Consider the following 72,089-nt stretch of genomic DNA (forward strand, 5'->3'; position numbering starts at 1 on the left):
TGATACATCTCTACTGGTTCCTTTGTCTCATCGCTTTACAGCCTTAACATGGCAAAACAACGCAACTCAAAACTTGCCACTTTAAGAAAAATGCATTCAAAGTTTTATCTTTGGACTTTCCATTGTTGTTAGTTGTTGTGTTGAATTCAAAATGTTTTATTTTCATTCTCATTCAATTTTTGGGAGAAGTCAATAAAAAATACAACCTGTTTTTTAAAGTTATGTTGTTTTGCCCTTGTTAGTCTACAAAAATATTATTGTACTTCAAAGGCAAATTAATATCACAAAACAACATTTAACTTTAAAATGTTAAGTGCATAGTGTAATTTAATGACAGTCAACTATTTAGATAAAATATGTATGTGGAAAGGTTTCTTATGCGTTCTATCAGTTTATAGATCCTTTCAAATGTCTATTCAACCCAATTATTTGACACAATGGGACTAATTGTCAGTAACACATGTTGTGATACAATTTTCAAACACAAATGTGACAGAATAGGACACATGTTAAAAACAGCCTTGCTATACAAATAAACCCATTTCCATACTATAATCTTTCACTGTAAACTTTTGATGAGAGTGTATTTTAAGCGTACAGCACATATTTATTGCCATGAAATGCACTTGTCTCTGATAAGTTGCTAAGGCAATCTGCTGTAGCGAGTGGAAATTTCTGAATGAACTTTGAGCCGTACACGTTGCTACTCAGTAGCTCCGTCTTTGCATCCCGGTACTTTGCACTCGTCAAATGTTTACAGCAAAATGTTATACCATGTTTTGTGCACAATCATTTTGGAGTTTCCTCTTTGGCTATGCTAATAACCTTCCAGATTTTGCCGGTTGAAAACTAATACTTGCACTACGTACTGTGAACATCAAAGAGGTATAAGGACCTGCGCTACATGCCTAAACGTTGATCCACAAGCCTCAGCACACTTTGCATAGCAGTTGCAGGTTTAAAATTGACTAACTATTTATTTTCTGGTGCTTTGGTGTATGCATGCATCAGGCCAAAAAAAAATATTGTTGTGTTGCCCTCAAGTGGGAAAATGGTAAATTTGGGTCGGACGGTCGGATTTTTTTTTTTTTTTTTCTTTTTTTTTAAACATTCAGTTTAAAAAATCCCCTCAAATATTAAATACTGTAAAAGTAGAAATTTTCGCGAGGTTTTTATTTTCGCGAGTGGACATAAAATCGCGAAAATATAAACTCGCGAAAATAAACTGTTGCATTAGGTTTCTATTGTATCAATATCAAAAGCGCGAAATTTAATTCTTGCGCAATTGACAAAATCTTCAAAATCGCGAAAATATTGACTTTTACAGTAATGCTTCTTCAATTAGGGGACATTTGTCAATTTTGACTTCTGGGTACCTGTTAGACATCAATTAAACACTAGTCTTTCAATAAAATATTAATTTTAAGTGAAAAACATGAGTTTTTGAACAAATCTGTAAAAATCATCATTCAAAAAAACAAAAACAAAAAAATTGCACCCCTGATTTTTCAGGATTTAGGGTCGGACGGTTGAGGGCAACACAACAATTTTTTTTTTTGCCTCATTATGTAGAGCTATATTGCTTTGGCTCTATACCACTTCCTGGTTATGACATACCGTTCACTGCATTTATAACATCCAATATCATGCGCATATTTGGGGGGCTTTGGGGCGTCAGCCCCCGGGTCAAAGCAGGGGGCGGCAAAATCAAAGGCGGCAGAAAGAAAAAGGCGGCAAAAAGAGGGGCATCGGAAGAAGTAACATAATATGTGATCATGAACATGAGGTAACTAGGTTAGAGTCCGAAGTTTACCGTTTTCTAAAATCCATTTTCCGTGTTGTAAAATTTGTAAATCTGTTTCATGAATGAAGCTTAAAATGTATAAACAATGATATTAATATCACAATAAAGTGTTCCAATATCGCGATCAATATGCTCTGATTGGAATATTCTCACGATAATAGGCCGACTATTACAATGTTTGAAGGGATATAGGGGTCATGTCTTGGTAATATACCTTTATTTCGGTAATATTAAACAGTATTTTTATCATAAAAATTGACATACACAACTCATGATTGTTTTTAACACTTATTTCTCTTATATTTTGACAATTTTTGTCACATCATACAAAAATGTCATTTTCCGTGTTGTACCTCCGATTCAGTGATTTTCTTCCGTTTTCTGTAAAACGGAAAACTTCGGACTCTAATCTAGGTGAATCCAAGATTACTAATACTATAAACCATGATACACATCAGATAGCAATGTAGCAACCAGTGAATAGTGGTCAATATTGAAGTTTACATATCAGGATGAGCATAAACAGATGTTATATAGTTCATTACATTCCGAGCACCAACAATCCTGATCAAATGTCCCGGTGGGTTCAGTTTGTATTTAAAGGTAGGACGTATGACCGTTCCAGGATTTGAAAATGACCCCTATTTCACGGGGAATCGAGGACATTTGCAGCAATTTTACCCCCTATTTTGCGTAAAATCAAGGAAAATTTGCTCCCAAATACCTCCCCTATTTTTATCATTTTGAGGACGCATTTTCATTTCCCCCCCTTATCACGAGGAATCAAGGACATTTTTCCGAAATAAATACCCCTATTTTTACCATTTTAAGGACGCTTTTGAATTCTCCCCCCTATTTCACGGGGAAATGAGGACAATAACGAAAACTGTAGCGGTAAAACGCGGACGAAAGTCCTAGAAATACACCCTATTTTTCATATCAAGGACAATTTTACTCCAAAACACCCCTAATTTGGACAATCGCGAACAATTTTGTCCTCGAAAATTCCGCGGACATTTCTTGAAAAGTACCCCTAATTGGAACCATCATGCGTACACATTGTCAGTGAAGACTGAACCCACCGGGTCAAATGTTCGCACGTTATAGTTGTGCGAGAGCCAAGGCCTTTTCCTGTCACATCATTTTGGTTACTACGAAGCTGGCTATTCATGTTTGCTCAATCTGTACAGTTGAAGGCCATCCACTTACATAAATAGTTAGAGAATTAGTGAGTTCATCGAAGCAAATTGTGACCGTTGGGGTCCGCCCATCTACTTAAATATCAACCAGTTATGTCATTTACATAGAAATTCTAATGCCTTTACAAGTCCCTGGCAATAGAGTACAATAGGTCTGCAAGCTCCTAAAGTAGGATAAATATGATAGTTCTTCACAGGATTCTCATGTTCACCCAAGTAATATACTCTGGGTACACATTCCAATCACACTTTTTGGCACTGCCTATCTGGTTTGACTCAAGCCAAGTATTATCCAAATGTGGCCAAGTGATTATTAGCACATCTGCATCCTGAAATCTAAAACACATTTAATGATAAATACATGTACCATGGTTCATACATTTGTAACTAAGTGAGAGTTGACAGTGATTTAGATCACTAGTGGTTGTAGTATCAATTTGCGCATGCTTACATAATTGAGCAGGATATATATTCGAGTATATGCATTTTGTTCTCTCTTTAGTGCAAAGATACGTATGACTAACATTTTCTTGTTTAAAGACTCAGGGTCGGATCCAGAAATTTTTGATAGAGGGGCGCCTTTTGGTCGACGACGAAAAAATTGTGTTAAGGGGGTTACTCCCTCGAAAACTCAACGGGTTTGGCCCATTGTTTGCTGTTCATTGCCGAATTTGTTCATTTTTTTTCCAATTTCTTTCATTTTTTGTATTTTTAAGTTAGGCCGGCGCCCTTTGCTAGAAAAAATAGAGGGGGTGCGCGCCCCCCCCCTAAATCTACCCCTGAAAGTTGATGCCTAACATGCTAAGAGGTCAAAAATTACAGGTGCCCTTGATAAATAAAAGGTCAAAGGTTATACAAGGGTCAAAGGTTATGCAGGTGTCAAAACTCAAAATTGTTATGCCAACATATTCCTCAGGTCCCAAGGATTCAGAAAATATGTAGTTTGACTTACCTACGACAAATCAGTCAATTAGCGAAAAGGTCAAAGGTTGAAATTTGGGCTGCATAGGAGGCAGACACATAAAGTTTATCATATTTTGATAAAAAAATGGTCTCAAAATGTTTGTCTGGTTATAATAATTCAGAAAAAGAATTGTTGTCACTATGTACAACATTTTGTTACCTAGGAACCACAGAAAATACATCATCATCAATTGGACTCAATGGGCATTGGGCAGTAGGCCCAACTCCTTTTGGTGTGTTACCATGGTATTGAAACATTGTAAATAGTACAAACTTTTCTGTGTTTGACCCCTATGCAGCGTAAATTCCAACCTGTGACCTTATGGCCAATAACTGACTTCAGACTGATTCATTGTAGGTAGGTCAAACTATAATATTTTCTGAATCCTTGTAATATGGAGAATATTTTGCAATATATTTTTAACAAAACTGGAACAATTGAGTTTGACCCCTGTAAATTTTGACCCTGAATTTCTCGGAATACTCAGGGTGCCCAGTGGCCTAACATGCTAGTCATACCCAACTTCACACTCATAAACAAGTTCTGTCCGACAAATAGGTTAGTTGGTGCATTCGTGTAAAACAGTGTGGATCTCAACATCCAATGAGACAGATTATAACAGACAATGTAGGCCACTTGGCAGGTCATGTGACTGTATTTAACTGTTAAGTCCATACAAAAACTTTCAATTAAAAAGAAAAGTCACTACTTCCACTGCATGCAACAGATTAAGAATATTTAGGGATTCAATCATCTTTCACCGTTGTTCATCACCGCCGTCTGCGTGGTTTACTATGTAAGGGCAGCTAAAGCTGCCCGTGCGAAGTAAACCAGTTGTTAATCGGTGATGAACAACGGTGAAACATGATTGAATCCCTTTCAACAACGAAAACAAGCTAAAGATCGTATCATTCACATGGTAATCATGAGGAACATGAGGAATGTCAGTTCGGTTACAAAAAGATCAGTGATTTCTGTTGATATCAGCAATAAAACTGAATAAAAAAGCAATCTTTATCTGATACTTCCAAAATACTGAATTCAACTTGTAAGCGTGATAGGCACACAGATTCCAGACATGACGAATTTTACGCGCTCACACTTAACGCAGATGTGCGCTGGCCTTCGCGCATATGTAAAAGTGTGGATTCATCATGGATTAACAACGGTTGGCTCAGAGTTGTTGAAAAAAGCATACATCATGTGCATGTATACTAATTGTTTGGTAACATATCACACACTTACAATAATTTGACAAAGTTTTGAACTAGCATTATGAACTAATGGCAACTTCCAAATTTGGGATATCTTTGTCTTTACACCTCTAGACTTGTTTCTAATATTGTTAGAATATATTACTCATAAGTTACATATAAACTGAGTGATGTACATGTATAATGTTTTACTGAGACAATTTAAAGAGTTCTGATACAAAACAGAACATACTATTTTACAACTTTTTTGCATTAAGGGATCTGGAATGAGCGTTTTGAGGGTTTCGACAGTATTTTTTGTGGGACATGAGAGCACATCAGACATATCCAATTGCATTCTGAATACGAAGAATGTCTTTCTGATATCAAATAATTTTCATTTTTTGAAATTCATTTGATGACAAATTATTAAAATTTGATATTTTTCACATTTTTGATATATAACAGTCCTCGAAGTAAATTTAATAAATCTAATGATATATTCTGAAAGTGTATGTAGCTGGGAGGTAAAGCCGACGATCAATTGAAAATTTTGACCTTTCATATTGAAGATATGGACTTTTTTCCCAAAAAGACCTAATTTTTTTGGGTGTTTTTGGGAAAAAATCCATATCTTCAATACGAAAGGTCAAAATTTTCAATTGTTCATCAGCTTTTCATCCCACCTACATACACTTTAAGTATAAATCATCAGATTTATAAAGTTTACTTCGAGTACTGTTAAATATCAAAAATATATTTTTAATCCTTTGCCATAAAATGTGTATTACATTGCTAATTTCAAAAATCTAAATTATTTGATATCAGAAGGACATTCTTCAGTATTCAGAATGCAATTCGATATGTCTGATGTGCTCTAATGTCCCACAATAAATGCTGTCCAAACGTTTATACCCCATCCCTTAAGCAGTCAACATAAAATGGGTAAATTTTGGGTACATAATAAAATGGTGGGATGGTTTTACAATGTATAATGCAAGTGAAAAATACACAGTAGTTTCTGTCAACAGTTTTTCTGTTGATAATGATTTTGCAAATAGTATTTTTGTTGATGATTTTGTAAAAAACCAAACAGGCATCTTAGCAACAAGTATGAACCCCGTCAAAGACCCACTGATATCATTGTTAACCTGATACTGGATCAGTGGCAGAGGAAAAATTTCCACGTGGAAAAGGGGGCTGACCAAACTAAATATTTTGTTCTGCGGGTGCTTGAAGGTTAAAATGTTCGCAAAAAATAGGTTATTAATAAACACACAGTTTTCCGTATCTGATCACATTTGGGGAAGGGTGGGTCTGAGTATTCAAGCAGCCCGGCACCAAAATAATGAGTGGGGTGTTGATCCCCCATTAGCCTTCTGGTTCATAAGCTTATGTATATCCAACCTATATGTCACAGTGTTTTAGCTTGCAAATCTCGGAATCACAGAATGACAGACGAGCATGTGCAAAATCAAAATGCTGTTTCTCATATAGAAGTCCAAAGATATTTTACACCGACTACTGACTCAAAATGTCACTGTGTGTGCAACCCTATGGCAAGTTCGCCATCACAAATTATGTGAAAGGAGACTGCACTCTCAGAAATGCATTAATTAAAAGTGCTGTAACTTCTTATTTATTCATGCATGATATGTAAAAGTATACATTATGGAAAGGAAATTAGTCTAAAGAATCTTAATATAAAAACAGAGTTGGTGTAAAAACAACATTCATTTTTTCTCCAAAACATATTTTTACCCCAAAATATGTGTTTTTATTTAGATTCCTTGACCAATTTCCATTTTAAAAAGATATTCTTTTGTATATCAAGTACAAATTTAAAGTTTTTTTAGTTAATGTCCTTCTGATTTTCAGTGCAAATATGAGAGTAACAATAACACAGTTGTGTTGCATTCGATTTGTTCCAATCTAAGCAAGATTGGTGTAAATAAAAGCAGATTGACAGTCAAAATGACACTCAATTTTTTATTTATTTTTATCATTTTGACACACTAAAAGCAAACGGTTTTTATTCATTCATGCAGTGATGCTTTTCCAAAAGTTATAGTCTTACAGTTTTGAAACCCAAAAATATTGTGTACTCTTTTACAAAGGATTTTTTTTCAGTGTTCATTTTCCCCAACTTTGCATGATTTTTGTGACACAATTACTCAAGATATGCAAGCAAAAGATCTGATATTTTCACTAATGTTTAGAGCACACAAAGTCCAGTGACAATTTTCCTCACTTTTTCAAAATACCTTTATGAAAATATTTTGGCTAAATCAGTGACAAATTTGATTTTTTTTGACATGTTTTTTGTCAATCCAAAAAAAAGAAAAAAAAAAGAAGAAAAAATGTCCATAATTCTACACCTCTACTTTTATATGAAAGTAAAAAAAAAAAAAAAAAATGTTCCAAAAGTTTATTTCTTCTTTGAGCAATAGTTTCTTCACCAAATTAATATTTTCAGTCCAAATGTTGTTTTTGTTTTGCTGTCACAAACCTACACCAGCCTGTCCAGTGCCAATTGTGACATCGCCATCTCAGTTTATGCTGCACAAGACTGTTATAAGAACTCATTTGTGCCGCCAAAACATCCATACCTGGAACTCATTACCTGGAAACTTAATCAGTGTGATAAGAGAACCAGCAACATTCAAAGCATCAGTAAACAGAATACATAAGCTGTCCTCCGATTATTTTGAGTACGCTATATCGACCAACACCAGAGTAAAACAAATATTATTTTGAGCAAGTCATGGATGCATACAAATTATTTTCAGTATGCTATATCAACCAACACCAAAGTAATCAAGTATTATTTTTGGGCAAGTCAATTTAGGGATGCATACAAATTATTTTAAATATGCTATATCGACCAACACCAAGTCAACAAATTATTTTAAATATGCTATATCGACCAACACCAAGTCAACAAATTATTTTAAGTATGCTACATGTATATCGACCAACATCAGAGTAAAACAAGTATTATTTTTGGGCAAGTCATTATATGGATGCATACGAATTATTTTGCGTATGCTATACCGACCAACACAAGAGTAATCAAGTATTATTTTTGGGCAAGTCAATATAATGGATGCAAACAAATTATTTTAAGTATGATATATCGACCAACACCAAAGTAATCAAGTATTATTTTTGGATCCAATATGGATGCATACAAATTACCTTAAGTACGCTATATCGACCAATACCACAGTAATTAAGTATTTTTTTGTTAAGTAGGTAATGGGGATACACATCCTGCGCATGGGCAAGTCAATATATGGACGCATACAAATTATTTTGAGTACATTGTACACGTATGCTGTACTGATCAACACCAGAGTAATTAAGTATTATTTTTGGGCAAGTCAATAATGATGCATACAATTTGAGTATGCTTTCTTGACCAACACCAGAGTAAACAAGTATTATAACAAGATCTCATAGTTCTAGTCTAATAAAACAGTACTCACTGTGGACGTTTCAAAGTCTAGAAGACTTCTTTATCAACACTGTTGATGTTGTGACGATCTTCTGTTTACCGCAAAGGATGCTGGTTGTTTAGCAACGCGGTTGCCAGATGTATCTTTCTTGAGAAGATCATCAAACATGACTGAGATTGTATTGCCCCTCGTCTCTGTTCATGGTGGTCCCTTGCTTTCTGATGCTACAGCCTCTTTGCAGTAAACAGAAGATTGTTGAAAAGAAGTCTGCTAGACTTCAAAACGTCCACAGCGAGTACTGTTTTATTGGACTAGAACTATGAAATCTTGTTATAATTTTCGATAACAGTCCTCATGTTCAGTAAACAAGTACTATTTTGGGCAAGTAAATATGGATGCGTGGAGGAGGGCAAGAAAAATATTGGGGGGGGGGGGGCAAATGCCCCATCGTGTGCCTGTTTTCAAAAAGGGGGACAGGAACAAAGCAGGCATGGGAATACACATTCATGAAAAAGTCTGGAAAAGCGTGTAAAATTGGACAAAAACACCTGAAAATGGGCTGAAAATAAATAAAATTGTGGAAATTTTGACATAAAAGAAGACTGGTTCCAGAGTTTTGACTGGAAATTTTCATGCCTGCAAAGGTGAAAACTACTCAATGTAAAGCATAATACACTCAACGATGCCCAGCATGGCTTCTGTAAAAGCCAATTGGACAAAAACACCTGAAAATGGGTGTGGAAATTCTCATGTCTGCAAAGGTGAAAACTACTCAATATAAAGCATAATACACTCAACGATGCCCAAGCTCAAAGTCACAAGCAATTACTACCAGTGTATCAGCCATGCATCACCAACTGCAATGGCCAACCCTACAGGTACAGCATGCCCAGGCTTAAGTGGAAATGATGTAGTACATCGTTTACAGACTTGATGATATTCCTTAGTCCTACAGTGATGCTACATAGGCACTTAATGAAATATTATGTGTCATTTGCAAGGACAACTGTTTACAAACATTGGTTCTTCCCAGATGAAATCAGGCTCTGGAGTGCACTTCCTTCGCCTCTCTGGAATGTTTCAGAGGGCAGGTGCAGTCTGTCCAGCCAGTGAGTAGCGTAAACCAATCCCTAGTTTGCCAAAGCTCGAATAATCTTCAGCGACTTGGAACCCCCATCAACAAGATCAGGTGAACAGGACTGAATCTATCCACAGACAAGCGGTGAGATTTGTCAATAACAACTATGAGAGAACAGCCAGCATCACTGATATGCTAAAAATCTTGAAGTGGGAATCCCTCGCCACATAGAGGCTGCTCAACCAATGCTTGATATTTTATAAGATTCATTTTAGCCTGGTGAACATACCATTTCCATCTTGTCTTACCAGCCACCCGCGAACGCCTACAGGTATTCGGTCTTTGTCTGAACCATACCCATCTGGAACCAACTACCAACCATAATGGTTCAAGCACCTTTTGTCAGGTAGTTTCAAATGCTGGCACTTCAAGTACTGAGGAGGTGCTTTAGGCAGCCGTGTTGTTTTTTTTACTTGCACCAATGTAATTTTTGAGCACCCGAGGCACTGTTGTACAGCACACACTCAGCTTATTTATGGAGTATCCATCTCAAGACTCAATTAGACATGTGGGAGGGGGTGGGATTTGGATTTTTTTTTACTGAAGTAGAGTGAATCCAGCATCTTTTGGTGACAAACTAAATTTATGGTACACAATCCTTGTGAAGCACGCAAAAATTGTTGCCATATTGAAGCTGAACTGGTGAAATACACTACAAAAGTGGAATAAATTTGGTGAAGCATGCAATAATAGGCAATATTTAGGATAAAATGGCCAAATATGATGTTCATTTGGTCAGAAACCCACAGGCATCAACATAGGAGAGGGTGTGTGACTGTCCAAGCCAGCAGGTATTTTCGTGAATGGTTCATTTTGTCCACCCATCCACCTATCATTTTGGATGAGCAGGTTGCTCCTGTGACAGGCAAATTGATGCCTGTGCCATCATATGCTAAATTCTAATAATAAAGCTTGATTAAGCTCTGTGGACTCAAAACATGACCAGACTAATAAATCAAAGCTGCAACAATAGATCGATGTGAACTCAACTGAGGGAACCCCCAGAAAGTGAAGAGGTCTGGTTTATCGTCACTGTTCTGGCAAACCTTGTAAACCGTATTGTACATATTTAACACTTAGCAGCTATTGGAGATACAAGGTTTTGCCAGAACAGTGACGATATGTTTTCAGGGTTCAATTTGGGACTATATGTAGGTAATTTTGGTATAAATGACAGAGGCACTTGTAAAATCCTAGTTAAGATCCTGTCTCACATATCTTTAATGTGATGCCCAAGGAGCAATGTCCTAATTTGTCTTATGAACTAAGCACAGGAATGGTATGAACTAAGTTTTTCAGTACTATTATTAAAATTGTTCATTTAAGGGGGTACTACACCCATGTGGTAAATTTGTGACTATTTTTGTATTTTTCTCAAAAAAAATAACACACTGGTAACAAAAGTTATGTATATTATTGGGGCAAGGAATCCAATTACTATACTGAAATTTCAGTGACCCATGACAAGCAGTTCAGTATATATGATTGGAAATGAGGTACAATCTAGCGGTACCTCTTTTCTTATCATAAATACCGAACCGTTTGTTATGGGTCACTGAAATTCCAGCGTAGTAATTGGATTCCTTGCCCCTATAATATACGTAACTTTTGTTACCACTGTAGTATTAGTTTTTGAGTTATTATCAAGGGGTGTAGTACCCCCTTAACTACATACAGTGCATCTGTTGAAACCTTTTGCCCATTCAATTGTCTGTATCCTACATTACAAAAACTAATGTGTATCTTGAGACATTTTGCTGTGTCCACAGAATGTTCACAACATTGAGGCCTCTATAACATACTAATGTAACTATGTGTAATACATCTAACTATCACATAATATTTTAACTATATAAGTGTATCTACATCTAGAGAAACTTTTGGCCAAATCAACTACTCAATCTTATATTATATTACAAGTGTACATGTGTGTCTTGAAACATTGTGCTGTGTCCACATAATGTACACCACATAAAAGCCTCAATCACATAGAATTTTATTTGCATGTAGTACATATTATTTTGCAGATAATGTCAATACACCTGCTGTGAAATATGAACTAATTGACATACAAAATGATGAGAAATGGATAATTGTGCACCTGGTTATGTGAATATTTGATGGATCCAATCTCTTCTTGATACACTTTCTTATTATTATCTGATTAGAATATGATAAGAAAATGCTGATAAATCATTCTACAAGGTGAAAGAAAATACTGTGAAACAAATAATTCTCACCACTTTCTATTAAATCGATCAAAGATAACAACTCAGAATTCTCACAATTTCATTTATCCAGATTATTTACTTAATATCCGGCAAATGCTCAATGTTGGTCCATTGTGGCGGTATATATATATATTCTATGTTTGCAGTTGGCTGTATATGACAGTATATATTCAAGCTCTAACCTACATACAGTGGCCAAATGTGATGATTTGAAGATGAAAATAATCAAAAAGGCATGATGTTTGGATTCTTATTAAAATATGTTATCTAGAACAATGTTCAAAACAATTTATTTTACAGGTAATTTTGGCTCAAGATAGCCTATTTTGAATTTTAATCTCTACACTCAAAGGAGTATTTTGTGATCATACCATCCTCTTTTTATGACATTTTTCAGTAGAATAAATTATGAGTTCTCACCAATGTTTAAAAAAAATATATATTATTAGATAGTTTTGGATTGAAATTTGAACTTCATGTAGCCAATATCCCTCCCTACATCAAGTTTGAATTTCAGTCCAAAAATGTCTAATAATAAAAAGGTTTTTTTTCACATAATTTTGATGGACATGTTGGCATTTTATGTCAAGTTGTAGCCTGTGCTAGTCCGATGGCAAACATTTCACAACAATAATTTTTCATGCTATAGTCTTAAATTAATTTTCATTCATTTTAGCCACCAAATGTAAGTAGTCAGCTTGGACTGTCATAATGATGAAACTTTTGGCCAAATCTAATGCTTGAAGTTTTAAGACATTTTGCTGTGTCCACAGAATGTACATGTACACAGCATTTAAAAATTCTCTCACATAATATTTTAATTACATGAAGTATTTCCATGATGTGTGATCTGATAAAATTTTTGGTCAATCAACTACAGTTTATCTGAATTATATTACAAGTGTGCAGTGAGACATTTAGCTGTGTCAACAGAATATATACATATACAACATTTAAAGCCTCTCACATTATAACTATGTGGTACATTTGATCATCACATAATATTTTTACTACGTGTTTTGTAATCTAATAACATTTTGGCCATTATATTACAAGCGTACATGTGTATCTTGAGACATTTTGCTGTGTCCACATGTACACCACGTTAAAGCCTCTATCACATAAAATTTTTACTACGTGTAGGCCTACATCTGATAACATTTTGGCCAATCAACTACCTGCATTATATTACAAGTGTACATGTGTGTCTTGAGACATTTTGCTGCGTCCACATAATGTACACCACATTAAAGCCTCTATCACATAAAATTTTTACTACGTGTATAGTACATCTGATAACATTTTGGCCAATCAACTACCTGCATTATATTACAAGTGTACATGTGTGTCTTGAGACATTTTGCTGCGTCCACATAATGTACACCACATTAAAGCCTCTATCACATAAAATATTTACTACGTGTATAGTACATCTGATAACATTTTGGCCAATCAACTACCTGCATTATAATACAAGTGTACATGTGTGTCTTGAGACATTTTGCTGCGTCCACATAATGTACACCACATTAAAGCATCTATCACATAAAATTTTTACTACGTGTATAGTACATCTGATAACATTTTGGCCAATCAACTACCTGCATTATATTACAAGTGTACACGTGTGTCTTGAGACATTTTGCTGCGTCCACATAATGTACACCACATTAAAGCATTTATCACATAAAATTTTTTACTACGTGTATAGTACATCTGATAACATTTTGGCCAATCAACTACCTGCATTATATTACAAGTGTACATGTGTGTCTTGAGACATTTTGCTGCGTCCACATAATGTACACCACATTAAAGCCTCTATCACATAAAATATTTACTACGTGTATAGTACATCTGATAACATTTTGGCCAATCAACTACCTGCATTATAATACAAGTGTACATGTGTGTCTTGAGACATTTTGCTGCATCCACATAATGTACACCACATTAAAGCATCTATCACATAAAATTTTTACTACGTGTATAGTACATCTGATAACATTTTGGCCAATCAACTACCTGCATTATATTACAAGTGTACACGTGTGTCTTGAGACATTTTGCTGCGTCCACATAATGTACACCACATTAAAGCCTCTATCACATAAACTCTGTACATGTGTGTCTTGAGACATTTTGCTGCGTCCACATAATGTACACCACATTAAAGCATCTATCACATAAAAATTTTACTACATGTATAGTACATCTGATAACATTTTGGCCAATCAACTACCTGCATTATATTACAAGTGTACATGTGTGTCTTGAGACATTTTGCTGCGTCCACATAATGTACACCACATTAAAGCATCTATCACATAAAATTTTTACTACGTGTATAGTACATCTGATAACATTTTGGCCAATCAACTACCTGCATTATAATACAAGTGTACATGTGTGTCTTGAGACATTTTGCTGCATCCACATAATGTACACCACATTAAAGCATCTATCACATAAAATTTTTACTACGTGTATAGTACATCTGATAACATTTTGGCCAATCAACTACCTGCATTATATTACAAGTGTACACGTGTGTCTTGAGACATTTTGCTGCGTCCACATAATGTACACCACATTAAAGCCTCTATAACATAAAATCTGTACATGTGTGTCTTGAGACATTTTGCTGCGTCCACATAATGTACACCACATTAAAGCATCTATCACATAAAATTTTTACTACGTGTATAGTACATCTGATAACATTTTGGCCAATCAACTACCTGCATTATATTACAAGTGTACATGTGTGTCTTGAGACATTTTGCTGCGTCCACATAATGTACACCACATTAAAGCATCTATCACATAAAATTTTTACTACGTGTATAGTAATGTACATCTGATAACATTTTGGCCAATCAACTACCTGCATTATATTACAAGTGTACATGTGTGTCTTGCGACATTTTGCTGCATCCACATAATGTACACCACATTAAAGCATCTATCACATAAAATTTTTACTACGTGTATAGTACATCTGATAACATTTTGGCCAATCAACTACCTGCATTATATTACAAGTGTACATGTGTGTCTTGAGACATTTTGCTGCATCCACATAATGTACACCACATTAAAGCATATCTATCACATAAAATATTTACTACGTGTATAGTACATCTGATAACATTTTGGCCAATCAACTACCTGCATTATATTACAAGTGTACATGTGTGTCTTGCGACATTTTGCTGCATCCACATAATGTACACCACATTTAAGCCTCTATCACATAAAATATTTACTACGTGTATAGTACATCTGATAACATTTTGGCCAATCAACTACCTGCATTATAATACAAGTGTACATGTGTGTCTTGAGACATTTTGCTGCGTCCACATAATGTACACCACATTAAAGCATCTATCACATAAAATTTTTTCTACGTGTATAGTACATCTGATAACATTTTGGCCAATCAACTACCTGCATTATATTACAAGTGTACATGTGTGTCTTGAGACATTTTGCTGCATCCACATAATGTACACCACATTAAAGCATCTATCACATAAAATTTTTACTACGTGTATAGTACATCTGATAACATTTTGGCCAATTAACTACCTGCATTATATTACAAGTGTACATGTGTATCTTAAGACATTTTGCTGCGTCCACAGAATGTACACCACATTAAAGCCTCAATCATAAGTATAACAATGGTCATTGTCATACTAATCATATACTCTTCTGTATTGTATACACATACATGTAAATGTAGGCTATAATTCTTCATGATCGTTTACTTCTTGCACACGTTACACAATACCCAATATAGATTCACCGGATAGTGCTAAATTTTCTGTCTGAAATTTGAAATGCATGAAACAAAACTTTACGCAAAAACAAAACAAAGTAACAGTAACAACTGTAGACATTTTCTTATTTCAGATTCCAAAATAAAACAACACTAAATTAAACAAAGGTGAAAAGCACATACAACTGAAATGTTAGTCCAACATAAAACATTATGTCCAACATTAAAAGACACCATGTGTTTCCCAAAGAAATTTTGCAGTACAGCCAATTTTTATATAACATGGATTTATACACCAATCCGAGAAGCGTTTACTGTATTTGGCCCTCTATTGACGGCAACACAGATGTACCAGAGCGGGAGATTTAATTCGTAATTCAATACTCATGATTGTGTATTGAATAGCACTGTTGTGTACAACCCCGGTACAATTCTGTATAGCACACAATAAATAATGGATAGAACCCCCGACCTCGGGACACCGCAGTTTTACATCGGGGACACCGCAGTAATGGCGAAGTCGGATAGGTGTATATGTGGATTTCCCTACAAAGCCTCACACTATGCGAACCATCAATCTTTTCTTCACAATTGTGATGCGATCAAGCAAAATCAGTTGGAACTCGAAATATTGATTTTGAGATATAGCTAAACAAAGCAAATATTTCCTTTTGTTTCCTCTTGTTTTGGAAACTATTTAATTACTCATATCTTTGGAAATAGTTGTTTAATTTTAATGGGGCTTTGTAAATGTTTTTTACTATCCTATCAAGTCAAGCAGTCAAGTTAGCTCAATCGATAAGGCGTTCGACTATGGTGCAACCTCATGGGTTCGAACCTTGGTGGTGCCTAAAGTACGTTCTCGTGGAAAAATTGTGCTAGCTTGAAATTCCCCTGGACAAGGAACTTACTGCTAATTTGTCTCGTTCTAACCCATATGAAACTCGGGAGCTGATCCTGGTTTGCGACGGTTGTTTGTGGAATGTTTAGGGTGTGCGCTCTTGAAGCAGCAAAGTCCCTGAATTGCTGTTTAATGGTTTGTGGAATGATGTGGGGCCGTATATAGTGGTCAGCGACAACCTGTAACGTGTGCTGAGGCTTGTGGATCAACGTCTAGGCATTGTGCCTGTGTGTAGCGCACTATAAATCATACCAGTCAGCTCAAAACCCATACAAAATCACTATAGCCATATTTTGGAAACAAAGCTAGGCAAGAATTTAAAGTTGTATTACAAGTTAGATCTAAAGGATTTATGAAAACTACACACCTCCTAATGTATTTTAGAATTCATAAATTAAACATATCACTGTATTCTAGTAGCATATGGTGTCATTCAAAAACATGAAAAGAAATACTATTTCTACTAACAATAACAAAAACTATAAATTTGTTCTTTGTGGAAAATGGCATTGTCTTTGATATTTGCATATAGGTCTATGCACATGGTGGGTGTTGGTTTGTCTTTAAGATTACAATGCACTTCCAGAAATGTGTTTATTATAAATCTAAACTTCTTAATTCATTCATACAAGATACTTTTCAGCATATAAAATATACAATATTGGAAAGGAAATTAATCCAGAAATCTAACTAAAAACACAGGTTTGGTGCAAAAATACACATTTTGGAGAAAGTCACAGAAAACACTGTTTTTGGCCTCAAAATTTTGTAAATACACAATTGAAAAAAGGAAAATCCAAAATTCGACTTTTTTGTTGTTGTTGTTGTTGTTGTTTTATTTTTTGCATGCTGGCTTTATTTGTTGAATTATTGACCAAATAAGGCCAATTTTGTTAGAAGTCAAAAACAGTAAAGAAGTGTTTTTAATTTATGTATTTATGAGAATGCACAGTCCCCTTAAGGTGTCGGTCACCCACCTTTGCACAGTATTTTTGAGGGTCCTGAGAGGACAGCAGACACAGTAAATTACATTCTGCATATGAGGAATATCCTGAAATTAAATAATTTTGATTTTTTGAAATTCGCAATATCATGCAATTTTTATGGCAAATTTAATGACCTAAAATTTTTAAGTGGTTTTGGGAAAAATATTTAAAATGATGGACGGCTTTTCCTGTTAAATGTCAAAAATATCAAGTTTTAATACTTTGCCATAAAATTTGTATTACATTTTGTGCATTAAAAAAATTGATATGAGAAGGACATTCCTCGTATTCAAAATGCTATTTGGTGTGCCTGATGTGCTCTCAGGTCCCACAAAATATATGAAAACGTTGCTATCCCGAGTTCTCAACATAATTTGCAAATCTGAGGCAGCCTGTCATACAAGTGTAAATTTGAATGCAGTTAATAATACATATCCTTTGAAGAATTCAAAATGAGCATAATAATAGAATGTGTTAGGGCAAAGCAAAATTATATGCTACCAAATCAATAATAATTATGATATCAATTAATAATAATAATAACAATAATAATAATAATTATAATAATAATAATAATAATAATAATAATAAATACTAATAGTAAGGGGCTGTGCAATAAGAGCCCTGGGAAGGGGAGGATGGCAAGTATGTTTAAGCAAGTAAAACAAAAGGGGGAGGGAAAGTGATTGTTGGCGTACATTTATGACTTATGGATACCTTCTACATGTAAATCACTAAAAAAAGTTTCATAGAAACAGTATACAGAAATATTAATATATGCAAAATTTCCTTCGCACAAAGGGTGTATGCTGTTTGGAAATTATACCTGCCAGCCGCTCACAATTATTGCACTGCCCTTAAAATATTATAGTAAACATATCTATATAGAAAACAATACAAAAATATCAATGCATTGCATAATGTGCTTAAACATGCCATATGTAAATTTATATATTTGTATGACGTTATATACTGTAACCACTTGGGTATAAGCACACCCCCTATATTGGCAATTTCACTTCAAAGATGGGTGTGGTCTTATAACCTGGGTGTGGGCTTATAACCCGTGTTAGGATAGCACTTGAATTTAAAAACAAACAATAATCTTCCTAAACTATCATGTACCAGTAACTTGCATCATCTATGTTGATGTTATAAATATTGAATGTCAATTTTAACTGATGTCTGTTTATGTTCTTAAATGCGAGAGCAGAGCATTGATCTGATTTAAGAACTATGCCAAAAGTACCAATGGGCTTATACCAGAGTGCAACCTTGTTTTGAAAAATAGGGGCTGGGCTTATAGCTGAAGGTGGGCTTATGCCTGCATGTTATGGTATTAAAATGTACATTACAAACCTTTCCTTCAATACCACTGCTATCAGCATTATTTTCATTTTAAAAGGTTTAAATAAAAAGCATTTTGTTTTCAACATTTATATAAACAACATATAGCCCGAATAGAACTGAAGAAAAAAGAAAGACACTTCAATTTTACGTTCACACACAAATGTATTGTTTTGAATAATCACTGTAATCTGAAGATGACAGCAGAATAACATGAGTTAAATTAATGAATCCTTGAAAACCTCATATGATTGAATAACAATTTTAAGTGCAATCTTAGTATGAAATGATGGCATATGTTGCATATTTGTAACCAGTTTCAATTTGTCATTATGGAAGGTGAATACAATCATATGTGACCCGTTCTGACAAAACCAGGAACAAGTCGCATCTTTGACATTTCATGATTTGAATATAAATGTAGGCACTAAACAATAAGCTTTAAAATGATACCAACATTTTGTAAATGATACCTAGATATTTTTGCAAAATTGCCATTTTGAGTAATGGACCAATTATATTAATATTGAACTATAATCTAGTCAACTGAACTTACTATTTTTGAGTGGGAAATTTTAACGTCCAATCCTGAACGCATCATCAGCCCTACTGATCATCTGATGGTAATGGTTCAATTGACCTGTGAAACAGATGTAGTAGTATCACAGGTCATCACCTTTAATGGGCCAATTAGTTTCCTGCCTTACACAGGATTTGAAAGACCATTATAGTCCCACATTGAAATACCATGAAATTAAGAATTCTAAAATTTGATTTATTTTTATGGGAATTTCATCTTTAAAGGCCTATAACTCAAAAACATGCCTGGTGACTTGTTCCGGGTTTTGTTGGAGCTGGTCACATACATGTATATCTTTATCAGTAAACAAAAGCATGGACCAAACTTCCCATCCATATTAATAGGAATGATCAGGCTGATGGCATTTTCAAGATGCTGCTAAAATGCCATCTGTTCCAACAAGCCAATCAGACTTTTTGTATATTTAGCACTTTATACATTTTTGTTGGTGTTGCATTAACGTGTGAAAACATATTGTAGTGTCTTTCTTGAACTTATAGTCCAATGAGTATGACCTGTTTTTTCTTCGTACCAGACCATCTACTCAGACTCCGATCATAAACACTATACGCATCGCTCAAGAGCGAGTAACCACAAAAGTCCATTAACTGTGTCGCCCCACCCAACAAAAAAGGGCCCACAATATTGGGCACATGTAGTTACTTGAGTGATCATAGTCTGAGTATACATGTAGATGTTGACTGAGAAAAAACAAGTCCTATTCACTAAACTACTTGTTCAAACATGCTCAATGGAATTAAAATATATATTACTATCAGAAATTACACCATCTTTATCCACAAATAAGATTACTTACTATGATCACTAATGAGATGTTTTCATCATGGTACCAAACTACATGGCAAAATCACACAATTTCAGATTAATAATGATTGTCAAATAAGTTCAGTCATATTACATCTACCGTGGAATGGATATTTGCCTATAAGGTGCATATGGCATTTTGGAGCGATGGAAATAACCATCCAATGGAAATAACTGAGCATCATCTCCAGAAAACTGGAAGCAGGACAAGTGTAGTTGAAGAGCTAATATCACATGACGACAAACCTTAAAATATGCCATATGCTCCTTGAAGCAAATTTCTACATTTATATTCAAATTCACAAACATTGAAATGAGTATAATGCATGATCCCTTCATAATCTTTGTTTAATTCCAATTTTTGAATTTTTATACCAGTATTCAAGGCTAGATCAATCTATGCATGCAGTAAGATACACGTATTTAAGCAGGTGAGAACTTTGAACAAAAGGTAACTCCTGATACCATTAAAAGATCATGTCAAAAAGGACTTGGTTTTGATTTTGTATACTCAGTAGCTACTATGAAAAAGTATATATTGAGGTAATAGTCCAATAAATTTCCACAATATGTACACAACAATCATGCAAATCATGTTGTGATGTGATCAAGCAAAATCAGTCTGTTAACTCAAATCAAATTCCATATTTCTAATGAATCTTACCATGATTTCACTGAAAATCATGTGTTTCTATCAACTATTGTTAGAATGTTATTCCGACTTCCGACCGATTTACTTGATCGAGTTCAGAATTCTAGTTTGCAGCTATGACCAAGAAACAGTCGGAGGTTGGAAATTTTAGTTTGAAGATATGTGATGTGATCGAGCAAAATGAGTCGGATGTGGGGAAATTGATTTTGAGATAATAACCAATAATAGTATTCAACTTCCTTTGTATTTTGGTTCCACAGTCTGGAATGATCAGCTCTACTGCCAAACACAGCAAATTTAACATGATTTGCACAAGAAAAGTAATTCATTGGATCATAACAACAAAGTAATGCTTCTCATAGATTTAATTAAAATGACTTGCAAAAACCATGGTAACTCATGCTACGGTATAAAGTAGTGTCATGAAAAACATCATAGAATGATAAAATGATTTTAAACAACAGAATGGTACAAATAGCTTTTTGAAGAAAGATCATGGTAAACATGCATCAGTTTATCTGTATGATGACTTTTGTCTGTATGAGTATACCAAATTTGTGACTGTAGCATGTGTAGTTTCAAAGTCCTTGGCATTTTTCATGTATTGGGTCATGTCCCGTTGGTTTGAATTGCCATTAAGTCTTGTGTTGCAAAGATAAAAGCAAGTTATTATAAAACTTGCAGTTGTCTCATCAAAATATAATAATGCCGAATTATATTATATAATCCTTTCTTAGTATTGCATCCAGTGCAAATTGTTTGGCTTGTGCACATTATGATGCTTGGTCTTGAGTGTCAGCAAATCTGAAATAAAAACAAAAATACAGAAATGTGTTAGCACTGCATGCCTGATTCATTTTGCAAAGAAGTGAACAGTATAGACCTTATACAGATTTCTCTCTTATCCAGATGTGTGATCATCACTGAAAAAAAAATGGTTTGGCAATTTAAATTTGCTACTGCAAACCATTTAAATGTCAAATATGTTGCATAACACTATTTTCAGTTTTGAGTGATCTTTTGTTTTGCCAAATGCATCACTTTATGTAGACAATAATTATGTCAGTATTACACATAATTAACTTTTTTAGATAGTTTCACATCTTGCTAATGTTGGATCAATGTGTGTTCCATATGGCTGCATATACAAAAGTTTGACTGTATTTTCATTTACATTATATAGCCCAACACCAAGCAGAAATATTGATAACCCAAATGCCACATGCTTTTCTAAATATCAGATGCAAACTATGCACACCATTAAACATTTGAAGCATCATGAGTAAACCAGTCAGATGTTGAGACTTAGTTATCATATCATATGTTAGGCCAAAAAAAAAAAAAAGGTTCGTCTCAAAGCTTGCGCGCGCGTTTGTAAAATCCCATGATTTGACAAAAAACAAATGCGGAAATTTTTTTTATTTCAAAAAAAAAAAAAAAAAAAAATTGTATAGTTTTTTCCAGAAAAAATCGGCGAAAATCAGACTTTTTTCTCAAAATACCATGAAAAAATTAAAAAAAAAAAAAAAAAAAAAAAATCGCATTTCGCATTTGTTTTTAAATTTCTCGTGAGCTTTGAGACAAACCTTTTTTTTTTTTTGGCCTTATAACATATTGCACTCACCTGGTTGTAAGTTTTGAAATTTAGATTTCAGGTCAAGCAGATGCGCTATTTGATCACCTGTCCACATTCCGATTGTACTTAATTCAAACTAAAGCAGGTAAGCAGAGAAAACGTGTGTGATCGGAATGTGCAGATTGTAATACTAGGGTGAATTAGCGCATCTCCACCTGCTCGACCTGAAATGTTAACTTCAAAAGCTTACATCAACACACATGTCAAATTAATCATTCAGAACCAGCACTGATCACTTTTCCCCAAAATTTTTGGAGACCATTTTTATGTGGTTGAAACAAATTACAGTGATCCTGGCGAAAATGTAAAAAAATAAAACTGTGTATAAATTGCCCAAAGGTGAAGCATAATTCATTATTTATTGTCCGGTAATTTTGAAATGAACAATTTGGCAAAAATAGGCAAAAACAGCAGTTTTGACAAAGTTGAAACCCCATGAAACTAATAATTTTAGAGAAATTGCACATTAAAATGTAAAAAGTCTTCGTTTTGTCTTTGATACATATGGCTCTCAACTTAACCATTAGCAGGCTATGTCAGCACATCTATGACACTAACAAAGGTGCCTAAATCGGAATTTTGATGATTTTTTATGATCCTCCACAATAAGCAAATCTCTGAATAGGCCTTTAAATGACACTTTTCAGAATTCCAATCACTAATTTCTTTGCACACAAGTTATGTATAATATTGCAACTTTGTATTTCATTTTACCAAATTTTAAAAATCAATAATATATGTAAACTGTCAATAACAATCTGCAAACTTTAATTTCATGAATTTGATCAATGTTAAATCGCATAGTGTAAATATGTGACCTTCCACGGCGAATGAGCCGTAAATTCCTCCCCCGGTCAATTTTGTTTTATTTTGTGTTTAAAAAATAAACATCATAAACTTAAAAATGGTATATCATTTGACTTCAAACGATATCCAGAAGCGGGGTTAAGGTTTGTTAAACTTTGCTCCTTCAACAAAATTATAGCTTTTTACGTTTTTTACATGTGTCTCTTTTTCCACATTGTTGGCAATAAATATCAAACAGTCATAATTGGCGGTCATTTCAAATCATCCCCAAGTCAACGAGGTTTATGAAAGTTCTCTCATTGTTAATTGTTGGTTATATGCATACCTGTACAAAATACAATGCCTGGTAACCCACCACTTGAACAGGATTTAGCAAAAGCAAACAAAGACCAGAGCCATTAAAAGTTCTATAGCCATATAAGGTAGAAGCTTATTATCCACTTAACAATAGGATTATTGATTAGTTTTTGACTATCGAAATGAGACGGATGTCGGGCCAGCTTAAGTTACCGATGAATATGACCTTCGTACACATTTTACACCGTAACTCAGAATACAATTTAGGGAATTTACGGCTCATTTGTGCTGCCGGGTCACATATTATGAATTTGAATAATATAAATGATTTTGACAGTTATACAATATTTGGTGTATTACAAACCATGCCAAACTAAGTTTAAGACTAACACAAGATGAAAATGTGGGTAATGCAAGCAATATAATGACATTATAAGGTGTTAAAATTCATCGGGATGGGTAGGCGTGAATTCAAAGTGGCATACATTATTAAATCAGCACATGTTAAATATATACAGCCAATCAACTACATGCCCCACACAACACACTGTTATATGGAGCCTAAAAATATGGTGTCCAGTGAGTAAAATCAAAATTATATACATCGTATGAATCAATATAAACATGATAAATGTACATTTACTCTCTCAATTGAAACACTGCCAGTGCAAATATGGAATTTTCAAAATGAAATCATATATGCACTCTGGTTAGTGTTTAAAGATATCACCAAGAGACAGTATAAGAAAGCAAAGAGATCTGCTACAGATCTGCCAGAAGACTAGCATGTGACAAAAAGAGAAGAACTAGCTATATTATGTTTTACATCCCCTGTTAATAAACAGGATGATAGTAAACTATAAACTGTGAAGTTCTTGGCTTGCATGGATCTAATATCACAGAATATTGGTGGGGATTAAATTCACCCCCCTTTTAAACTGAAATATATCCACTCAACCAAGATACTCATATGCTATGATATAGTTTGAGCTATGAACTTACATTTGGTGGCTAAAAAAATGTTTTTTAAATAAAGATTTTCAACAAAATGAACTTTAGTGTACATACTAACTGATTGTAGCATAACTGAAAAAAAGCAAAACTATCGGTTTGAAATGTTTGGCATTAAGTACTTTTTATTATATGATATTTTGGACTGAAATTCAAAATAAATGTAGGGAGGGATATTGGCTACATCAACCTTGTGTTTCATTCCAAAATATTATTATAATAAAACCACTTAATTTGCAAGGACACATGCTTTTTCAACTCTTCCAAATAATAACGGATTGTTGGAAAGGTTTTGTGAGATACCAGTTTACGTAAATAGAAATAACCTATAAAATGCATTCAATCCAGATGGCACACATTGTATAATCTACATGTCATTTTATATATAGAAACCATGAAAATATAATAATGCCATCATCACCATACTTATATAATCATATTTTTGGGCCACCAAATCTAAGCCAGAGCTGTAATACTATGATATACTAGGGCCAGGATATCTGCTTAACTTGAATGAAACATGGATATTCTCATGCAACATATACCATGTTCATTATTATTGTAATAGAGAACGACAGCATTTGTTGTTGTTGCTGCTGCAACTTCAACTTGAAGTTGATTAATAGCTATTTATAACAGCTTTAACTTCAATGGAGTTGGCACTCTTTGCGCAGTTCATTAGTATATGGTGCAATAAGATTCAGTTCGATTAGAAGTCTGTCTGATTAAACTACATGTACATTCCCCCAAGTTACAGCCCGATTGATCGGAACAACTTAAAATTTGACCAGACCTTTGACCTCAGATGACCTTTGTGGTTTCATATTCCTAAAGTGCGAGGGATCAATTTTCCCAAGTTACAGCTCAATTGGAGCAACTTTACATTTGATCTGACCTTTGACCTCAGATGACCTTTACGGTTTCATACTCCCCATGTGTCAGGGATCATTTTCTGCAAGTTACAGCCTGATTAGACCAACTTTAAATTTGACCTGCCCTTTGACCTTGGATGACCTTTGCAGTTTTTTACTCCCAAAGTGTCGGGGATCATTTTCCCTGAGTTACAGCCCGATCGAGCAACTTTGAATTTGACCTGACCGTTGACTCCAGATGAACTTTGCAGTTTCATACACCCCAAGTGCAGGGATCATTTCACCCAAGTTACAACCCAATCGAGCAACTTTAAATTTGACCTGACCTTTGACCTCAGATGACCTTTGCGGTTTCATACTCCCCAAATGCTAGGGATCGTTGTACCCGAGTTATATACAGGCTGATCGGAGCAACTTCCAATTTGACCTGACCTTGGATGACCTAGCAAACGCAAACAAAGTTAAATAATTAACTCTCTAGCCACTTTTACTTTAGCCACTTGTTGCACTTGCTTGTGTAATACTGCAAGCCAAGTATTCAATGTATTCAATGTTATCAGAGCTATTTATAGATGGTCATCTCAGTGAACAGGTCCAAACTTGATTATTTCTTGGCCCTGCTGGTTACTTGGAAGCTTTGGTCTGTTGCCAACAGCTGCCACTATGCAGTAATGGATTTCTAACAACTGACCAGCCCAGTGCGGCATCCATGGAGTGCTAAGACTGCAGTAGGTCGGCCCAGTGTAGCTTCGGCATTGGTTTTTTATGCCGGATGGCGTCACCTGTGGCTAAGTATATGACCCAAGATGTCCCTCCAAGATACTGTGAGTGTTATATTATGTGTCTTATAATCATCGCCCATGTTGGAACATTATTCTTCACCAACGACCATGACGATGATGTTTGTGGAAATAGCGATATCATCACTGATTACCAGAAATGCTTGTTTCCTTATACATGTTAACGCATACAGGTGTAATCTATCTTATATTTGTCATGATGGGAGTCCTTATATAATCTCAGAGCCCGAGATGTGTTTGTATAAATATTGCTTTGTACAGGTATGGCTAAGCGGTACCAGCATCCGGCAGCACGGAGTGTACTTCAGGCATGATAAATCGTGCACTTGATTATGAACCTAATTATGGAGGTCTTGTGAGCTCCGTACCAGGGCATACTATGATCCTTTTTTGCGCCCCCAGGTTCATTTGAAGGGTACAGTGTGCGTTGTTGGGGTGCTGGGGCCGTTCTGTCTGCCTAGCTACTTGCCCAAACCATCTCCAAATTCTATCAAGTTAGATGCATACAGGTGTATAAAAAATATGTCAACATTTACCACATCAAACCATATGGACTCGTATTGTATGAGCCAAATTATTACTTGCAATGCACAATGTCTGATCTATCCTCAGATATTGGCCCAAGTCAAGTGCCCAGGATGAGTACACCATGTACTGATCCAGGGCATACTGATAAAGTGTCTGCAGCTGTCGACGCAATTTGTGCTCTTTGTGTGGAAATGCACGCTTATGAACCAAATTATACCTCTGGTGGTTATGCTCGTGATCTTGACCCAGAGTATTATTATTTCCTTGCAATCTCCATTGGTTCATATGAAAAGTACAAGATGCCTGGACAATACTTCATACCTGTCTTGGCATTTACGTATTTGAGTTATCCCCAAATTATACTGTGATGGACTCATACAGGTGCAAATCTTTTCTTGATATGTTAAATCTTATATGGCCTCGTATGAGCCAAATGTCACTTGCTATTTGTCACACCAAATAGCTGATTTGATCACATTTCCAGATGTTACTAGCCCTTGCCTGGAGCTAACAGTGAGTTATCTTGATCCCGAGTTTTTCAGGCACGACATTCCGGTGACTGCGGTTGTTAGTGTTTATTGTACTCTCTGTGTAGAAATACATGCATGTGATCCAAATTATGCCACTGGTAGTTATATGATCGTGTTCGCTCACCAGGGTATAATAATGTTTATGTAGCTTCCATTGGTTCATATGATGAGTCCAACATACCTGTGCAATGCGGTATGACCGGTTTGTCTCCCTGCGCGGCTGAAGTATCACCAATTTTTATTATGATAGACGCATACAGGTGTATAAAAAATTTGTCAAAACACGCATCATCAAACCATATGGACTCGTATGAGCCAATAAATATCACTTGCTATTTGTCACACCAAATAGCTGATTTGTTCACATTTCCAGATGTTAGTCCTTGCCTGGAGCTAACCAGAGTTTTTCAGGCATGACGTTCCGGTGACTGCGGTTGTTCGTGTTTGTTGTACTTTCTGTATAGAAATACATGCATATGATCCAAATTATACCAGACCACTGGTAGTTATGATCGTGTTCGCTCACCAGGGTATAATAATGTTTATGTAGCTTCCATTGGTTCATATGATGAGTCCAACATACCTGTGCAATCCGGTATGACCGGTTTGTCTCCCTGCGCGGCTGAAGTATCACCAATTTTTATTATGATAGACGCATACAGGTGTATAAAAAATTTGTCAAAACACGCATCATCAAACCACATGGACTCGTATGAGCCAATAAATATCACTTGCTATTTGTCACACCAAATAGCTGATTTGTTCACATTTCCAGATGTTAGTCCTTGCCTGGAGCTAACCAGAGTTTTTCAGGCATGACGTTCCGGTGACTGCGGTTGTTCGTGTTTGTTGTACTTTCTGTATAGAAATACATGCATATGATTACCACTGGTAGTTATGATCGTGTTCGCTCACCAGGGTATAATAATGTTTATGTAGCTTCCATTGGTTCATATGATGAGTCCAACATACCTGTGCAATGCGGTATGACCGGTTTGTCTCCCTCTTGTGGCTGAAGTATCACCAATTTTATTATGTTAGACGATACAGGTGTATGAAAAATTTGTCAAAACACGCATCACCAAACCACATGGACTCGTATGAGTCAATCAACATCATTTACTACTTGCCAAGCAAAACATCTGACTATTTCTCAGATGTTGACTTGCATCATGATTTAATGATATGTAACCCCAAACTGGAGATTCTCATATGTGACAGGATGGTGACTGCAGACTTTGTCAGTATTTCTGGGGCTCTTTGTGTGGAAACACATGCATATGATCCAAATTACACCGCTGTGGGTTTAAATCATGATCTCTTTCCAGGGTGTAATGAAGTTATTTTCACCACTAATGGTTCATATGAGGAGTTCATGTCATATAGACAGCGTAGTGCACTTATTTTGTCTCACCTGCCCAAATTATCTCCAACTCATATCATGATAGTTGCATACAGGAGTAAACAAACTTTGGCTATATATCAAACCACTATTTACATGGACTCGTATGAGCTAACTTACATTTTCCACTATTTGATACGCAGTACGGCCAAAATTTGCCTCAAACCATACATGCACGTCTCTTATGAGGCTAAATACAGGTGCCTGCCCATAAGCTTTGTGCTCTCAAAACAACGCAGAGTGCATATTGAACACCCTAGTAAGCACGCCGTGGTTTACTTGACATTGTTGCATTAAACCCTGGACCCTTAGCAGACCAATCCAGTTGTTCCAGATTCCCCTGTATCATTTGCAAGGATCCGTGCACATGGAATCAACGTGCCGTGCAATGTGATGAATGTGACGGGTGGTATCATGCTAGCTGCATGAACATGAATTCCCTCATCTATCAAGGCCTAGGAGGGTCCAACATATCATGGATATGTAGTAATTGTGGGATTCCAAACTTCAGCACCTCCATGTTTTCTCAATGGTCCTTGGACCTTTCCAACTCATATGCTAGTCTTGAAACATTGATCAAGAAACAGAGTTTTGGAATTAAATCTAATACTGGAACTTACTTTTTGCAACTATTGCGACGTTGCGTCTGGAACCACCAGACTTCATCAGGCAACTGACCCGTTGGACTGGTCACGTGATAGACGGCTAGGTATTTGGAGAGTGATAATACACTAAGTGAAAGGACAAACTTGAAGGTTGAACAAATCGTAGAACTGGTTGAAATTTGTTTGAACACAACCTACTTCTCATACAAGGGGAAATACTTCAAACAACAACATGGCTGTGCTATGGGCTCCCCGTTTCACCAATAGTGGTGAATTTGTGTATGGAAAGCTTCGAACAACAGGCCTTGAAGTCGTACCCAGGTACAAAACCAAGGGTTTGGTTGCGTTTTGTCGACGACACTTTCGTTATACTCAACCGTAGCGAAGCTCGACGGGTTCTTGAACACATCAATAGCGTGGATGACAACATAAAATTCACCCAAGAACTGTGCAAAGACAATACCCTTGCATTTCTCGACTGCTTGATATCTGTTCAAAGCGATGGTACCCTGACATCTAAGGTGTATAGGAAACCCACACATACTGACCATTATCTTCAGTTTGGTTCCCACCATCCACTCGTACACAAGTTAGGAGTAATTCGAACTCTCCATTATAGAGCTGATACCATCATAAGTGACTCTGAACAAGTTCCCGAGGAAAAGGACCACATCAAAACAGCCCTTAATAACTGTGGTTATCCGGACTGGGCCTTTCTCAAAGCCACCAAGAGTAAAGAGCCAAAAACCGGAGGCGCGAGTGGTCAAACCAACAGAGCCAGCGTAACTATACCATATATTTCGGGAATCTCGAACGCGTGAAGAACCACTTCAAATCCTTTGGAATTTCAACATCCTTCAAACCAGTTAACACGCCGGGAAACTTGTGAATGTGAAGGACAAGCAACCGAAGGACAAACGCTCAAACTTAGTGTATGCGGGGTTGTGTGCGGTGATACCGATTGCTCTGCGGCTTACGTTGGAGAAACCAAACAGGCGTTAAAAACCGCATTGGTCAACATAGGAGACCAAGTACCAACGAAGCACAAAACTCTGCTGTTTACCTCCATTTAAAGGACACTGGACACTCAATTAAGAACGAGGAAGTCGTTATTCTTGACAAGGAGGAACAATGGCATAGGAGAGGCATAAAAGAAGCCATTTGGGGAACGCATTGAGCAACCGTCACTGAACAAGAAAGGGGACTCGCTTCAATTTATCTCATGCATGGGACCGGGCCATCGGGTCGATACCTAGCCGTCTATCACATGACCAGTCCAACTGGTCAGTTGCCTGATGAAGTCTGGTGGTTCCAGACGCAACGTCGCAATAGTTGCAAAAAGTAAGTTCCAGTATTAGATTTAATTCCAAAACTCTGTTTGAAACTACTGGATGACTAAGAACATTCACTCATTGATCAAGAAAGTCTCCCAAGCCAACCAGGAATGAAAACAAACCTGACAAAAAGAAAACATACTAGACAGTTGAAGGTCATGGTTATCAACTTTGGCAGTTTAAAGAAGAAAGTTGCTGATCTAGCCGTTTGTATCAACACACACAAACCCGATATTATCATTGGTACAGAAACCTGGATCAATCCATCAATAAGGAATGAAGAGCTTTTCCCTGATGGTTTCTCAGTGGTCAGAAAAGATAGGGAGGACTCATACGGGGGAGTGTTGATTGCCCTTAAAGATGATTTTATTGGTACCCATAGGGTCGACCTCGACACAAATTGTGAAATTGTGTGGGTCCATATCATACTTGTTGGATGCAAATCACTGACCATAGGGGCTTTCTACAGACCCCCTAATAAGAAAGATCACCAATACTTACAAGAGTTGCATGACTCTATCTGCAAGATTAAAAACAAAGAGAAGGAAAACATCTGGATAGGTGGTGATTTCAACTTAGGTGACAAACAATCTGTCAAGGTTCGCCAGTTAGAGCGTGTTGTCAGCAATTAATTGATTTGACAAATGACTTTAACTTAGAACAACTTGTCAAAGAACCAACACGGAAAAACAACATACCGGTACTTGACTTATTTCTCACAAACAATCCCACCCTTGTGGAGAAATCTTGTGTGATTCCAGGCATGAGCGACCATGACGGAATACCAGTGATCACCATAAACACCTTCCCAAAAATCATCAAACAGAAACCTCATAAAGTGTACCTTTACAGTAAGGCTGATATGCCTGGGTTGAGAGCTGAATTGAGTAAATTCAGTGATAAGTTCTGTGAAGAGTCAGCAAGTTCTGACACTGTTGAAGACATGTGGATGTGCTTCAAGTGTAATCTGAAAGAGGTTATGGATATATTTATACCTTGTAAAACAATTTGCAAGTGCAATAGTACCCCATGGATCAATGGTAAGGTCAAAAGACTCCATCGTAAAAAACAGAGAGCCTACAATAAGGCCAAGAAAACTGGTAGTGAACAGGATTGGGCAAATTTTAGTAACTTGAGGAAAGAGACACATAAATTCACCAGATTTTCCTACAGAAAATACATCAGGGAATTCTGCCTAGAGGGTAAAAAGCAATTCTGGTCCTTTGTCAAAAAAATGAAAAAGGGCTCATCGGGCAGTGTTGGTATCCGAAAATATTCTCAAGGCTGAGATCCTAAAAACGACCAGTTTTCATCAGTATTCATACAGGAGAACTTGCAACACTTTCCAAATTTACCACAGTGGACGTACTACACCCCCATTCAGAACATTGTCATACATACACCAGGGATTGAGAAGTTACTTAAGGGATTAAAGCCAAACAATGGCGCTGGGGTTGATGAAATATCCCCCTGTATTCTGAAGAAGGCTTCTCATGAACTGGCACCCATACTTACAAAAATCTTTCAGGCATCTTTGGATACTGGCTCTTTGCCAGAAGATTGGCGCAAAGCCAACATATCTCCCATACAAAAAAGGTGACCGAACACGTGCTGAAAACTACAGACCGGTCTCCTTAACATGTGTGTGCTGCAAACTTTTAGAACATGTCTTACATTCAGAAATCATGAAACATCTCGACTCAAACAACATACTCACCCAATACCAACACAGGTTTAGACAGGGTCACTTGTGTGAGTCTCAGCTTATTCAGACCATGCATGACCTTTTTACATCATTTGATAAACGCCTTCAATCTGATCTTTTAGTCCTTAACTTCTCGAAGGCGTTTGACACCATCCCTCACCATAGACTCATGCTTTAACTTCAACATTATGGTATTACTGGATCAGTGTACAATGGATTTCTGCTTTTTTGTCACAACGCTTACAATGTGTTGTAGTAGTGGGCGAGCACTCCCAGTGGGCGAAAGTCCAGTCTGGGGTACCACAGGGTACAGTGCTCGGCCCGCTGCTATTTTTAGTCTATATAAATGACCTGCCAGAGAACATTACGTCCTCCGTCAGGTTATTTGCGGATGATTGTGTGTTATATAGAACCATAAAAAATAACAATGATGCTAAATCACTTAGTGGTGGGGCTGGCACTCATCCAAGACAGTGAGGCATATTCCATCACACTGCGAACTTGTGCCTTGTAAATGGTTGCTCTGCCTCTGACATCAAGTTTATTTGCAATTCTCTTTGGGGCGCCCAACTTCTGTCCTGCTCTGGATGAGAGTTTAGAAATGTGCTTTGTCCAAGTCAGCTTGCTGTGACAGTCACTTACTGTGACTCCCAGGATCTCCAGCTCCTCCTTCTAAGCCAGTTTTATTGATATCAAACAGGAGATCTAGCTTGGTTGGATTCATCTTGATATTATCTTTGGCTCAAAGGTCACCTTCCATCTGTCTGCCTAGATCCTCATTTTTTCCAGGTCTCTGTTCATGGTAGCAGTACTTAACGAACTCAGTGTTGTGTCTATGTAATCTCAAAAAAAAAGGTGGGATCATCTATGTTAAGGTAGAATTGGTTTTCACACGCATTACACAGGTCATTAATTTAGACAGATAACAAAAGTGGGCTCAATATGGGGAACAGATGTATTGATTGAAGTATTTGTTGAATGGCAATACAAGGCATCTTTGATAGAATGATCTGTCAGATAGTAATCAAGTTGAGCAGTTTGCTGGATACTGCTTTTGCCATGAGTTTTAAGCAAAGGCCATTCCATTGTATGCCAGACCTTGTCAAACGCTCCTTTGATATCCAGGGCAATCAGACACACTTTGGTGCCTCTGTCCAGGGAGTTGGACACTCTTGAGTCAGAATGGTATGGATGTCAGCTATACATGTATATGCTGTTGTTTGGCCTAAATCCAAACTGTCTGTCTGATATCAGCTGGTTTCCAAGGAGGTACTTCTGATGTTGGTTCTGTGTCACAGCCTCCTTGACATTGCTGATGATGCAGAACAGAGAGATGGGGATGTACATAATGGAGTAGATTTTGAATTCATCTTGTGAATAGGGATGACAGATGCAGTCTTTTATTGGCTTGGGGAAACTCCCTTGAAGAAGTAACGCTCAAACAGCAGGCTGAGTGGTTTTGCAAGTTCTGCACTGCACTCCTTCAGGAATCTTGCAGGGATTTCATCATGACCGGTAACTCTTTCTAGTTGCAGAAATTGCCATGGTAGGTTGATTACACCGCCACGCATGGCCATTTTGTATCAACCTGTTTAATAGTTTTGAGTCGCATAATGGGCCGAAGGACATCTGACTAAGGCTACTGACAATAGCCCCGATTAGCCCGGTGACTGAACTCGCTAGCGTGTGAGTGACCATGGTACGCCATAGGTCATATTCTTATAGACTACCAACACAATTGGCCTATTTGCTGCGCTATATAATTCGGCACATCAGAATTATTGTCAATTTTTGACTCAAGACATACAGTTCTTTCTCAAGACGCAAGGTAACAACTATCATATCTGTTCAAAATATATATTCAAGTGCAAGGAACCACATCTGGTTTCTTTATACGAAATCATTTACGGGAGATATTCATCATTTTCTACCCCGGTATCCAAAGATTTTCGTCTCATATCAAACACATGCATAGGACATTCACATGTATCGATCCCGGGTATTGCTTTTAGTATCTCTGCAGAGAAAGTAATTATTAGCCAGGCGATGTTGGTGTGCAACACTGGCCAAGTTCCAGATGAATGGAGGAAAGCGGTCGTAACACCAATCTTTATGAAGGGCACCAAGTCAGACCCAGCGAATTACAGGCCTATTTCGCTTACCTTCTTGTGTTGTAAGGTCCTTGAACACATCGTCTTGAGTCATATGGCAAAGCACCTTAGTCACTATGAAATTTTGCTAGATTCTCAAAATGGATTTAGGGAACGACTCTCAACAGTCACCCACTCATCACATCTGTAAATGATTGGGCCTCCACCCTTCAACACCGGGGGCAGACTGATGTCATTTGACAATGTTTCCCACCAACATTTGTCCGCTAAGCCCCATTATTATGGCATCAGAGGGTCTACTCTGCTTTTGGATCAACACTTTTCTTGCAAACCGCTCCCAAGCTGTCTCTGTCAACGGCCAACATTCTTCCTGGGTTACTGTTACATCAGGCTCTTGCAGAATGGTCGAGTACATGGCTCATAGAATTTAACATCAAGAAATATGTCATCCTAAGCATCACCCGCACGAGGAAGCCAAGCAACTACCAGTATACCATCTTTGGAGACGTTCTTGGCAGAGTCAACCAACATGATTATCTAGGTGTTACCATACCCCATGACCTTAACTGGGAACAGTCATTCTCACCAAATCATCAACAAAGCCAACCAAACACTAAGTCTTCTCAGAAGAACACTCGCACCATGCCACAAAGATGTGAAGGTTAGAGTCTATGAGTCTTTGGTACACCCTCACTTAGAATATGCTGCCGAAGTCTGGAATCCTCATAAAACATCTCTAGTGGACAGACTAGAGCAAGTTTAGTGAGCAGCTGCAAGGTTTGTGTGACTACCGTAGAACAAATTCTGTCACACCACTCCTCAACAACAAGGCAAGGCAATATCATGTGTTCAAATTCAACATCCCGACTGCTACAGTTGATTAGTACAAATTCTCCTTCTATCCAAGAAGTATCCGGATATGGACCAACTACCATCTACCACCGTCACTGCTCAAACCACTGCTGCCTTCAGGGACTCAGCTCTGCCTACCATCAGGATGCTGCGCCCCCCAGCAGGGTCCAAGCTTCTGTAATTTCTGCAAGTTCCTGATCTTTGTTTTGTTTGGATTTGTTTGTTTCTTCACTCTTCACTTCCTGCACCAGCACCGGCTATGAAGTCACTTCAGTCATCCTAGTATAGCTTCCAGTTAGCTTTTGAGGATTAAGCTACCAAGTACCAAGGAACAACAAGAGTGCAGGGGTACAGTAATAAAGCATCATACACATGAAATAAGATGTGAATGTACTCTTCTCTTACATGATGGTGTGCCATTGTCATATATGTCTCTGACCAGTCCATCTGGTAGGCTATTCCAAACGTGAGCTGCGGCGTGGATGAAGATCCTGTCATATTAGACATGGTTCTAGAAACTGGTACTGTGAGAGCATGGCAAGGCATGGACAAGCAGGAGCGAGTAGTTCTTCCGACTGCCTTCAGATCTGGTGGGCACAAACTGACCTGCATTTTGTAGAGTACTGTTACTGCAGCCACTTGACGTCTTTGACGGAGAGAGTGCATGTGGAGGCACTGGCACTCATGTCCATAAGGCATATTCCATCAAACTTCATTCAATTTGAGTATGCTTTATTGACCAACACCAAAGTAAATATACTATTTTTGGGCGAGTTAATATGGATGCGTACAAATTATTTTGAGTACGCTAGATATCAACTAACACCAGAGCAAACACTAATACTTGGGGATCCAAACCCCATATTTTGCTAGCAAGTGACATGTTGAATTATAAAAAGTTGGCCTATTTAGGAGTTTTCTATGGGTCATGGGATATAATTTCTGGGTGGCCAACTAAATCAATCCTCTACACTTGGGGTAAAATTTCAAAATTGCTTGAATCTTGTTTTAAAGCTCACCAAAGCATTCATCTGGTCATAAGGATTCAGAAAAAGTATAAGTAACCTACATGTGACTTATGGTTCTTGAGTTGTAAGCAAGAAGGTCAAAGGTGAAATTTTGACCTCCACGTCCACGTACAGTGTTCAACATCTTGAAAATGCTCGGATTTAAACCAAAGATGTCTCAAATTGTTCCCCTTGAAAAACCATTTTGAAATAAAGAAATGATTGCCATCTTAAATGTTTCGTTACCTAGGTAATGGGGGGTGAGATGTCAATCCCCTGATAAGCTGACCCTGACATATTTTGCTACGTAACCTATAGGTAACAAAACATCTTGGATAGTGCAAACATCTTTAAATTTACCTGGTTTTGCAAGAGGAACAATTTTAGACATTTTTGGTTAAAATCAGAGCATTTTTTAAAATATTGGCCCCGGTTGAGGTCAGAATTTGACCTTTGTCCTGGGTCAAACAATACTTTTTCTGAATCCTTATGACCGTACAGGAATAGTTTGGCTAGATTTAAAACAAGATTCAAGCAATTTTGAAATTTAACCCATGTAGCCTTTGACCCATACTGTATGGGATTGATTTAGTTTGCCAACCAGAAGTTATTGCCTTTGACCCATAGAAAACACCTATATAGGCCAACATTTTATAACACGCCATGTCGTTTCAAATGGCTTGGCTCCTTGACTTATGTTTATCACCTCCTGGAAAATACTGAAGGGATGCTGCAGCCAAACAATACTGCTTCACTAGCCCAAGATCGCAGCAGTTGGAGAAAGCTTGTAGTTGCCTGCTCCACAGCCGACTGATGATGACGAGAGTACATTTATGACTACGCTTTATAAACCACCACCAGAGTAAAACAGGTATTATTTTTGGGCAAGTCAATGGACATGTATGGATGCATACAAATTACTTTGTGTATGCTATATGATAATATCGACCAACACCTAGCTGGAGCTAGGGGGTAATATTAAGAATGGGAAATTTGAACCAAGATTTCATCAAGAGCCGAGTGATGATCCACATATATGTAACCATGGTAACATACAGCATGTAAAATAAATTCACATACATTATGCCAGTCTCATTAAAATTGGAGCGGTGGTTTCAGTACTTTAGCTCATTTTCAATTTAAAGATGATGCTGCTGATGGCAACATAGCATCTTAATAATATTCCAATTTGGCTAACGAATCGGATAGCAACGTTTGCATAGTATTTTTTGTGGGACATGAGAGCACACCAGACAAACCAAATTGCATTCTGAATATGAGTAATGTCCTTCTGATATAAAATAAGCGATTGACAGCAAATTATTAAAAATTTATATTTTTTATATAAACAGTCCTCAAAGTAAACCTACAATTTTGTGAGGTCTTTTTTGGAAAAAATGTATATCTTCAATACAAGAGCTCAAAATTTTCAAATGATAGTCAGCGTTTCCTCCCAACTGCGAGTTGGCGCAGCGGTAGTTCTCTCGCCTTGCACCACTGAGGTTCCGTGTTCAGGCCACAGCATGGCCCAAGGACTCATGTGCACTTGGTTTGTCCCGATTCCATGCTCGCTCTCGCAGGTTTTCTCCGGGATCACCGATTTCCTCCGGTTTCCTCCTGTATCGCAAAAATCAGTGATTTGTTGTTTATTTGGTTATCAACAACTTCCTTCACCCAATGGAATTTGGGGAGCTGCACAGATATTGGTGGATGTTACAATCTAAATGCGGATAGGTATGCGCCGTTCGGCAGCAACTGGCCTAGTTGATACAATCTGATTGTGATGATTCACCATTGCAGCGAAATTACAGCGCTTTGAGTCTTCTAAGATCTGGAGAAAGGCGCTTTATAAATGCAAAATTTACTTTTTAAAAATTTATTTAGCTACATGTATAAAAATATCAATTAACCATAAAATTTGTATTATGTAGCAAATTTTGACTAGAATTATGCGGTTTGTAATTAATGCGGCACCCACAAATGTGTGTAAATAAGAAAAGTTTGTAAATACAAAAATGCAAATAAGCTCATTATTATTCAGAAATATGCAAATAACATGACACAAAACTATGCAGCACATCAGGCCACCATATACTATCACAATACTAAGTTTGTTTGAAGTTGATCGGTTATTGCGTTTAAGCTGCAGTGTGGATTAATGAAAATGTAGCTAAAATATATGCAAATCAGCTCATTAATATTCAGAAATATGCCAATAACATGACACAAAACTATATAGCACATCAGGCCACCATATCCAATCATTGCACCAAGCTGCAGAGGGGATTAACGAAAATAGCAAATATACAAATAAGCTCATTAATATTCATAAATATGCAAATAACCTGATAAAAAACTATACAGCACATCAGGCTATCATATCCTATTACCATACCAAGTTTGAAGGTGATTGGTTATTGCGGCCAACGGTTGCACAGTATATTAATGAATTTGCTTCCGCCTGGACAGGCAGCCAAACAAACAACCAGGCAGGCAGACATGCAACTCTCTGGATGATATTACATAAGCCCATATGTGTGGGGCCAATATCAGGACATTCCTCGTATTCAGAATGCAATTTGGTTTGTGTGTGGTGTGCTCTCATTGCCTACAAAACTACTGTGGAAACGTTGCCATCCGATTAAAAGTGATTTTTACGATTACATATTACAAAGGGCCATTAAAAAAGTTCTGCCTCAACTCTCTGTTTTTGCAAATATTATACACTACCCATGAAAATTACTCAAAGATATAGAAGAACTTAAGAAATAAAGCCATATAATGTGTGATTTGCTCCACAACGATGCCCTTTATTTTTGTTGAATTTCTACTTTTTGCATGATTGAAATGCCCAATGGTGTACTAAACTACCTTGTGAAAGACTAAGCCTGAAGTACTTTGATTACTTACAATTCAAGTTTTTTTATAATAAAACCGGAGATCTACGCTTTTATTCAGAGTTCCAAGATCCAATGGTGGCGAAACACATTGTGTGCGTGTATTATTGAATCATTGAATCAGTGACTTACAAACTGTGTACATATCACTATTCCTCTTACGTCTTGTTTGTTTCGTCCTAGCTGTGTGAAGCTACGTCAATATTCAAGATAATAATACAATCGGTGAGCTAATACGCTCATAGTAGGCACTGGAATGAAATAGCATTTTTCTTTGTTTTACCATTTGTTTGGCTCAAAATTCAAAAGGGACAATGTATATACGTCCTGAGATAATGAAGTTCTATACACCGGTCAACACCGGCCCCTGCAAGGTTGGCACATTACATGTAGATATGCATCGTCATTTCAAGGCCCATGCACTGATTAAGTCCCATTAAACTTTTCAATAAGTAAAAGAGTCAGAAAGTTACAAGTTTTATTATAAACCTTGTCCTGGAATACTAATCAAGTTTGTGAATATTAAATGACAATTAGCATGCTCTCTTCAAACTTTGACCAAAACTATAAAACTCTTTTACTTGATGAGAGGCACAATTTGTACATGATCAGTGTATACGTCCTGAGATAATGAAGTTCTATACACCAACACCTGCCCCTGCAAGGTTGGCACATTAGATGCATCATCATTTCAGGGCCCATGCACTGATTACGTCCAATTAAACTTTTCAATAAGTAAAAGAGTCAGAAAGTTACAAGTTTTATTATAAACCTTGTCCTGGAATACTAATCAAGTTTGTGAATATTAAATGACAATTAGCATGCTCTCTTCAAACTTTGACCAAAACTATAAAACTCTTTTACTTGATGAGAGGCACAATTTGTACATGATCAGTGTATACGTCCTGAGATAATGAAGTTCTATACACCAACACCTGCCCCTGCAAGGTTGGCACATTAGATGCATCATCATTTCAAGGCCCATGCACTGACTAGGTCCAATTAAACTTTTCAATAAGTAAAAGAGTCAGAAAGTTACAAGTTTCATTTGTAAAGCTCGTCCTGGAATACTAATTAAGTTTGTGAATATTAAATGACAAGTAGCATGACTCTCTTCAAACTTTGACCGAAACTATAAAACTCTTTTACTTGATGAGAGGCAAAATTTGTACATAATCAGTGTATACGTCCTGAGATAATGAAGTTCTATACACCAACACCTGCCCCTGCAAGGTTGGCACATTAGATGCATCATCATTTCAGGGCCCATGCACTGATTACGTCCAATTAAACTTTTCAATAAGTAAAAGAGTTAGCAAGTTACAAGTTTCATTTTTAAACCTCGTCCTGGAATACTAATCAAGTTTGTGAATATTAAATGACAAATAGCATGCTCTCTTCAAACTTTGACCAAAACTATAAAACTCTTTTACTTGATGAGAGGCAAAATTTGTAATAATCAGTGTATACGTCCTGAGATAATGAAGTTCTATACACCAACACCTGCCCCTGCAAGGTTAGCACATTAGATGCATCATCATTTCAGGGCCCATGCACTGATTACGTCCAATTAAACTTTTCAATAAGTAAAAGAGTCAGAAAGTTACAAGTTTCATTTTTAAACTCGTCCTGGAATACTAATCAAGTTTGTGAATATTAAATGACAAGTAGCATGACTCTCTTCAAACTTTGACCGAAACTATAAAACTCTTTTACTTGATGAGAGGCAAAATTTGTACATAATCAGTGTATACGTCCTGAGATAATGAAGTTCTATACACCAACACCTGCCCCTGCAAGGTTGGCACATTAGATGCATCATCATTTCAGGGCCCATGCACTGATTACGTCCAATTAAACTTTTCAATAAGTAAAAGAGTCAGAAAGTTACAAGTTTCATTTTTAAACTCGTCCTGGAATACTAATCAAGTTTGTGAATATTAAATGACAAGTAGCATGCTCTCTTCAAATGACCAAAACTATAAAACTCTTTTACTTGATGAGAGGCAAAATTTGTACATAATCAGTGTATACGTCCTGAGAAAATGAAGTTCAATACACCAACACCGGCCCCTGCAAGGTTGGCACATTGGATGCATCATTATTTCAGGGCCCATGCACTGATTACGTCCAATTAAACTTTTCAATAAGTAAAAGAGTTAGCAAGTTACAAATTTCATTTTTAAACCTCGTCCTGGAATACTAATCAAGTTTGTGAATATTAAATGACAAGTAGCATGACTCTCTTCAAACTTTGACCGAAACTATAAAACTCTTTTACTTGATGAGAGGCAAAATTTGTACATAATCAGTGTATACGTCCTGAGATAATGAAGTTCTATACACCAACACCTGCCCCTGCAAGGTTGGCACATTAGATGCATCATCATTTCAGGGCCATGCACTGACTAGGTCCAATTAAACTTTTCAATAAGTAAAAGAGTCAGAAAGTTACAAGTTTCATTTGTAAACCTCGTCCTGGAATACTAATCAAGTTTGTGAATATTAAATGACAATTAGCATGCTCTCTTCAAACTTTGACCAAAACTATAAAACTCTTTTACTTGATGAGAGGCAAAATTTGTACATAATCAGTGTATACGTCCTGAGATAATGAAGTTCTATACACCAACACCTGCCCCTGCAAGGTTGGCACATTAGATGCATCATTATTTCAGGGCCCATGCACTGATTACGTCCAATTAAACTTTTCAATAAGTAAAAGAGTCAGAAAGTTACAAGTTTCATTTTTAAACCTTGTCCTGGAATACTAATCAAGTTTGTGAATATTAAATGACAAGTAGCATGACTCTCTTCAAACTTTGACCGAAACTATAAAACTCTTTTATTTGATGAGAGGCAAAATTTGTACATGATCAGTGTATACGTCCTGAGATAATGAAGTTCTATACACCAACACCTGCCCCTGCAAGGTTGGCACATTGGATGCATCATCATTTCAAGGCCCATGCACTGACTAAGTCCAATTAAACTTTTCAATAAGTAAAAGAGTTAGCAAGTTACAAGTTTCATTTTTAAACCTCGTCCTGGAATACTAATCAAGTTTGTGAATATTAAATGACAAATAGAATGATCTCTTCAAACTTTGACCAAAACTATAAAACTCTTTTACTTGATGAGAGGCAAAATTTGTTATAATCAGTGTATACGTCCTGAGATAATGAAGTTCTATACACCAACACCGGCCCCTGCAAGGTTAGCACAGTAGATGCATCATCATTTAGGGCCCATGCACTGATTACGTCCAATTAAACTTTTCAATAAATAAAAGAGTAGTCATTTTGGTTAACATACATTTTCCCATATTTGTAGGTGACATTATTATACTCTTGAAGAAATTATACTTTAAAAAAACAGAAGTTACAAAAGTTGAGGCAGAACTTACTGGGTTGACCAGCTTTATGTACATGTATCAAGAATGTTATCAATATTCCCATGGAGAAGAATCAAGTTCGGTTGGGGTAGGGATGTACATCTGTAGTTTGTAAGGTAGCACCTATATTTTTATACATTCTTATATAACAATGGGATCTAATTTATACCCAGAGATAACTGCTACATGGATCATGGAGTATCTGATACAGTGTGCCGAGATGCCGGTGTGTGCGCATTTGGCAATCCACAGACAACAATTACAAGAGAAATGCATGTGCTGCTTTCTGTTCCTTTTCCAGCTGCTTCTGCTTCTTTTCATTCCATAGATGAATGAAAAACTGGAGGTAAAACACAAAATGCTCTTGGCTCATAGATCTGGCACTATATTTAATTTTTTGAAGAAATGAATTAAACTGCTCACATATCTCAGTGTTGACCCCAGAGTTAAGTGTTGGAACTCTTTTTGAAGAATATACATTGGGACATTTGTGTGAAAACCCATGAAAAATATCATGAAAAAATCGACATTCACGCCAGAAAGAAGGCTCTCGATTCAAACAATATTCCTCTAATTGGCAGCTGAAGTCATAAAATACTTCAGCTGGAGGGTTTTCCATAAACAAAAATGCAGATGAAAAAGGATCTTTGCGTCCTTCACTTGAAGGAACAATGTGAAAACCATAACAGTGTCCATGTAGTGGACAAAACCAAAGAAAAAGAAATGTTGTTCCTCCTTTTGACGAATCATAATATACTTTTTTACAAGTTTTTTGCTTATTTTCTTTGTCATTGCATGAGTATATTGGCATCTCTCTTACCCTCCCCCCATGGTCAGTGAAATAATAAGCTCGTCCCTGCTCTGCTGGATTGTAATGCTCAATGATGGTAGTTGCATCACATGGTTGCTTATCAGATCGGTGGATGGTCAAAATGGAATCCATCAGGTATTTCAAAAATTCAATAATCTCACCTGCATGTAATTCTGATTGTTTGGTAGCTACCTGGAGTAATTTGAATATTTCTGGGAGGTGCGTACTTAAAGAAAGGATATTCTGGTCATTTGGATTGTTGAGAGCAGTAGATAAATGATCCAGAAAAGCGATAATTTATAAGAGACGATAGGGATAACTTGTTGCAAGAAATTTCATAATAGGGTGTAGAGCGTGTAACACATCAATATCATAATCTTGATTGATGTATGATTTCATCAGTGGTTGACACTTCTCTGGAGTTTGAGACATAATATGTGCTTTTCTGTCATCTTCACTTCTTTCTGAATTTTTGTTTTCTGACTGACCCAGGCATCTTGAAACAAGATAGAGTAAATCCTGCTGAGCAAGAGTATTTGCTTGCTTAATATGAGAATTAGCATTTTTAGAATAAGAAAAAAACTGCCGATCTGTCCGGCTATGTTGCTGCTGGATCACTTCCTCACATGTAGGTGTTTCAATTGAAGAAACAGAAGAATACCTTGCAAACATTCCAATCTTAGTTCCATCACAGGCTAGAACTTTAGGATTGGTGCCACACACCGAGCAACTTTTGCGGAAATCAATTTTGAAATTGGCTAACCACGAAAAAATAAAATCAGTAAAAGTTTGACGACTCATAAATTCAGTGTCTTTCGGATATCGTGATGACATGATTGAACAGTATCCGGTAAGTGACATAGAAGAGTTTGTTACATGATTAACAAAATCCCACCCTACTTCATCTCCCCGCTGTATGGCTTGACAAAATATGAAGAGCATCCTGCTCACCTGAGTACATTATACGACATTCAGTTTTTCCATTGAGACACTCACGGTCATATATACACACTTTAATGACACCTACATCTGTAAAAAGAGATGTAGGGTGGTTGTATCTTTTTCTTATAACTCCATCAGGATGTTCATCATCAAAGTATTTACTGCCACATTTACATATCAAGTTTCTGTCAAGATGTGGTGACAGTGCATGAAATTGATCATTAGTTTGGTCTAACTGTTGTGTAACACTTAATTGGCCTAACTGTTGAGTGACACATAATTGGAGTCTGTCCAATCTTGATTTCAGCAGGACAGGGTCATTTTCTGATGTTGGTTGATGCGTACTAATGCAATCATATGACCACAGACCTGTATTAGTATCAAAGTGCCCTGGAGCTGAGGCTTCTACAGGGTCGTCTTCTACATTCTCCTCATCAGTATCATGAGAAGGAGAAACAGTAACATCATCATCATCATCATCATCATCATTATCAACAGTAAACAACTTCCACTGTTCCCTGTGATTACTCAATGATTTCAGGTGCTCACAATTGAGAGGGTTGCTTATATCCTTGGGCTTCCTTGTGTGGCCAGCTGAAGCAAGGCATTTCCCATTCAAGCACGAAAACCTCTGTCCTTGAAGGGTCACAATGGCACAGGATCTCATGTTAGGAGATAACACAGAGAACCTATGAAAAGTACTATCACTGTCGACCCTAAGAACTGGGATATTTAGCCCCTGTTTAGACTTCTTCAGTTTACATAAAATATGGGTTTGCGGTATCCTAGCAGAATCATTAAATAACAAATCATACATTGGATCCACAAACTCTGTCATAAAACGGACATGGCAACACTTGTTGCTGATATTAATGGCACTCATGACCGTCTGCATGTGACAATTACATGTATATGAAATATTACCTTGTCCACATTTCCATCGCCATATGTGAACGAATTTATTCTTATGGAATGTACCTGCCTCGAGATTGACATCATTCATTACAACGATGTCTAAATCAAGAGCATGTACACGCCATTGGAACATACCACAATCAGATATAATGTGTTGTACAAATCTCATGAATGGGGTGGCATCATTACACGATTTGACAGGATCAGCATTTTGTTGATAATTATCACCTATGTCAGGAGGCATGCTGCTTTCAGGGACATCATCAGACCTGATCTTTTTGGTTCTTGATAGCCCCTGTGCAACAACTCTTTTGCTGGTGCTTGTACTTGCAACATCAGCTACTCCTACTAAATTCAAAACATCATCATATCTGCCTAACCTGAAGAAATATAAAACCCTATTTCTAGCTGATGTAGGTATGTATTTTGAGTTGACAACATCTTTGTCACCCAAAACACGGTCCCCTGTGGAAAGATAAGAATGAACACCTAACCCATCCCGACGACCTGGGGCAGAATCATTTGATAAAGAATTAATGATAAGTGCTTGACGAGACAATGACATATCCTCATCTTTGAATTCATGTACATAATCAAGAAAATACTTACGTGTGGCTTGCGATGGAATGCCATGAATCAAGTACTCATTTATTGTGGTAAGTGCATCACTGAATATGCCATGGGCAAATTGAAAGTCATGGGAATTTGATAAAGTCAGACTCACCTGTTTCTTCTTGAGGAAGATCAACAGGCCCAGGTGCTTTATGCACTGGCCACTAGGGAGGGAAGTTAGCTGAGTCGCAGTATTATTGATGGATAACTTGTTGGACTGCGTGATCCTGTCCCACTTTCTCCCTAATGGCGTTGATGAATCTGCACCTACAGAGTTACCAAAAAAGTAAATTTGGTCAATACAAATGTACGTAATATTCTCTGTCTTGACAGAAAATATGGGTATCAAGCATGTTAACATTGGAGCGAACTTGGAAATAAAAAATATGAGAATCAACAGTCCTGGGTATCACCCATATTTATCTTCCATACATCATACTTATATATGCCAGTTTGTATGGTTTCAAATTCACGTACATTTGGCAGACAAAGGTACAAACAAAATAATTGAGGGTAACGTAAGATGAAGTCAACATGGCCCAGAACTATTGATATTAACTATGACTTGGTAATGGTAGACCAATGGCTAATGTTGATGTATCCTCAAGAGACAACTATCAAGTCTATTTACATGTAATTTTAATTCATCTCTTTATCCGCAACCATGGAGCAACAACTTCATGGGCATTACCTCCTCCTCTTTATCTGTAGGATCCAATACTATTTCACTTCTGTGGAATAGTATTTTAACTCCACTTAATTTGTAATCCAGAGGGTGATGCAATTCAAAACTCAAGTGTTAATCAGTGTGAGTAGGTTTTCTGAAGACTTTTATCTTCACATGCCAATGCCATTGCTAACCCGCATGATAAAGATATCAAGGGCACAGAGTTGCCAGTTTTCCTCTTCCTCCCTGGTTAATTGAATGTTGCCTCGTTGATGTGACTTGTGAATCTGCTTTTATAACAAAATAAAAATAAACCTAAAAATAGGCATATTCTGCATAAGCGTTCAACTTGATAAGGGCTCTCAGACAAACTATTAAACTAAGATAGTGATACATAAAAGGCAGACCTGTTGTGTTTACTTTCACATAATTTAGATCATCAATGCATATAAGCTACAAAGTGATTACATTTACAACAGGTATTCCTGGGAATATTCTGCTACATGTATTCCTGGGTATGTTGTGGCTGACTTAAGGAAAGGACTGAATTATATAATATAGATGTAAAGTTTGGAATATAAAAAAGGATGAAGACCTAAAAAATATTTTCCAACTTCAGGGCATCTTTTACATTTTGTACATTATTTAGTAGATTATAGTGACAAAGAAAATGGTTTAGCAGTTTTACTTTTCAAGGTTGAAAACTTTTTTATATGTACATTCGCTGTTCTTATTGAGTAATATAAAATTATTTACATTATATGTGATACACCTTCACTGTCACATGTTGATGCAAGTGCATTTTCTGAATGAAAGTTACTGAGCTTTTACTGACATGTGTATCTCCAATAGTCAATATGATCGCCAACAGAATATATCAACTAGATGAGGAAAAAAATTTGTGAAACAAACACACAGAATCTATTACCTGAGCTGCGCTGCCTCCTGTGTTGGAGATCTGTAGAAGTCATGACCTCATACATCAGATTTTCTGAGAGGTCCTTAGAGATGGCTTTAGTGACTCCTACCAAATCTCCAAATTCCAAGTAGCGGTGTACATCCTGAAATTGAAAATAATATATAGTGGTCCTGAAATAACTGCTAGCTATTGTGTTTTGTGAATTGCAACTTACAATGTATATACCAATGCCCATTATACCAATACCATCCGGTATAAATTTATGTCCACTTTGATCAGGTCGTCTTTCTTGAATTTGGTAAAGTACAATGTAGCAGCATAAATTGTCCAGGATGAAGCAGATCACAGAGAAAATGTTAGACTGCTAATTATAGGTTAATACATGAGTATCACTTGTTGAGAGTGAAATTTTACACAATAATGCACACGTACTGAGATGTTGATATGCGTTTAATGCACGAGCCCCGAAGGGGGGAGTGCATTAGACGCATCAATTTCTCAGTACAAGTGCATTATTTTGTACAATTTCTCGAGCAATAAGTGATACGCATTTATTAACCTATTTCATACATGAGAAAAAAATGCCGTGATTTTTGCTATTTTTATAACAAAATCGACACTAAAAATGTTGAAAAATACCGCAAGAAAAATGAATCAATCTTTACGCGATGCTTAAAGCATGAAAAGCACTGCACGTAGTAACGCAGAGTGCGTGCCGTGCAATTATACAATGCATTAAGCGTATTTTCCTAACGGCTTTTCTGATTGGCTATGTGGTTCAAAGAGTGTATGAAAACTCAACAGGGTGGATCAGAGTGGATCTATGGGTACGGGTGATCATTAGCCACTCTACCATTTATGAGAGCAAAATCATGCAAATCCAATATTTTTGGGTTATTTTTGCTACATTGTATATGGCCTCCCTCTTGTAGATGTGAAAATTCTTGACATTTTTACAAGTTGAGAATCCCTGATCTATGTACTAGTACTACTACATACCTCTGTCCCACTTGAAAAGTGGAGAGGTATGCCCCAGACTCTGTCAGGCCAGAAGCATATGCACTGATGATGGAATTCTCCACAGCTATGGTCGCCTTAAGCATATGCTGCTGGCCTGATAGAGTCATGGCGCATTCCTCTTCTGCCTTAATGTACGGCCAGCAACGCTTCAACATGCAGATGACTGCTGCATTTTGATCTGAAAGTAATAAAACATAATATTTGAGTATAATTTATGGAAAGTCAGCAAACCTTTATATGATTAAATTTTTAAAAATTTACAGTGGATACAAAAATAATCTTTCTGAAACACAAATGAACCAATGAACCAAAGATTATAATCACAGAATTGTTTTACTCAAAACATTTTGTGAGAAAATCAAAAAGAATACATTTTTCAGTAGTTTCGGAGTCATACATTTAGATCGGTATTCAAAAAATGACTTGGAATTGTGACATGACAATTGCTGCCATCCAGCATGTATTAGTTTGCACAAGGTCCAATATGCACACACTTGCAGGTCATGCACGTAAACACTGTGGTGTTAACGGCTTAACGCTGAAAAGAAACTTGGCTTTATGCAAAAATTATAGTGCAGCCCAGGTGTTTGGGAAGTGTGTATCTTCTCCCCAGTCAGATTTTATACCGAATGTCCAAATTCGGAGAATATCAGTCTGAGCAACCACCAGGGGGGCACTGTAATGGCAAGGGAGGGGTATAAAGATTCACATAAAAAGGGTATTTTTTCACAGTACCTAACATGAATAGAGTATCAATTTCATGTAAAATTTGTGTAAAACTGGGTTACATATGTTTTTGGAGCTCTTACATACTTGGGGTAGTTTTTACACAGCCGTGACGTTAGTCACGGCTGTGTCTTTTTTCTTACGGTTCTTTACACAGCCGTGACGTTTATAGTCACAGCTGTGTCTTTTTTCTTACAGGTTCTTTCTTTCTTCTTCTTCTGTCAACCATTACATTTGCTCTAGCACTCACACACTTACATCTATTTTGACCTAACTTGGTCACAATGATCATTGACCATGCCCCTACATGTCACATGAAACTTGTGGGGTCAAAGGTCATGCAGGGGTCATAGGGGTCAAAACGTGATTTCAACTAAAAATGCATCTTCTCCCACAACTTACGTAGGACAGTGACGCCACTAGCACACATGCATTGTTATCATCCAGTGTCTATATGGTGTACACAGATTTGGGGTCAAAGGTCATTAAGGGGTCACTTCCTGTATAAAACAAAATACCTTCAAAAATTTTTATTAGCTAAACAAAATATAGGGCAGTAACGGAATGTTCACATCTGATTTGCAGTTACTTAGTGTATATGTGATATTATTTTTATATGGGTCAAAAGGTCATTAAGGGGTCACTTCCGGTATAAAACGAAATAACCTTTAAAATGCATCTTCTCCCACAAATTACGTAGCACAGTGACGCCACTTGCACACATGTACATGTATTGTAATTACCTAGTGTCTATAGGGTGTACACAGATTTGGGGTCAAAGGTCATTAAGGGGTCACTTCCGGTATAAAACGAAATATCTTCAAAAAATTTTATTAGCTAAGAAAAACGTAGGACAGTAACGGTATATGCACACATAATACGTGCAGTTAGTACTTGTTTAGTGTGCAAATTTCAGTCTCAGAAATACAAGTTTATTAGGGTGCTCTAACTGCTCAAATTATAAGAAGGATTGACATGGAACTTTTGTGTTATGTGTTTCCGAAGAATTTGGACTACTTTTGCCAATAAACCAGTTGAAAAAATATATTTAGTAACATGATGTAATTTTTAAATTTTTTCTTGAATTTAGATATGTTGTGCTTACAATAAGACAACAATTAGGCTACATTTCTGATCAAAGACAATGTTTGTAATTTTGACCCTGTTGTCACACTTTGGTGCCATTAATCAACGGTATGGGACAAAGTGTATACAAAAAGCTAGTACAGAGCAACGCAATTGCAAGGTTTCAATTAGAGTTTGCACTAAAAAATACCAGGCTCCTGTAGCTTAAATAGTTGCATGTTTGTCATAATATTAATTACACAGCTATATAAATTCCGAAATTTATTTATTATTATTTATTTATTCTTGTACTTCTTACCTAAACTTAATGCTTGAAATTTTTATGGAGCGATTGCCGACTAGGGTGCAACTCTACTAGTCTTATTACAAGACTGCCCTACCCCAACCCTAAACTCCGTAAACGAGGACTGGACTCAAGTCTATCAAGTTACACCCTATTCGGTAATTGTACCATTTTTATAAATACTCGATCCATTACTTCATCCAGAATTTTAAAAAATTCATTAGCACATGATCCAAGTCGGCGCACCAAAACTGAGACGGCACTTCAGTGCAAGCTTAGATAGGGCGTCACCAATAATGAAAATGTCATACCGATAAATGATGTGTCTGTTTGCCTGTTTTTTTTTAAGTTTGTGTTGCGAACTAATTATACCCCTATGTCGTTTATGTGTATTGAAGTCGAAAGACTAAATTCTTGCATGCTCATTAGTCCGAATAATCAGACCCAGAACAAAATGTTAATTTCTGACATGATCGTGTTCTGGGTCTGAACTGTTTCCATTTGAAATCCTGATGCCAAATTGGACAAAAGAAGCACATGGTCCTACTTCACAGTTTTTTAATCCCCTATTCATGAAATTTATTTATTTACATAACTGGCTAAAATACATCAAAAATACACATATACACAAAGCATATCATAAAATTAAAATTATAAAAGATTGTCCCGGTGGGCTAGCCAGGAGGAGCCAGGAGCGCAAACACTATTACCCAGTGGGGCGTGACCCCTCCAACCCACCAAGACAAGTGAAATCAAAACATAAATATTGCACATTTATAATATTAATAAATAACACATTACACATATTTCAGCTACAATATCAGAACAATTTAGGAGTCCAGCTCCAGCTCTTGCATCTAGTCATTTCAATAAAATGTGTTTTAGGTGGCTTTTGAATGGCCTCATAGTCATACTTTTATGTAAAACGAACTGATCCCTGACGGACACTGGAAGTGCATTCCAAAGACGAGGAAAATTAACACCATTAATGGTAGGCCCTATATTTAAAACATGTTGCGTGAATCACTCTATTGTGGACCATCCTTTTGATACTTGAGTATTTTGGACAAGCGGAACAGTTTTGAATTGACAGGCCCTTTGTCTACCTCTCTGTTTGTAAACAAACGAGGAGGTCGAAATTGTCCTCCTGTGCGAATACGAAAGGCAGCGTAATAATACGGCACTACATGCTCATGATATTTGCTGGCAGGACTATATTAATTTAAATGTTACTATATAGTTCCAGTAACTGTACATTTTGCTCGGTATCTTTAAGGCCGAGTAAAAAAAAAAACATGTTTCTCGTCCGCGCCCTCCTCATTTTTTGAAGATTTTTCAAATTTCTTTTTATTTTGTAAACTTTCAGTTATAACTTGTTGAAAAAGATGTTTCAGAAGTTGAAACTTATTTTACGGCTTTGTAAATTTTATGCATAATACATCATTTAAGAAGAGTTTTGTGATCACTAAAGGGGTCTACCTCTCAAAACAATAAAATAAAAAGGGCCTCCTCCTTTTTCTCAGATATCAATCTGTATGTCGAATACCCGAAATATGGTGCCAAATACAGGTATTTAGCGTCGTTTTCCAATAAAAAATACAAAATAAAAAGCCCCTCATTCTCCTAATTTTTAAAAACCCGGACGAGAAACATGTTTTTATTTTTACTTGGCCTAACATTTATATTATAAATGTCAGTAAAAGGATAGTACCGAAGGTGAAGGCATGCAGGCAGGTCTATATTAAAATGTAGTGTGTATACGACTCACGTCATGTCGTCGAGTCTACATACCCATCGAATGTGTGTCATCGGCCCTCAGACACACACACGTCAGGCATAGAGTTCTGTAGTAGCATGTTTTGTTGACATTTCTTTCAATGTTTACCTTCATGACAGTTCTAATACCATCAACTGAGAACTCAAATACAAAGGATATCAATTGGCATCTTAGTCTTATTCAATCAAGTTTATAACACTATCAATGAGCAGAAAGTCACCGAGTCATGCCATTCCATGATATTTTGCAATAACAAGACCATGTTTTCCTTGATTTTGGTATGAAATTGAGCAAATAAAATTCAATGTCATGTCAATTTTGAGTTTAAGCACAGATATGGTTTAAGGTCCATAGCGTTGGCCTGGCACACCGTCGTCATCCCTATATCTTCGTGTTAAAAATTGCCGTGGTAGTACGATAAATCCTCACGTTTTTCAACAACTACGCATGGTGATTTTGAGCTATTTTGTTCGAGATAGGCCGTGCGACTCAGGCTATGCATACAATTTGAGATTTTGAGAGCCGCCACACTGTTTCTATTCTATGTTTTACGATTTTCGCATGATCAGTATATGGCTGGTCGTAATCGCCCTAACGTGGAGCTGCTACGCCGTAGCTTACTTTTCGCTTTCGCGGAGCTAAATTGACCAATCATGTTAGATCTTTTCATTACGCGGAGCCAGTTGATGCATCATCGCTCCAGAGAGAGAAAACTCTTGCCAAAATTAATGTTTACTATGTGGATTTTAAATGAATCGAATGTAAATAAACCACAAACAGTTGTACAGGATCAATACCATTGTTTGATTAGTGTATAGTCAATGTTACCTTGCATGCATGTGCCATGTGTGTGGCGTGTTTGTTTGTTTGTCTACTGTGTCAGGCCAGGATCACTGACACCCACGGTACTGATACTGTCATACTATCACGGTGATCATATTGTTGAATGTTGTTGACTTTAAAATAATCATGATGCAGTCATGTCTACAGTAGAATTCACCACGACCTTTGAAGGACTTAAACCCCATTAAAAGCTATTAAACCAAGATAACACTCAATGAAAACAGCTCAACTATGTTACATCAGATCTTCTCTGGTTAAATACACACTGCACTTGTGTCTGTTTTACCTGTGCAATGAACAATGAGCTGGTATTATAGTTTCAGTTGGGTGAATGATTATAACGCGAACGCAAGGTAACAATACTGTCTGGGCTTTTGATTACGAAATGAGACAATAGTCTGCTTATTGTTAACCAGCGTTCTTGAAAATGAGAAGCATAATGGTTTGCAGACTTAACACGGTTTAGAAATAATTTGTTCATATTTTTTGGTGTTATCTGTCGTTTACATATCCTTCCTAAAACACAAAAGTACCAATATTTCCAAACACCTAAATTAGCTAAAAATTTAGGAAATGTTACAAAACTATATTTTCTAGAATTTCAGAGAATACTTTAAATATTGACTGGTTATTTTTTACACAGTGACGCCATATAGGCAATGGCATAATACTTCTAACATACACTAGGTCACGTGTCAATGGTGAGCGACTGAGTATTGTGTATAGGAAAACGGGCAGTACCGTAACTACAGTATGCATGGCCTACTACTAGTATATAAAGTAAATCCGAACTGGTTTGCTGAAGGTCGAATTCCGCAGGCCACGCCGCGCAAGATGTACAAATCAGCTCCCGGCGATACACTGCAGATCGCAGAATTGTGTGCATGGTTTACCACCACTCTGCCTAGCTATATAGTTGTGTACAATACTGTATGAGTTTCTTGTGAGTGCATGTCCATCTTAATAATAAGTCGGTTCGTACTTTTCATAAATTACTTTTTGAATCATAACTATCGTGACCGAGGATATCTTGCAACTACGTGAAGCTCGCCTGGCAAATTCTTAATGAATAAATTCGCTTCACGTAATGAGTAAGTCGTACTTGATTGGTCAGTTTTACCTCCGAGTAATGAAAAACTCTAACATGATTGGTCAATTTGGCTCCACGGAACAAAAAGTCAGCTACGCGTAGCAGCTCCACGTTGTGGCGGTTGCGGCCTACCATATCAGTATCCCATATGATATTTCTATTGTAAGAAAATTTTATTTGTTGTCACGTAAATCACAGGTCTCGTTTAAATGTACTAACTGGAAATTAAATGTACTAATTAGTGAGGACCGGTATTTTGCTGTGGATATGTTTAACTGCAATTTGTGGGTAAAAAATTTGAAATCCTGGGTAAAAATTTTGATAATATTCAACTCTTTGAGAAAATTATTTTATAAAGGAATGCTGGTAAAACCAGGTGCAATACAATGTACATTATTGACACACTACCACGCTCTTTATCTTCGTCAATAATAGAATAATCGATTTCAATCGAATTGAATGCATGAGTTTGTAGTTGACTACTGAGCGACCTAAGCGATCGATTGCTAGCCAATCAGATAGAACTCCTTTTCTTGCGTTCAGTGAAATACCACTCGCCTGTCGCTCACTACCACTCGCCCGTCGCTCACCAACGGAGTATTAAATTTATATTTATCGTATAGGACGTCGACGGTGTGCCTGGTCAAGTGGCAAATTTGTGTAGGAACAAATACCAACAATTACTAAATGTTTATACTAACTAGTCTAGGATTTGGGCAGGTAACCTTGTCCTTGCATATCACCATGTTCTTTTAGATGGTCAGGACCTTGGTTGGCTTGGCGAGTTGGATACTTTTATTATCATGGATTATGTTATGCCATAAAATGCTGAGCTTGTGTAACATGAACACTTAATAAATCCAGAATGACCAGATGTGCTGTTACATGTGTATTACTGTTGTTGCAACTAAAACTGATTTGAGGTAAGTTTTATCTGTTTGGAATCTGTATTGACTATTCTGAGGGAATTACTGCAATGTAAACAAACTAACTCATGGCCCATTAACCCCGGATATTAACATGCTGTACTGGTTTTCAGTACCCTGTTTTCCATGGGTGAGTGTGCCGAATCCATGGATTCGATCCATGATGTACGTCGAGTCCCGGTCATTTGATTGCTTATATTTTAATTTTTGATAGACAGTAAGACTCGTAAATTTTGAGTCTATAAATTCACCAACCATGCGAATGTGTTTAAAACGAAGCAAAGAAAGTTTAGCATTACCTGTGCGTGCTGCGCGCTGGGCATAATCGTGGAAATACTCCACTTTCTGCCCCAATTCTGGACGCGTACCCATACTTAGAAAATGGCTGCTGACACTAGTTTTTTAAACTTTATTAAATGCAGCACGTCTTCCAGATGACGTCATTAGGAAGTAGATTCTGATTGGTTGAATTTGGTTCCAATGATTTGTCACTCGCCCGTGGTGATTATGCTATACCGGTACATACTATTTATTGCACGTGTAATACTTTTTGACGTCACGAAAAGTATTGTACATACAATATTGTACGTACAATACGGAGTCTGAAGCGCGCTTAAAGACATGTAATCCCACAGAATTTATTTCTAATTCTGTGTGTAATCCTCTTTTCATTTTCAATAAAAATATCAGGGACAGAAGCTAAATTGAGGAATTAGCGACAACCTCGAAAGAAATTGTTTTTCAGACCGTTGCTAATTCCTTCTTAAAACATTTTTTTAAAGTAATTTTTTAACATGTTTTGAGAATTTGCAGATTTGGTTTATACATTTCTTTAAAAAGTGGTCATTGGGTGTAACTTAGCCTTAACTTGCTGATGAATAAAGTTTGCGTTGGCATTGTTTGATATCGATGCATACACGCCCCTGCGTATGTGTCTAGGCCTACATGTTATGATACAGCAGCTTACAGCCCCTGGGCTATATTGGACTATTCCACTTAAAAGTACACACGACCCCTGTGGAAGATTTTGGAAATATCGTCAACAGAATTTTAAATGGAATGGGCACATTAGCAGCTCTAATATATCATGTAGGCCTATATCATATAGAATCTAGCTATATGTTGACGATATAGTTAGACGATATATATCTTCTAAATATCATGATGACGTTAGACTTGTCTAACTATCAGATATATCGCCATTATTTTTGAAAGGCATGACAGCATCTAGACTAAAGGTGATATTTTGGCATAGAACTTGAACTGATGATATTTGGACGATATATACCTCCTAAATATCATGAATCTAGACTTGTTTTAAAGTTTATCACAGAATCTAGAAAGCTGATATTTTGGCTATATATGTAAATATCAGATAGAAAGTAGCGATATTTAAACGATATAGTCTTCTAAATATCATGACGCTAGATTAGGCCTAGTCTAACTATCAGATTAACACCATATTATTTTTGAAGTGAATTACAGCATCTAGAAAGGTGATAGTTTGGCGATATATATCATGTAAATATCATATAGAAAGTAGCAATATTTAGACGATATTTAGACGATATATCTTTTATATATCATGTGAGCTAGATTTGTCTGTAGTTTCGCGATGTAGGCCTATATCATGTAAATATCATATCGAAACTGACGATATTTGGACGATATATATCTTTTAAGTATCATGAAGTTAGAATTCTCTAACCATCGGATATATCGCCATTATTTTAGAAGTGAATCACGGCATCTAGAAAGATGATATTTTGGCGATCATGATATATCATGTAAATATCATTTTGAGAGTAGCAATATTTTGACGATATTTAGACGATACGGTATATATCTTTTAAATATCATGTGAGCTAGATTTGTAGGTAATCTAGGTATAATAATAGTTTGACGATATCATGCAGATATCATATCGAAACTGACGATATTTGGACGATATAAGATATCTTATCATGAAGCTATAGGCCTATTTATAACTGACGATTTTTCTATGATATTTCTGGTAAACCAGAGGTTCACAAGATATTTTCAAGTGAGACTTGATAGTTGTTTGACGCTCTGATAATATTTTCAAATGAAACTTGATAGTTGTTTGACACTGTCATGATAGTTTTAAGACGATAGTGTCGACGATATTTGATACTTTGTGACGATATTTTTCAAAAAGACCAAACCTGCACCTTTATGCAAATTTGGCTGGTTCCATTCAGGTGCAAGTTGGAACATGTGTACAAAATGCCAAAAATCAGGTTTAAAAATAAAAACAATTCCATCTTATAAGATCGTACATTATGGCTTTAAGTAGAGAAATTAGCTACATATATTTGAATGGGGCTTTAACTTTGTCAATACTGCTGTTTTCCTCGTTTTCTACCAATTGCTACATTTCAAAAATACCTCGTGACAATTTTAAAGACTTATCATTCAAGCAATTTACGCACAATTTATTTTTTTTTACATTTTCACTGGAATTACTGAATGGGCCTTTAATCACTGGCACTCTAAAGGTATTCAAAGAAGAGGTTCCTTTCCCAGTCAGTGTCTCCTTTGGCTTTAGCCTCATTTTCCATACACAGTTCATGTAACTTGTGAGCTACAAAACACTTCACAAAGTCATCACCCAAAGCTTCACAGATGATGCTGTCATTACTCAAGTTCTCTAAGGCTGTCTTCATATTAGATGGAAGTATTGGGGTATTCGTTGGGATGTTGTCAGGGTCATATGCATTTCCATTGACATGTGGAAGGGGTTCCATCTGATTCTGAATACCATCGATACCTGCTGCTACAGTTGCAGCAAGAATAAGGTATGGATTGGCTCCACCAGAGCAGATTCTGTTTTCAATGTACGCACCAGTGTCACCTACTTTAACTCGAAGTGCGGTTGTACGGTTATCAAATCCCCAAGTAGCATTACAAGGATTGATACTAGTAGATCTTGGTTCAAATGCTTTCACACAGTTGATAGTAGGAGCCATAAGGAGGCTAACAGCTGGTGCATGAGCTAGGATACCAGCTAGCCAATGTCGCGCAACGTCTGATAAACTGTCTGGATTCTTGTTATCCATCATCAGATTATTTTCACCATTGATGTCCCACAGGGAATAATTGAAATGGCATCCATGCATTTCGAGTGGAATGGGCCCATGGTTTGGTCATGAAGCTTGCTATATACCCCTGCTGGGAAGCAATTTCCTTTACAGATGTACGAAAGGTGTGTGCAGTATCTGCCGATTTGATTCCAAACGATGGTGTGTAGGTGATTTCAAGTTGTCCAGGATCATGCTCACTCTCATAGGTATAATTCTTATGATTGACTACATTGGTGAAGGAAGAGACAAGAATAAATTAGCTGTGGTCTAAGACCACGAACACAGCCGTGTTGTGACCCCTTAATCACATTTGACCCCAAAATATATGAAAACCCCATAGACATTGGCTAATGTCAATGCACGTGTCCACGTGGCATCACTTTGCTATGCTTTTTGTGGCAGAAGGGGCATTTGAAGGTATTTCGGTTTATACCGGAAATGACCCCTTAATGACCTTTGACCCCAAATATGTGTACACCCCATAGACACTGTGTAATAACAATGCATGTGTGCAAGTGGCGTCACTGTCCTATATAATCTGTGGAAGAAGATGCATTTTAAAGGTATTTCGTTTTATACCGGAAGTGACCCCTTAATGAAATTTGACCCCAAATAAAAAAATACCACATATACATTGAGTGACTGCAGATCATGTGTGAACATACGGTTACTGTCCTATGTTTTTCTTAGCAAATAAAAATTTTTGAAGGTTTTTCATTTTATACCGGAAGTGACCCCTTAATGACCTTTGACCCCAAATCTGTGTACACCCCATAGACACTGGGTAATAACAATGCATGTGTTCAAGTGGCGTCACTGTCCTACAGAATCTGTGGAAGAAGATGCATTTTAAAGGTATTTTGTTTTATACCGGAAGTGACCCTTAATGAGCTTTGACCCCAAATAAAAAAATACCACATATACATTGGGTGACTGCAGATCATATATGAACATACCGTTACTGTGCTATGTTTTACTTAGCTAATAAAAATTTTGAAGGCTTTTCGTTTTATACCGGAAGTGACCCCTTAATGACCTTTTGACCCCAAATCTGTGTACACCACATAGACACTGGGTAATTACAATGCATGTGTGCAAGTGGCGTCACTGTCCTACGTAATTTGTAGGAGAAGATGCATTTTGAGTTGAAATCACGTTTTTGACCCCAGACCCCTGCGTGACCTTTGACCCCACGAGTTTCATGTGACATGTAGGGGCACGGTCAATGATCATTGTGACCAAGTTAGGTCAAAATCGATGTAAGCATGTGAGTGCTAGAGCAAATGTAATGGTTGACAGAAGAAGAAGAAAGAATAAGACCACGAACACAGCCGTGTTGTGACCCCTTAATGACCTTTGACCCCAAAATCTACGAAAACCCCACAGGCATTGCCTTATGTCAATGCATGTGTGCACACAGTCTCATTCTGCCATGTTATTTGTGACAGAAGGGACATTTTGAATGTTTTGTCTTTTACCGGAAGTGATCCCTTAATGACCTTTGACCCCAAATAAAAAAATACCACATATACATTAGGTAAACATAATTCATGTGTGCACATACCGTCACTCTCCTATGTTTTTCTTAGCTAATAAAAATGTCTGAAGGAATTTTGTTTTATACCGGAAGTGACCCCTTAATGACCTTTGACCTCAAATCTCTGTATGATTCATAGACACTGGGTAATAGCAATGCATGTGTGCAAGTTGCGTCACCGTCCTATGTAATTTGTGGGAGAAGTAGCATTTTGAAGGTATTTCGTTTTATACCGGAAGTGACCCCTTAATGACCATTGACCCCAAATAAAAAAAATACCACGTATACATTTGGTTAACATAATTCATGTGTGCACACACAGTTACTCTCCTATGTTTTTCTTAGCTAATAAAAATTTTCGAAGGAATTTGGTTTTATACCGGAAGTGACCCCTTAATGAACTTTGACCTCAAATCTGTGTATGATTTATAGACACTGGGTAATGACAATGCATATGTGCAAGTGGTGTTACTGTCCTGCAAAATTTGTGGGAGAAGTAGCATTTTGAGTTGAAATCACGTTTTTGACCCCTGTGACCCCTTAATGACCTTTGACCCCACAAATTTCATGTGACATGTAGGGGCATGGTCAGTGATGATTGTGACCAAGTTAGGTCAAAATCGATGCATGCATGTAAATGCTAGAGCAAATGTAATGGTCGGCAGAAGAAAGAACTAGACTTAGCTGTCACAGTGGTCTAACCCACGAACACAGCCGTGTTATAACCCCTAATGACCTTTGACCCCAAAATATATGAAAACGCCCATAGACATTGGCTAATGTCAATGCATGGGTGCACGTGGCACCACTTTGCTATGTTACTTGTGGCAGAAGGGGCATTTTGAAGGTTTTTCGTCTCAGACCGGAAGTGACCCCGTAATGACATTTGACCCCAAATAAAAAAATACCACATATGAATTGGGTAACCACAATTCATGTGTGAACATACCGTTACTGTCCTATGTTTTTCTTATCAAATAAAAAATGTTGAAGGTTTTTCGTTTTATACCGGAAGTGACCCCTTAATGACATTTGACCCCAAATAAAAATATACCACATATACATTAGGTAAACATAATTCATGTGTGCACATACCGTCACTCTCCTATGTTTTTCTTAGCTAGGAAAAATGTTTGAAGGAATTTCGTTTTTTTACCGGAAGTGACCCCTTAACGACCTTTGACCTCAAATCTGTGTATAATTTATAGACGCTGGGTAATAGCAATGCATGTGTGCAAGTGGCGTTACTGTCCTACGAAATGTGTGGGAGAAGTAGCATTTTGAGTTGAAATCACGTTTTTGACCCCTGTGACCCCTACTTGACCTTTGACCCCACGTCAAAATCGGTGTACGCATGTCAGTGCTAGAACAAATGTAAAGGTCGACAGAAGAAAGAAGAAGAAGAAGAAGAAGAAGAAGAAGAAGAAGAAGATCCTGTAAGAAAAAGACACAGCCGTGACTAACGTCACGGCTGTGTAAATAGTTTGAACTTTGTTTTTGGCGCATGATATGTTTTTGTCTTCTTTATACCAAGGCTACCACCCACAGACTGTGTTGTTTGTGCCAAAGAACTGTGATCAGACAATGTTTGAAAATTTTCATATTTACCTTAGCCAAATGGCATTTGGCTAAGGGTCTCTTTTTCTTAGATTCTGATTCTTTCTTTCTTTACACAGCGAATTTGCAAATTCGCTGTGTTCTGTCTTTTGCCAATTCTTACACAGCCGTGACGTGCCCCTACATGTCATATGAAACTCGTGGGGTCAAAGGTCAAGCAGGGGTCATAGGGGTCAAAAACGTGATTTCAACTCAAAATGCTTCTTCTCTCACAGATTACGTAGGAGAGTGACACCACTTGCACACATGCATTGTTATTATCCAGTGTCTATGGGGTCCTCACAGATTTGGGGTCAAAGGTCATTAAGGGGTCACTTCCGGTATAAAACGAAAAACCTTGAATTTTTTTTATTTGCTAAGAAAAACATAGGACAGTAACGGTATGTTCACAAATAAATTGTAGTTACTCTGTGCATATGTGGTATTTTTTTATTTAGGGTCAAAGGTCATTAAGGGGCTACTTCCGGTATAAACGAAATTCCTTTAAAATGCTTCTTCTCCCACAAATTACGTATGACAGTGACGCCACTTGCACACATGCATTGTTATTACCCAGTGTCTATGGGGTCCTCACACATTTGGAATCAAAGGTCATTAAGGGGTCACTTCCGGTATAAAACGAAAAACCTTCAAAATTTTTTATTTGCTAAGAAAAACATTGGAGGGTGATGGTATATTCACACGCGAATTGTGTTTACCTATTGTACATGTGGTATTTTTTCATTTGGGGTCGAAAAACCTTCAAAATGCCCCTTTCTGCCACAAATAACATAGCAAAGTGGTGCCACTTGCACCCATACATTGACATTAGCCAATGTCTATGGGCGTTTTATATATTTTGAGGTCAAAGGTCATTAAGGCGTCAAAACACGGCTGTGTTCGTGGTCTTAGACCACAGCTAAGTCTAGTTTCTTCTTCTTCTTCTTTCTGGCAATCAGCGCTCTAGCTCCGCAAGGCATTGGCAGATTTCAACCATACTTGACCCAAATGACCACTGGGCTAGTCCAAAACTTCCATTTGACTTTGACCTGGCTGTGACCTTTGACCTAGCTACAATGTTCAAAAACGTGATTTTTTTTTGCTTTTTCTTAGCAAAACGTGACATTTTGCGTGATTTGCCACGTTTCGCCCTAGCTCTGCTATTTAATTTTTTTTTATCTCAAAACGTAGAGTGACATAAACTTCATATATGCATTAGTGTTACCCGATGTATGCACGGTATTTTTATTTTTTGGTCAAAGGTCATTTAGACGTCATTTCCGGTTTTAAGCTAAATAACTTCAAGAATTTTTATCTCCATAACTAAGCATAGTAGATTTTTTTTAATTTAAACTGTAGCAATGCATTTTCTCGGTGTAGATGAGGTATTTTTAATATTGGGGTCAAAAGTCATTAAGGAGGTCAAAACGTCAAATTTGCAAAAAAATATTTAAAATTGGCCAAATCGAGCTCAAATTCAACAGGAACGATTCTTACGACATTCTAAACATGTTAAAATTATTTATTACCCCAAAGGTCAATGTTTACTTTGGGGTCAAAAGATCAAAATATGGTTGGCAGATAGCTATTCGCTGTGTACCCAGATTCTATTGACTCTAGTTACAAGCCGACGACAAAGTCGGCTTGTTCTGTTTTACGCTAATTCTTTCTTTCTGGCAATCTGCCTCTTCTTCTACGAACAAAATGTGCTAAAGCCCTTATTAATGCATGTTACTCAGTACTGGCATGGGCATTCAGGGTGTTCACAGCTTGACCATTGCTTGACCTTTAACCCCGTATGCAATACAAAAAAATTTGAACAACAAGATATGTCAAATCTTAGTGTTGCATATGATAGACCTTAGTGAGACAAAACAAAAAGTTAATGGTGACCTCCTTGTACAATGTTTACTTTGGGGTCAAAAGGTCAAAATGTGTAAAATGTCAAACAACGAGCTAGCTCCGCCAGGGATTGACAGATTTCAACCATACTTGACCCAAATGACCACTGGGCTAGGCCAAACCTTCCATTTGACTTTGACCTGGATGTGACCTTTGACCCAGCTACAATGGTCAAAAACGTGATTTCGCTTTAAAACGTATCTTCTTCTACAAACAACATGCGATGGTGACATGGCGAAGTCATGTGACTCTACTTTGGTCGGTGCATATAGGGTGTTCACAGATAAGGGGTCAAAGGGCATTAAGGGGTCATTTCCGATCAAAGTCTAAAGAACTTCAAAAATTCATATCTGCTATGTGTGAAATAGCTAGGTGAAGTCACTTGCACACATGCATGGCCATTGACTGATGTCTACTGGGGAGTCACAGATTTGGGGTCAAAGGTCATCTAAGGTCTTTTTTGGCACTCGATAAAATGCTTAAAATGTAGCCAAATCGGCTGTATCTCAGCCTATGGAAGACGGATAGGGCCCATTATTGCTACAGTGATGCAACATTAATGGTAGGGGAGGTCTGTGATATTCTCGACTCCATAAGTCAAAGTTCAAGGTCAAAAGTCAAAATCTACAAATAAGCTCAGATTGAGCTGAAATTCACCAGGAATAATCCTTGTGACATCCTAAACACAAAACAAGTGCAGTTGACCCCATCCGTGACCCAGAGGTCACGCTATAGAGGTCAAAGGTTAAATCACAGACATACTTGGATTGGGGGACTTTATGACACTCTAAACACGAGAAAAATACATTTAATGACATTTGTGACCCAGGGATCAAGTTATAGGGGTCAAAGGTCAAATTTAAAATTGGTCCAATCGAGTTTAAATTCAACAGGAATAAATTCTTACGACATTCTAAACAGGTTAAAATATTTATGATCCCAAAGGTCAAAGTAGAGGGGTCAAAGGTCAAATTTTAAAATTGGTCAAAATTGACCCATTAATTTCTTTCTTTCTTTCTGGCTATGTGCCTCTTCTTCTACAAACAAAATGCGCTAAAGCTCTCATTAAAGCATGTTAGTCAGTACTGGCATGGGTATTCAGGGTGTTCACAGCTTGACCATTGCTTGACCTTTAACCCCGTATGCAATACAAAATGTTTACTTTGGGGTCAAAAGGTCAAAATGTGTAAAAATTTCAAACAACGGGGTATGGCAAATCTGAGTGCTGCATATGATAGACCTTAGTGAGACAAAACAAAAAGTCAATGGTGACATCTTTGTACAATGTTTACTTTGGGGTCAAAAGGTCAAAATGTATAAAATTTCAAACAACGAGGTATGGCAAATCTAAGTACTGCATATGATAGACCTTAGTGAGACAAAACAAAAGTCAATGGTGACCTCTTTGTACAATGCTTACTTTGGGGTCAAAAGGTCAAAATGTGTAAAATTTCAAACAGTGAGGTATGGCAAATCTGAGTGCTGCATATGATAGACCTTAGTGAGACAAAACAAAGTCAATGGTGATGGTCAAAGTTTAGGAATTGAAGGTCAAATTTTGAAATTGGTCAAAATTTACCCATTATTAATGTTATTCCTGGCCGGCGGCTTGTACCCAGAATCTATTGACTCTAGTTACAAGCCGACGACAAAGTCGGCTTGTTCTGTTTTACGCTAATTCTTTCTTTCTTTCTGGCAATCTGCCTCTTCTTCTACAAACAAAATGTGCCGAAGCTCTAATTAATACATGTTGGTCACTAGTGGCATGGGTATTCAGGGTGTTCACAGCTTGACCATTGCTTGACCTTTGACCCCGTATGCAATACAAACTAAATTTGAACAACAAGATATGTCAAGTTATAGTGCTGCATATGATAGACCTTAGTGAGACAAAACAAAAAGTCAATGGTGACCTCCTTGTTCAATGTTTACTTTGGGGTCAAAAGGTCAAAATGTGTAAAATTTCAAACAACGAGGTATAGCAAATCTGAATGCTTTATATGATAGACCTTAGTGAGACAAAATAAAAAGTCAATGGTGACATCTTTGTACAATGTTTACTTTGGGGTCAAAAGGTCAAAATGTGTATAATTTGAAACAGCGAGGTATGGCAAATCTGAGTGCTGCATATGATAGACCTTAGTGAGACAAAACAAAAAGTCAACGGTGACCTCTTTGTACAATGCTTACTTTAGGGTCAAAAGGTCAAAATGTGTAAAATTTGAAGCAACGAGGTATGGCAAATCTGAATGCTTTATATGATAGACCTTAGTGAGACAAAATAAAAAGTCAATGGTGACATCTTTGTACAATGTTTACTTTGGGGTCAAAAGGTCAAAATGTGTATAATTTGAAACAGCGAGGTATGGCAAATCTGAGTGCTGCATATGATAGACCTTAGTGAGACAAAACAAAAAGTCAACGGTGACCTCTTTGTACAATGCTTACTTTAGGGTCAAAAGGTCAAAATGTGTAAAATTTCAAACAGCGAGGTATGGCAAATCTGAATGCTGCATATGATAGACCTTAGTGAGACAAAACAAAAAGTCAATGGTGACGGTCAAAGTTTAGGGTCGAAGGTCAAATTTTGAAATTGGTCAAAATTGACCCATTAATGTTATATTTACTGCCGGCGGCTTGTACTCAGAATCTATTGACTCTAGTTTCTTTCTTTCTTTCTGGCAATACGTGGCATTTTGCGTGACTTGCCACGTTTCGCCCTAGCTCTGTTATGCTTTGACCGATTTTGACCATACTTGGTCACAAACACCACTGACTATGTCCCCACTTGTGACATGACATTGAACTCCATTTGACCTTTGACCTGCTCACAATGGCAAAAATGCGAATTTTACTATAAACTGCCTCTTCTTCCACAAATAACATGTGATGGTGACATGCTTAGGTCATTTGACTTGACTTTGGTCGATGTCTATAGGGTGTTCACAGATAAGGGGTCAAAGGTCATTAAGGGGTCATTTCCGGTCTGAAAGCTAAAAATATTCAAAAATCACTGTTTTTACAAATTACATAGCAGAGTGTTGTCATTAGCACACATACATTGCTACCAACCAGGGTCTTCGGGGTGTCTACAGTTTTGGGGTCAAAGGTCATTAAGGGGTCGCTTCCGGTCAAAAACCAAAAATCATCAAATATTTTTATTGTTTTTATCTCAAAACGTAGAGTGACATAAACTTCATATATGCATTAGTGTTACCCGATGTATGCACGGTATTTTTATTTTTTTGGTCAAAGGTCATTTAGACGTCATTCCCGGTTTTAAGCTAAATAACTTCAAGAATTTTTATCTCCATAACTAAGCATAGTAGATTTTTTTTATTTAAACTGTAACAATGCATTTTCTCGGTGTATATAAGGTTTTTTTATATTGGGGTCAAAGGTCATTAAGGAGGTCAAATCGTCAAATTTGCACAAAAAAAGTTTAAAATTGGCCCAATCGAGCTCAAATTCAACACGAACGATTCTTACGACATTGTAAACATGAAAAAAAATATTTATGACCCCAAAGGTCAATGTTTACTTTGGGGTCAAAAGGTCAAAATATGGTTGCCAGATAGCTATTCGCTGTGTACCCAGATTCTATTGACTCTAGTTCTTTCTTTCTTCTACCAATCGTATAATGGGCCATCGTAGCCATATTCGTTTATCAATTTTGACGAAATTTGGTTATTATGACTATTAGGGGGTGCCTCAAATGTCATGTGAAAATTTCTGGCGCAAATGTCTTCTCAAGGTCATTATAGCCCCAAACGTGTTTTTCACTTAAAATGCTACTTATTCCCCATATTACATAGCACCGTGACATCACTTGCACACATGCATCATCTATAGCCAGTGTCTAAAAGTTGTACACAGAATTGGGGTCAAAGGTCATTTAGGGGTCATTTCCGGCATGTAACCAAATATCTTAAATCGGCCATCATAGCCATATGCTTTTTGCTATGTTGACCATAGTTGAGCACTAGGACCATTGGGTGGTGCCACAAATGCCATATGATCATTTGCGGTCAAAGTTCTTCCACTTGCGGACAATGACCAAAAACGTAATGTTCACTAAAGTTGACTAGGGGGCTATGACCCCCCCCATGATAGATTTGCACACAAATGTGTCATCAATACAGCAAAGATAGTGACGTATCATGTCAAAAGGAGACACTTTTGGGCAGGTTATCAATTTTGAGGTTTTTATATATCTTAAATATAGAGATATTTTACTCTACAACGCCGTTTTCCCCAATGAAATCAGACATTCCTAAGCGAAGATATTGAGTTTGTAAGTTATGGTATTATAAAATTGGAAATTGAGATATCGGCCTTTAAAAATATTATTGACAATGTTGAGAGTAGGAATTACCTTGAAAAATGTCTCATAAAATACAAGATGCCAGTTATATTCCGGTCTGAAACTATCAGACAATATTTTTAACATTAATAACATCACAAATTCGCAACAAACGCAAATTGTGAAAAAACCACCCCTGGCCAGATTTTTGGCTGTTTCTCCATTTACGAGCCTGCCCAAAAGTGTCTCCTTTTGACATGACACGTCACATATAGTCCTTATACAAGCCCATTGTGGTTCAATGAGCCATGTAAATTTATAATAATAATTGGGCTGATCATTCCTCACTTATGTGTCCTTTAAAGTATACATTATAGTAAGAATAGGTATGTCCTTGCATGCAAGGCTAATATAGGTAAACACTCTTTACAGAGCCTTCCAAGGGCATCTGTGTATTTACCTAGCTGAGCCTATGTCCTGTTTTCTATCCGATTCTTCTTCTTTCTTTCTTTACCAAATACTTTCAAAATGCTGCTGCTCCCGTAAATTACATAGTAGGCCTACAATGTCGTCACCACCATGAACCATAGGCTGGTGGTACAAATGTCGCATGAACATCTCTAGGTCAAAGGTCATAAAAAGATCAACATCACTGGCTATAATTAAAGACAGAGATAAATGCAATTTATCGCGTCTGATGTCACTGTCAATTACGATCCTTGATTGGTTTACACAGGTTAATCAGCGCGTAAATGGAAGACCGATCTATCTGGTGCTGATCGGAGAAAAGGAATAGCAGCAAATGGCGAAAAAGTTCGTACTTTTACAAGGCAAAAAGCAGCTTTTCTAGGGATTGTGGACATGGTGCCTTCACCAAAGAAAGTTTCTTACTATAAAGCCCTAACTTTTGAGATGGTTTGAATGTCGAAAGGTGCAAAATCAACAATAAGGCGCCCGGTTATAAATCCGCGTTCAGAAAGTCATCATCATGACACTTGTAAACAAACCGTGCTCGAGTTTGATTGACAGGTGACGTCAGACGCGATAAATTGTCTTTATCTTTGTCTTTCATTATAAGGGCCGTGCTCTGTGAGCACAATGTCTAGTTTTCTCTGTTGCTTGGTTGCAGGTCTTGTTTGTTTGGTTGTGGTATACATTTATGTAGCCAATTTTTGTTGTGTTTAAATTTGTTTTTAAACTTGTGTAAAATTGTTGTTACAAAATAGATTCCTGAGGATTATTTTGAAAATGGCCTGATAGGAAATGCCAATTTAAATTATGTGGTTCTTATTATAATTAACTCTAGACGTGGTGGGTGTTCTCTTTCATCATAATCAGAATCCTGTCTGGCCGAAAACAATTTAACGGAGTCATTGTTACCTTAAAATGTTAAATGTGCATTTCTAGGTTCTGTATGAGACGTGGTATTATTTGCTGTTGGCACTTGAATTTGTGAAGGAAAAATAGTGAGGAGCAATGGGTTCAGGATGTTGTTAGAAAACAAATTAAAAAGAGCAATGTACACTTTCCTGGTTTTGGATGTCAACACAAAAATATCTAAAAAGAGCAATGCACACTTTCCTGGTTAAGGATGTCATCACAAAAATATCTAAAAAGAGCAATGCACACTTTCTTGGTTAAGGATGTCAACAACAAAAATATGTAAAAAGAGCAATGCGCACTTTCCTGGTTAAGGATGTCATCATAAAAATATCTAAAAAGAGCAATGTACACTTTCCTGGTTAAGGTTGTCAGCACAAAAATATCTAAAAAGAGCAATGTGCACTTTCCTGGTTAAGGATGTCAACACAAAAATGTTTAAAAAGAGCAATGTGCACTTTTCTTGTTAAGGATGTCATCACAAAAATATCTAAAAAGAGCAATGAGCACTTTCCTGGTTAAGGATGTCATCACAAAAATATCTAAAAAGAGCAATGTGCACTTTCCTGGTTAAGGTTGTCACCACAAAAATATCTAAAAAGAGCAATGTGCACTTTCCTTGTTAAGGATGTCATCACAAAATCATCTAAAAAGAGCAATGAGCACTTTCCTGGTTTTGGATGTCATCACAAAAATATCTTAAAAGAGCAATGCACACTTTCCTGGTTAAGGATGTCAACACAAAAATATCTAAAAAGAGCAATGCGCACTTTCCTGGTTAAGGATGTCATCACAAAAATATCTAAAAAGAGCAATGCACACTTTCCTGGTTAAGGATGTCATCACAAAAATATATAAAAAGAGCAATGTGCACTTTCCTGGTTAAGGTTGTCACCACAAAAATATCTAAAAAGAGCAATGTGCACTTTCCTTGTTAAGGATGTCATCACAAATTATCTAAAAAGAGCAATGTGCACTTTCCTGGTTTTGGATGTCATCACAAAAATATCTAAAAAGAGCAATGTACACTTTCCTGGTTAAGGATGTATTGTCATCATAAAAATATCTAAAAAGAGCAATGCACACTTTCATGGTTAAGGTTGTCACCACAAAAATATTAAAAGAGCAATGCACACTTTCATGGTTAAGGATGTCATCACAAAAATATCTAAAAAGAGCAATGTGCACTTTCCTGGTTAAGGATGTCAACACAAAAATGTTTAAAAAGAGCAATGTGCATTTTCCTTGTTAAGGATGTCATCACAAAAATGTTTAAAAAGAGCAATGCACACTTTCCTGGTTAAGGATGTATTGTCATCATAAAAATATCTAAAAAGAGCAATGTACACTTTCCTGGATAAGGATGTCACAAAAATATCTAAAAAGAGCAATGTGCACTTTCCTGGTTAAGGATGTTAACACAAAAATATCTAAAAAGAGCAATGCGCACTTTCCTGGTTAAGGATGTCATCACAAAAATATCTAAAAAGAGCAATGCACACTTTCCTGGTTAAGGATGTATTGTCATCATAAAAATATCTAAAAAGAGCAATGTACACTTTCCTGGATAAGGATGTCACAAAAATATCTAAAAAGAGCAATGTGCACTTTCCTGGTTAAGGATGTTAACACAAAAAATATCTAAAAAGAGCAATGCGCACTTTCCTGGTTAAGGATGTCATCACAAAAATATCTAAAAAGAGCAATGCACACTTTCCTGGTTAAGGATGTATTGTCATCATAAAAATATCTAAAAAGAGCAATGTACACTTTCCTGGATAAGGATGTCACAAAAATATCTAAAAAGAGCAATGTGCACTTTCCTGGTTAAGGATGTTAACACAAAAATATCTAAAAAGAGCAATGCGCACTTTCCTGGTTAAGGATGTCAACACAAAAATGTTTAAAAAGAGCAATGCACACTTTCCTGGTTAAGGATGTATTGTCATCATAAAAATATCTAAAAAGAGCAATGTACACTTTCCTGGATAAGGATGTCACAAAAATATCTAAAAGAGCAATGTGCACTTTCCTGGTTAAGGATGTTAACACAAAAATATCTAAAAAGAGCAATGCGCACTTTCCTGGTTAAGGATGTCATCACAAAAATATTTAAAAAGAGCAATGCACACTTTCCTGGTTTTGGATGTCATCACAAAAACATCTTAAAAGAGCAATGCGCACTTTCTTGGTTAAGGATGTCATCACAAAAATATTTAAAAAGAGCAATGTGCACTTTCCTGGTTAAGGATGTCATCACAAAAATATCTAAAAAGAGCAATGCGCACTTTCCTGGTTAAGGATGTCATCACAAAAATATTTAAAAAGAGCAATGCGCACTTTTCTGGTTAAGGATGTCATCACAAAAATATCTAAAAAGAGCAATGCACACTTTCCTGGTTAAGGATGTCATCACAAAATATCTAAAAAGTGCAATGCGCACTTTCCTGGTTAAGGATGTCATCACAAAAATATTTAAAAAGAGCAATGTGCACTTTCCTGGTTAAGGATGTCATCATAAAAATATCTAAAAAGAGCAATGCACACTTTCCTGGTTAAGGATGTCATCACAAAAATATCTAAAAAGAGCAATGCACACATTCCTGGTTAAGGATGTCATCACAAAAATATTTAAAAAGAGCAATGTGCACTTTCTTGGTTAAGGATGTCATCACAAAAATAATTAAAAAGAGCAATGCGCACTTTCCTGGTTAAGGATGCTGTCACAAAAAAGAGCAATGTGCACTTTCTTGGTTAAGGATGTCATCACAAAAATAATTAAAAAGAGCAATGCGCA

At 36.9% G+C, this 72,089-nt stretch overlaps 1 protein-coding gene and 1 long non-coding RNA gene across 2 annotated transcripts; both read right to left on the bottom strand.

Annotated features, from left to right (window-relative positions):
• Positions 1–16,633: 16,633 nt before the first annotated feature.
• On the bottom strand, positions 16,634–47,853 carry LOC140143114 (uncharacterized). The gene is made up of 3 exons (XR_011857622.1): positions 47,729–47,853; positions 46,246–46,400; positions 16,634–21,869 (listed from the first exon to the last, which is right to left on the bottom strand). It is a non-coding gene; the product is annotated as an uncharacterized lncRNA (long non-coding RNA).
• Positions 47,854–57,983: 10,130 nt separating this feature from the next.
• LOC140142335 (lengsin-like) lies at positions 57,984–58,610 on the bottom strand. The gene has a single exon (XM_072164304.1). The coding sequence runs from the start codon at positions 58,608–58,610 to the stop codon at positions 57,984–57,986; it is 627 nt and encodes a 208-aa protein (XP_072020405.1).
• Between the last annotated feature and the right edge of the window lie 13,479 nt (positions 58,611–72,089).

Source organism: Amphiura filiformis, chromosome 20, assembly GCF_039555335.1.
Source record: "Amphiura filiformis chromosome 20, Afil_fr2py, whole genome shotgun sequence".
Classification (NCBI taxonomy): domain Eukaryota; kingdom Metazoa; phylum Echinodermata; class Ophiuroidea; order Amphilepidida; family Amphiuridae; genus Amphiura; species Amphiura filiformis.

Bases quoted from the DNA above. Each gene is read 5' to 3' on its own strand.
- LOC140142335 (XM_072164304.1), bottom strand. From the start codon at position 58,610: ATGCATGGATGCCATTTCAATTATTCCCTGTGGGACATCAATGGTGAA.